Here is a 72,089-nt window from a genome sequence, read left to right as displayed (position 1 = left end):
ATGTTTTATATTCGAATTTAGTACGTTGGAACTTAACTTTGAGGCTAACTTAGTTTGCCAACTGTTGATCGGAGGGCGCTCTAATCGGTATATATTAGTATTGTGTATTTCTACTTTTTGTTAATGCCAACAGGGGGAAATGAATGCAAACTTAACTTAAATTGATCACTTGAATCCGTCTCACTACTCTCTTCTCGATGTAAGTTTATAAAATTTTATTTCTCGTTTTTAATTTTATTTTCGTTTATTAAAATTAATTTCATTTTTCCTTAATTTCATTTAGGAAGTTTAGATTAATTTTTATAAAAATAATTTATTTAATTTATTGCTTTATATTTATGCTAATTGATTATTGCTGCATTTAGTGAAAGTTTGCTTTTGTTGTCATCACCAAAAAGGGGGAATATTGTTGACCCTAAAGTTTTGATGATGACAAAGCAAACTCCTGACAATTGGTTAAGTTATGTTGCATAATAGGTTCCGAGATCCTTAGAGGGATAATGCTAAGTTAAGGAGATCCTGAGTTGGATAAACTAAGCAACGTGGAATATAAGCAAGTAATTGATCCATGTCAGACACTACATTGAAGAAATAATCATTAAGCAAGGCGAGATCCTTAGGCGAGTTCCTAAGGCGAGATCCTCATATATTATGTGGATCCTCGGCGTTCCAGAGAAGGAACAAATTGGGAAGTCTTCGAGTGAAGCTTCTAAAGGTGCAACATGAAGACTACAACATATGAGTTTATGTTTTAGGATTTATGTAAGTATTTAATAAAGTTTATAAGTAATTTGGTATGAAAGGGACATAGTATTTTGGTACGTTTTAAATGAAATATGTTAACTGTAATTATAAAAGAGTTTTAACTTGGAAAATCTTTTTAATAAATAAAATATATTTAATTAATAAATGAAACATAGGATTCTGATTTATTCTCCTTGTTTCTCAAGTAAAAGTTTTTCCACGTTCCTTGAAACTCTCCCCACTACAAGAAAGCGCTTGATTACCGACTAAATTTACCGACCGCCAGAAAAGTAGTTGGTAAAACAAAATTTACCGACCACTTTGGAAGCGGTCGTTAATTTACCGACCGGTTTAGAAGCAGTCGTTATTTTTTACATTTACTGACCGCCTCTACAGCAGTCGCTAAATTAACGACTTCTCCCCCATGTGTCCCGACTAAATAGCAGTCGGTAAAAATCCGACTATTTCCAAAATAAATTTAACATTTTAGCAACCGCCCAAGCAGTCGGTGAAAAGTAATTTACCGACCGTAGACTAGGTAGTCGTTAAAAAATTATTTACCGACTGCTTGAACGGTCGCTAAAAACCTATTTACCGACCGCACATAAGGCAGTCGGTAAAAATCATTTACCGACCACAATAACAGTCGGTAAAAAAAGTTGTTTTTCCGAGAATATGTAACTTACTGCTCTCGTGTTAAAACCCTAAGAAATCCCATCCTCTCCGCCTCTTTATCCCTATTTCTCTCACAAGCTCCTCTTTCTCTCACCAGGAAACCTCCCCCTTCATCTCCCCCACTCTTTTTCCTACTAAAAATTCAACACAATAACATCAAACTTTGGTGTTTTATATCGATTTGCCTACCTTTAGTATCAACCCCAACCATCGATCTCCGCCTCCTCTCTTAATCAAACCTCTCTGCCCTTTACCTTCGACCTCCGCCTCCGCGTTGCGGCGGCCCTGTAATCCCCAAAAATTATCGTTCTATCTACCAAATCACATGTGGAAGAATGGAGGATCCCGACTTGCATTTCCATCTCCGACAAAATATCACTGAAAAAGGTTGGTTTTTAGGTTTTAGTCAAAGAATGGAGGATCCCGATTGATGTTTTATGGTGAAAAAGATTTGGATTTCTGATAAAGAATCCAAGATTGATGTTTTTTGGTGAAAAATCCAAGAATAGTGGTTTTTGTACATGATTTTCATGTTTTAGTTGTAGATCTAGATTTTTTAAGATTATTCTTGATATTAGTCTTAATTTTTGGGTGGTTATTTTTTTGCATCCTTGTAATTAATTTTATTCAGATATATAAATCTATTTTTTGGATTGGATTTATTTAAGCACTCTCTTTATAAATTGTTATTTTATCTCTATATGTGTATGTTGGTAATTAATTCATACCATTTTCTTTGTTCTGTGTAATTGTTCTTAATTAAGAGTTGGGTTATTGTTTTGGGAATTAATTTATCCCCAATTGTGAATCTTGGATTTGGATATTGAAGACCATTGAAGCACGCCAACTCAAATGATTTTGCTTTAAAGAAATCAAAACCATTCGCTGGTTTTCTTTCCAGTTGGATGGTTTTGATTTTTTTTTTATTTTTTTAATTAACTTTACCGTCTGCCAAAGCGGTCGGAAATTTACTAATTTACCGACCAACTAAGCAGTCGGTAATTTACCGACTGCTTAGTTGGTCGGTAAATTAGTAAATTTCCGACCGCTAACTACTAACGCAGTCGTTAAATTAGCGACTGCAATGGCAGTCGCTAAATTAAATTACCGACTGTAACGGCAGTCGATAAAATACCAACTCCTAAGCAGTCGCTATTTCAGACGGTAAAGTTTAGCGACCGCTTTACAGTCGGAGTTTTCTTAATTACCGTCCAGGTGAACACTGACCGCCCTTTTACGACTGTTGGCGGTCGCTAAAACATTTACCAACCGTATTTCGTGTTTTACCAACTACTTTTGGCGGTCGAAAATTAATCAATTTCTTGTAGTGTGTTACTGAGCAGTAACTGCTAGTGGGTGGTTGAGGGAAACATGGGTACCAAACCCTAAGTAAAACTCTCCTATAAAAGGAGAAGAGTTTTAGCTTTTCAAAACACACAACTGATCTTTGCAAAATATATTTTAAGAGCTTAAACGTTTTAAAAGAGAATCAGTTTTCAAAAGAGTGTTCCTTGAGTTCCTTATTATTATAAGCTTTATTACGTACTAGAGTTTTATATCAAATTGTATTTTGGGTTTAAGGGTTGAGTGATCCTTAATTGACTTAGAGTTAAGTCAAAGAGAAACAGAGCGACTTAGAGTTAAGTCAAAGAGAAAAGGAGCGACTTAGAGTTAAGTCAGAGAGAGAAAGAGGAGCACAGTAATCAAAGGGGATTGCTGTGGGGAACTCGTGTTCGAGAGGAACTCGAGTTAGAGAGTGTATTTGTAATAGAGTTATTACATTAATACAAAAGAGTAGTGAGGTTCTTCTTGATTAGGGTCAAGAAGGTTCCTCCATTTTATATCTTTCTTCGCTCATTATTCTCAGTCTCTTTATTGTTTAAATTCCGCAAGAAACTTACCCAAGTTCCCAAGAAACAATTCACCCCCCCTCTTGTCAAGTGTTCCTACTGAACTATCAATATGTGTTATTATTTGTGGGCATATACTTCTATTTATAATACAAATTAGATCTTCTACTCTCCGTAAATTTTTAATTCATATAGACTCGATAACTGTGTTATCCTCAATATCCGATCAAATTAAATCGTCGATCTTCTGCAGCTTAAAATAGATCGATCATACATACAAAATGCCCCCTCAAATTATCTTCTTGTTTTCCTTACGGTTGCGGTTTAGAGGTGTTGTTTTAGAAGGATTGGAAGCTTGCGACCCACGGTATATATGTTTAATGTTTCACGTACTAACCGATCTAATTAAATTATAGTAGTAACAACATAATATACTTCTATGTGGAGTATACAAATAGTATAACATTAAAAAGAATTCATGTTCGCTCATAAAGATGTAATTGTATACGAGTTATGTATCAAACGTAATTCAAAGTTTTTTTGTTCTATATCAATTTCGCAGGTGAGTGCAACGTTGTGGCTTGTGAGCTCATCAAATGATATACTCATAACTGACCCGGAAATAAAAATGAATAGTCACATGTCATAAAAAAATCATTGTCCATCAACATTTATTCCAAAAGCAAATCAAAGTGTATAAGCTCAAGTAAAACCACCTATGAACAGGCTGAAAAACGCACCGCAACACGAACCTAACAGAGCAACCAGGAGCAGTGCATCAGAACAGATCAGGACTAGGGATGGTAATGGGTAGGGTCTAGTAATACCCGGGCCCTAATTTTTTGACGTATACCCATACCCTATTCTTACTCTGTAGGGTCTAATATTATCAGACTCTTACCCTGTCCCTATGGGTCTGGTAGGGTATGGGCAGGGTCTAGGGTTTAGAGCGGGTCTACAATGTTTATTTTTTCGATAACTTTTATCAGCTTTTTTATATATAATTATATGTTATGCGCAAAAAATAATACAAGACTAACGATGAATTTGACAATTTAAAACCAATAAATAGTTAGTCTCCAAAAATCATCCGTGTCATTCCTTAAAAACATCACAATTTAATGTACTAAGCTGACAAAGTAATAAATCTCAAGTTCCCAACTATACAACGTCAATGTTTGAGGTTTCTTTCACTTAGAGAGTTGTACGTAGTGTCAACTTACTTTTAGAGGACTAGAGGTGATTTTGTGAATTGATTTAGGGTTTTTTTATTATTATTATTATTATTCTTCATTTTTATTTTTTTCCATAAAATTTGAGCGGATTTAGTTTAGGATTTGGGTAGGGTATGGATTTTAAGGGTCCATGAATAGGGTATGGGTTTGAGAAAATGGAGCTCTTACCCTATACCTGCTATCTCATACACCCATACCCTACCCTAAAGTTAAACAACCCTCGATTTGCAACCTAACATATCATAATGAAGTTAAATTAAGAATAACAAGTGCTTAAAGATCTCAAATGTTCGTCCACATAAAGTACAAAATATCATCATAAAACATTTTTTTTGAAACACAAAGAGGGGAAATTAGATTAATAGATCATTATTTGCTACTCCGTACATTGATAATACTACTCGGACTGTCGTCCTTCCATAATCGCAGCCCTAACCTCCCACGGTTGAAAATGGGCTAAATTGTGAGCGACTCTATTACCATTTCGTTTAACAAATGACCATGCCACATAAGAAAAACTCGAGCATAAAGCACCAATATCATCAAGTATCAGATGCCAGTCACTATTGCCTTTGCTCCCTCCACGCAGAGCTGTGATCAAGGGCAAGCAATCATTTTCAACAATAACCCGGTCCATACCCAACTCAAAACAAAGCTTCAGACCCCAGAAAATCACTAATTGACCAAAAATTAAACTAAATTAAGAAGTCAAAGATTAACGAGATTAGAGAATGGGTCAAACAACAACAAATCATAGAATGGACATAAAAGAATTGAAAACGGGGAAGATTCACAAGCACTACATGAATAAGCGTTGAATTCACAATTAGCTCCAAGTCTCCAACCACCTCCCAGTGTTCGGACAATATCTCTAAGCACCAAGGATGAACTCCCGTTCTACCCTATCATACCCGGGGTAATCAAAGTCCTAAGTCAACCAAATAGTCAAGTTTGGGTCTTTAATCCCTTTCCAACCCAACTAGACTACTCCAAGCAATCATGGAACACTTAATTGATCAAGTTAAATGCAACATGTATTGAAAATGCTTAACCATGTAATATATAATTTAATCTTGAAAGTCCCTAGTTAATGTCCAATCACGAACACCCAAACCAATCAATGTTGAGTTGTGCCTGTATTCGTGAGCTGCTTTGTGTTGCTGCGGACCTGTTGTGTAGCTCGTGATATGCCAAGGTTGTTGGCTTCTACAATGCCATGAGATGATGTGGTGTAGGATATAGGAGGGTGTGGTGTAGGATAGGGATTTGCCTTCTTGACATGTAGTACGATCAATCGGCCTTTGAAACTCGTAGCATGACACTCCCGACATCACCTACACACAATAAAAGCACGAGGGAAGAAACAAAATAAATAATAATAATAATAATAATAATAATAATATTGTATCTCGGCTCCCCTCCAACTTCTTGTAGTTCATTTGATCTTTGTAGCTTGTTAAGCTTGTAACGTTTTTATAATAATAATAATAATAATAATAATAATAATAATAATAAGAGAATTAGAAAATTAGTAACGTAAAAAAAATTAACAAAATAAAGAAAAAGAAATAAATTAAGAAAATAAGACCTAAAAACTAACAAAAATTGCTAATTACACTAAACTAAACTAAACTATAAATACTCAAAACAAGAAATTAAGGAAAAAAATACTCAAACACTAAAACCACAATAAAACGACTCAAATAATGCATAATTATAAATGACATACCCTACCCTTATCCTATAGGGTCTAAAAAATTAAGACGCATACCCTAATTTAGGATAGGGTCCAGATAGGGTCTTACTTTGACCCGCTTCCATCCCTAATCAGGGCAGCACCCAACATCAGAACTTGATCAGATTGTCCATCAAAATTTCACGTTAAAAGCAAGCCAACTCTAAAAACAACCCTCGATTTGCAACCAACATATCATATTGAAATTAAATTAAGAACAACAAGTATCTAAAGAATAAAGATCTCAAATGTTCATCCACATAAAGTACAAAGTATCATCATATAACTTTCTTTCTTTTTTTTAATTTAAAGGAACCTAAATAGAGTAAATTAAGATTAATAAATCGTTCATAATACTACTCGGAATGTCGCCCTCCCATAATCGTATGCCAACCTCCCAAGGTTAAAAATGGTCAGAAAAACTGGAGCATAATTAAAACAATATATCATCAAGCATCAGAATATCAGATGCCAATCACTCTCCACGAAGAGCTCTGACAAGGGCAAGAAGCCATCACTTTCAACAATAATAACTGCATCATCAAACAGCTTCAAACCCCACAAAATCTTCAAACAAAGCTTCAAACCCCACAAAATCTTTAAACAAAGCTTTAAACCCCATATTCCCAGAAAAACTTTTTAAACAAAATCAAGGTAAAACCGAAATTGACAAAAAAATGCTCCCTCATATTATCATCTTCTTGTTGGTAGTTGCTGTTGCGGTTTGGAGGTGATGTTTCAGAAGCTTTCGACCCACGGTATGTCAGTTTCACTCACCCATCTATAACGTTATTTGAATATTTGATATCTTTTAATAATTTGAAAAGGAGGGATAATTTGCACTAAACATCATTATATGTTGTTGCTAAGTTGGTTTAAGCGAAGTAACAAAGCCCAATATTCCCGTGTTCGACTCCCGCCCATGTAATGTAATATCAAGTAATGTTTTGTTCATTTTTTAAATCTTTCTTCTTAATGGTTCATTAGTAGTATGATGTATCTCTTAATTGAATTATAAACTTTTTTTTATGTTTTTGATAAGCAGAATGTTTTTTTTTTTTTCTAATCGATCAGGTGGTTTTCTTTGTCTCTTTAAATCCCTAAAATAATTTATTCTTGATATTTAGTGTATTTTTTGCTATGGGGAAACAAATTTGGATAATTTTGTTTCTATTCTCATAAATATTTGGGTTTTACACTCTTTTTCAAAACTGAAAAATGTATTTAAATTGTAAATAGAAGGAAATATAACATTTGTAAGGGGCCCTGCATGTTTTTATGTTCCGCCCCGGGCCTATAAAAAGTCCTCCGTCCCTTAATACTCACACGGGTCAAACCGATGCGGAGTATAAGACATTTGAAATGACTTATTAATTTAATATTAGTAATTACCAAAACCTTAATATATGTCACTCAGTTTAATTTTAATTACGTGTAGGAGTGGAAGATAGAACTGTAGGAGCTACGTAACTTATAATAGCAATATGCAGCAAAGTTAGAGAAAATTACTATAAATGTATAAGCCTAGCTTTAGCTTAGCTCATAAATTAAGTCTGCATCTTCTTTTATTGAACCATTGACCCCATGCATCACGTGACTCCAATAACAGAGATTTGCTTCAACATAATTTTGTAACATAATTAATCCATGGGAAAATTATACTCAATTCGCATTTATTTAAGATATACACTTTCATTATTATACTCAATCCGTATTTATTTAAGATATACACTTTCATTATTCAGCATTTCTAATTATATTAATCTATAATTTTACTCACGATACATTTCAATCCTAATTTCCCCTATTTTAGAAGAAGTCTCGTAATTTGTGTAATAATGTAGAAACTGAAGTAGCAGGACATCTACGAAAATGGGGCACAATATATTTGGGCCATGCTTGACATTTTTTGGGATATTTTGATATTTATTTTAATTTTTAGTCTTTTGTATTTACCACCTAGTAACTCATAAAATGTAATGAAATACTTCGTATTTACGGATTTACCACCTTAATTTAAAAAAAACGTTTTATATTTATCACCTCTTGACGAATTTTATCCAAACCTCCGTCAATGTGGGCCCTATTTACCTCACTTTAATTTATAAAAAATATTGGTTAAAAAGTGGTGAATAGGTTTCATAAAATTAAAGTGGTAAATATGAAACGGATATTTCATGAAATACCCCCGAGGTTTAAGTTAATTCACCAGGTACCCTCGTTGTTTCAGTAATCTACCAGGTACCCCTCAGGTTTCATTTTCTCGCATGACTTAACCCTGTCGTTAAGTGGCCGTTAGAAACTTTTTTTCACCAGGTACCCTCGTAATTTATTTCACCAGGTACCCCTGAGGTTTTTTAGATTTTCACCAGGTGCCCTTGTGCTTTATGGTAATTTCACCAGATACCCCTGCTCACCAACGGCTAGTTTTTTTAAAAAAAACTAGCCGTTGGTAAGCCTTCTCTATTTAAAGGGGGAGCCGCTGCAACTCTTCACTACAAATTTCTGTTCTTCCCCTTAACCAACTCATATTTTCCCTAATTCCCAACTCACCTTCAAATGAGCTCATATTCTCAATCCCAATCTTCTTCTACAACGTATGAATCCTCATACGTTGTAGTTCCAAACAAAACATGCAACATATGTGGGAAAAAATTTGCAATAAGAAGTTCTGAAACAATGAAAAATCCTCAAAGACTATATTACAAGTGTGACTTATGTGACAACTTCAAGTGGTGCAAGGGAAGCATTGAGCAACCACTGCCAATCAGAAACAACAGAGGTAGCACAAAGGAAGGAGAAATTGAAGAAAACAGAAGCTTGGATGAAGAAATTCACCAAATGAAGAAGAAACTCAAGAAGCAAAAGAAATTAATGCATGGAACTATCAAAATTGGCATTGTAATGTTTTTTATTCTAGTATTTGTAATGAGAAAGTGAATGATGACATTTCATCAATAATATGATATTTCATTTCCGAATTAAGTAGCTTTACAAAAGTGTGCCCCCGACACGCAAAAACTTTAAGTGTAGCTCTACAAAAACTTGCTCCCATTGGCAAAAGATATACATGATAAGTTTAGCAAAAAGTTATGCATAAATCACAAAATCAAGTACGCTTCCTTTTTCCCTTACTTGATGCATTACGTTGTTGCTGTGAACTGGAAGCACCTTGATCTCCCCCTTGCTGTAAACCAGCTGCACCAGAACCAGCTGCACCAGCAGAACCAAAAGCACCAGCAGCAGCAGCAGCAGCAGCCTTCTTTTGCTTTGCAGTGGCCCCACCTCTGCATGTCCTTGCATTGTGTCCCACCTCCTTGCACTTACCACACCTCACAGTGCTATTTCTCTTTCCCCTTTTTGGATCATGTTTACCTCTTTTTCTCAGGTTAGGGGGTCTACCTGATGCTCTCTTCATGGGTGGTGGGAGGATAATAGGAAGGTCAAAAGAAGGCCATTGGGTTGGGTCAGGCATGGGGTGTATGTGCTCTGAGTAAGTTAACTTGTATGCTTGCCCTTTGAAGTAGTGAGACACAAAATCAGTAGCCTCAAGTCTTTGGTGGTAAATAACCCTAAGGCCATGTCTGCAAGGTATGCCAGATATTTGCCATACTCCACAACCACAAGTCCTTGCATCAAACTTAATAGGGTATTTGACAGCCCCCTCTTTCACTTCATATTCCCCTCCCCCAGCAACTGTTACAGAACAAAACCTGGTGAAACTAGCCGTTGGTGAGCAGGGGTATCTGGTGAAATTACCATAAAGCACAAGGGCACCTGGTGAAAATCTAAAAAACCTCAGGGATACCTGGTGAAATAAATTACGAGGGTACCTGGTGAAAAAAAGTTTCTAACGGCCACTTAACGGCAGGGTTAAATCATGCGAGAAAATGAAACCTGAGGGGTACCTGGTAGATTACTGAAACAACGAGGGTACCTGGTGAATTAACTTAAACCTCGGGGGTATTTCATGAAATATCCGAATATGAAATTATACTTGATAAGGTAGTAAAAAAAACCTGACACTTAAAAGATGATAAATATATAAAAAAAATCATTTTTTGGACGAAATTCGTTAATGGAAAATTTGCTAATAAAGTTCTCTATTTGCCAATTACAACCTCAAATTTCTATTTTTGCCAATTACAACCTTAAACTTATGCATCTATTTTAAATTACAACTCAAAATTATTTTCCGGCAAAAATCACCGGAAGATGATGTCATAATGTTATTAAAAAAAATAGTTATAAATTTTCTATAAAAATAAATAAACCGATAAATAAGAATTAAAACAAAATAAAATAAAATAATCGGAAAAATATATTTTTTTTACAAATATTATGTACTTCATAATTTTTTAATAACGTTATGACATTATTTTTCGGCGATTTTTACCGGAAAATAATTTCGGGTTGTAATTTAAAATAGATGTACAAATTTAAGGTTGTAATTGACAAAATTAGAAATTGTAATTGGCAAATCGAGAACTTTATTAGGTTATATTTGACAAATTTGCCTTCGTTAATTGGTAGCAGAGCCAATAATTAAGTATTAAAGGTAATGCAAATAATAATAATAATAATAATAATAATAATAATAATAATAATAATAAAAAGTATTAAAGGTAATGATAGCCTATTAGACACTAGCTATATAGACCGGGGCGCCGTCTGCAAGAGGAAGTGTAAGTACTAAAAGCTCTTGAGCAAGAAGGTTGGCTACTTGGCTAGAGAATTTATGTAAAAACACTAGCCTCAAATTCACAAATAGACAAGTTCTATTAGTCATGGTTCAATTACGTAAACAATTATATCGAATATTTATTATTTGACAACTTTCTGCTTACCTCCCTTTGCAAAAATCATCGTATTGTTTCCCCCAAAAGAAATACAATTGTTGTATTAATTATCCACAATTCACAAACATTAAAATGAAAACTTAAAGATATGTTAGGTATCACTGTGAGTTTAGTACTCCCTCCGTTTCTTTTTGTTGTATCCGTTTCCTTTTTAGTCGTTTCATAATGTTGTATCCACTTAGAATCTTTTCATTTTTGGACATACTTTTTTTCCTAAAATACCCTTATATTTCAATCTAATAACCAAAAAACCTAAAGAATCTACCCATATTTCCACCTAATTTTCCCCACCCATAATATTTTATTCATTTAACCCACCCACCTCCCTTATTAAATTAATAAAATCCTAACGTCACTCTCACCTCTCTCTCCTTATAACCCGACCCTCTCACCCTCTCACCCTCTCTCTCCTCATTCTCTTCGGATCCCTCTCTCCTCCTGTCTCCCTCTCTCTCCTCAAGAAATCTCTCTGTTTCTCTAAAAACCCTAACCTTCTCCGTCCCTGTTCTTCGTTTTTTTTGGTGAGAATCTCAGATCTTTGGGTTTTTCGCTCAAAATTGTTCTCAAACTTTAACCGGAACGACATTCCGGTGAGATCCCCTCTAGTTTTGTCCCCTTTGTCGTCCCAAATCCCGGTTGGTAATCGATTCTCTGGTGAAATTTTTTTGGGGATAAAATCGGAGTTTTATTAGGGTTTTATTAATTTCTTAATGGGATCCTCTTCCTCCAAATATCTTCCGAGTTATTCGGTTGGTACTTCTCGGCAACGAATTCCTGACTCAAACTGTGATTGGGGCTCGAAATGCATTTGTCCCAACAACGAGCACTCGTATTCTGGCGAGTATCTGAATAATTTGAGGTTGGCCCAGAAGGAGAACACGAGTACCCGAAATTATCTCAAAGCTTGGTTTGAGAAAACGGAAGTGGAGCCTGGTGAAGAGGTGGAGTCCAAATACGACGATCGAGTCCCCACACCAGCAGATCTGAGATTCTTTGGAGGAGACGAATCTGATGAGGTATATTTCCTTATTTTTGGGTTTTTTTCTTGATTTTTCGAGTTAATTAGGGTTTACTCTGTTTTTGGGATTTTTTGTGTTTCTTGGAGAAAATCTGTGATTTTTGGTTGAAACGTAGGTTTTCTAATAAAATTAGGGTTACTCTGCATGTTCTGATTTTTTGTGATTTTTTGTGAATTTTAATGATTTTTTTTCATTTGTTGATGATTTTTGTGAATTTTTTTAGATTTAACATTGGTTCATTTTTTTTCATCATGCATGTCCCAAAAATGTTTGATTTTTGTGTTAAATGATTAAGTTTTCGAATTGCATGTCAGAGATTCGTTGATATTTTTTGTTAAATGATGAAGTTTTCTAATTGCATGTCAGAGATCCCTTGATTTATTTTGTTAAATGATAAATTTTCGAATTGCATGTCAGAGATCCCTTGATTTTTTTGGTTAAATGATGAAGTTCATGAATTGCATGTCAGAGATCCCTTGATTTTTCTCGAATTTTATGACTTTTTTTAAATTGCATGTTGAATACCATGAATGTTGGTCTGTTTTGGTTGATTTGGATGTTCAATTCCATGATTAATTTGATGATGTTGTTCTTTGATCTTGTTAAGTTGATCTAGTTCAGTTGCATGTTGCATGTTCTTTAAATTGCATGTTGAATCCCGTGGTTGTTCTTTGGTGATGTTGTTCAGTTCAGACATGTGTGATGGTCTTCGTATGATGATCTTGTGACTTGATCTATTTATGATGATCTTGTTCAGTTTAATTAATAAATCCCATGAATGTTTGTGATGATGTGAAATATATTAAACATATTTTATATCCCCTCTTGATTGCAAGGAACCCAATCACTCTGATTCATTCGACCTATACTATGTGGGTGAGTGTGAGAACACAACTGCTGGTCCAGAGGTTTCTGATGGGCAATGTTCGGTTTTGTCCCCAAACGTGAAGGAAGATGAAATAAAAAAAAGCCACCTAAGGGTGTTGATGATGCTTAGAGATAAGTGTGTCTTCTATAAACCCTCTTTTAATTATATTTGGATTGCTGGTTAGCTGTGGAGACATAAGGTAGAGTAGCCAACAATTGTGATCTGTTGTTGGCAAGGGGTGTTGTTGTTTTGTTGATGATGTGATAGGGTTTGGAGTGTATTCATGTCCTCTATTATTGCCTTGTTGCTTGAAACATGTTGCCTTGTTGATTGATGAATGTTGCCTTGTTGATTGATGAATGTTGCCTTGTGTGCTTGCTGATTTAATAATGTTGCCTGTTGAAACTGTGATATGTTTGCTGGTTGATTAGTGTTGCCTTGAGAGGGGTGAAAGCATATGGGATGGGTTTATGAATAAAATTTTAACATGTGATTGGAAAAAAACAGTTTCATTAAAGTCCCCTCTTATTGTTTGCCTTTCCTGAATGCTTGGTCTGTGATGTTAGGGTTTGAATGAGGTCTATGATGAGTCTTTCAGTGCTGAGAAACTATCCATGTTTCATAAACCACAGTGCGCCATTAGCATCCAGCCGTAGGCTGTATGAGGCTTTTGTGTGCTAATGGTTTGTGAACATGGTGTGGTTCAACGAAGCTTGGGGACATCTGAGACCAAATTTAACATGATTTGTTTTGGCTTTCCGATCTTTTGCCAGTTTTAATGTCTTAGGAATCAATGAAATTGAATCCGTCACATATAAACTGGCATTAGACCGGGGAGGCAATTCATGTCTTGTTTACTTAGAGGTTAGTCGTCCCCAAAAGTGCTTTTGTATGTTACATCGATGATGAGTCTTTCATATGCTGAGAAACAATTCAAGTTACCTACACTCACTCGTGCTGCCATTAGTATCAGTGATGATGCTTCTCAGGCGCTAAGTGTGTGTAGGTTGAATTTGTTTCAATGATGCTTGGGGACATCTGAGATGAATTTTGATGTCATGCATGTTTCACTTTTGTTAGTTAGGTGGTCCTTTAAAGGGGATTGACTTATTTTTAAATATCCAATGCGATAGTTCACAATTTGTCAATTCCCTTTGGAAGGACCACCATGACACTTAAACAACATGTTTGATTGTGGTGTTAATGATAATCAATGATGTTAAAGGTTGATATCCTGAGATTTATGTTTCAATACTTGTCCTTTAACTCCTTTTGTCTAATGGAGTGATTGTCATTTCACATGATCAGTAGTGAATATCAATCATTCCATTCGGCAAAAGGATGTTAAAGTTGAGAAAATATTGATACAATAGATCAATGATGCTATTCAACAACTCTGAGATTGGAACCCTAATGTTTGCTAATGTCCCATGTGTGAGTTTGATCATTGTGATCTGTGATGTAATTGTTGATTATCTTAGATTTTGGTTTCTAACATATTCCCTCGTCCCCTTTTACAAAAGGGGATAAATTTCATTTCAAAAACAAACAAGTGATCATGTAATCCCTTTTGTGAAAGGGTGATGAGGTTGTTAAAATTTAGAAACATACTACATATATGCTGTAAATCAACCTAACTGAGATTGTTGTGCCTTGTCCATTGCTGCCTTGTTATTTGTTTTGAGTCATCTATGATGAGTCTTCATTTGCTGACACTCAAACCCTATATTCCATTAACACTCATGCGCCATTAGCATGAATAATGCTTCTCAGGAGCTAAGTGTTGGTGGATGGGGTTTGTGTGAGGGATGCTTGGGGACATTCTGAGATGGTTGTGTGTACTTGCTTCTATGTACTTGATGCCTTCTTCTTCATGCTTTGTTCAATGATGAATTGGTTTAAGCATATCGAATTTTACTTTTGTTGACGCATCGGTATCTAGGTGGTAAGATTTTCCATCTGAAAATGATGTGATATGCATTCTTTCCACTTAGATGCCGATGTGTTTAGATAAGTGATTTTGCATATGACTTTCTAAGTATGTTGTAAGTAAATACCTTGCCTTTGCTGCCTTGCTCATGGCCTTGTTTTTTTGAGTTGTTCAATGATGAAATGATTTAGTAACTCGAATATTACATCTTTGACGCATCGATTTCAAAGTGGGAATAAATTCCATCTGAAAATGATGTGATATGCATTCTTTCCATTTTGAAGCCGATGTGTTTGGAGTTGTGATTTTGCATGTCCTGAGTTTCCTACACTTTTAGTATCCTCTGTCAAATGGAGTGACTTTCCTTTCCCATTTCTGTTTGTGTTAGTCATTCACTCCATTTGGGAGGAGGATATTAAAGTTTAGGATTCAATGATGATGAACACATACAAACTGAGAACAACATGTCCCCATGCTTTGCCTTGGCTTGAAAATGAATTCATGTGTTGCCTTGAAAACATAAAGTTGTCCCCTTAATGGTTTAAGGAATGGCTGACTCATTCAATTGATGTTTTGTGTTTCAATTACAACTAGAAATAATAAACATGATTGTGATTATGATGAACAAAAACTAAACTATGATTGTGATAACCTAGTTATTGTTGCCTTGTGCATTGCTGCCTAGTTATTGTTGCCTTGTTGATGCTGTCTTGTTCATGTTGCCTTGTGCATTGTTGCCTTATGATTTTGACTTATCCTGAAATCATATGTTAATATGCAATGTACATGTTCCCTTATGATTTTGAATAATCCTGAAATCATATGTTAATATGCAATGTACATGAATAACTACAAATATGTGAGTATGATGAACAAAAAATAAAGATTAACAACAATAAATTGATTCATTCATTCTTCCAGTTGATATGTTGCTTCCAAAATGTTTTAAATACATGTGATGCTTTCATTCAAGCTTACAAAAGTGACATTCTGTTTGTTCTTGTAACTTTTAAAACATGTTCCCAAAACACAAAAAGTAATCTCTCGTTCTTGCTCTATACTTCACTGATTTGCTCTCCATTCATCAACAAGTTGTTTGCATTCATTCACAGCCCACCTTGGGGCCTTAACTTGTTCTGGCAGATTCCCCTCATCTTCTAAAATCTTTTTCTTGTTGTGTGGGAGTTGGTAGTCATTGTCCCCCTTGTGTTTCAAAATTTCATTTCCAACATATTGAAGTGACATCCACACATTAGATAGAGTCTTTGCATGCAGTTCATTATATGCCAGTCACAGCACCACTTAAATCTTCAACTGTTTTAGGCATCTTTTTGTGCATTAGTGATTGAATTGACCTAAAGAACCCCAAGTCTAATATGTTACAATCTGGACTGTTTGCTGGCTGCTGAGTCAATATCAATGTGAAGCCATCTTGCTTGTAATGTTGCTGCCATTCTTGATCATTTTGCAAAATGTGTGCCTTTGCATTGTCTTGAATGATGTATATCACCCTTTCCCCCTCATGTGGTGGCCATTTCTCTTTAATTGCTGGGATTAGGTAGTTGATTAGCATGGCCCTAGTTGCAATCTAATTCACTGACTTGATTGGTTTAGTCTCAATTGTCCCCTTGACTCTGTTTTTGGATGTTCTCTTTGCTGCCACTGCATCTGTGAATGGAAATATACCAAGTTTCCCATCCCACTCACACTGCCCATCTTGTCCCCACCTTGGCCTTGCTACTGCTGCCATAAACATGAACTTTGGAATCTTAGTTCTTGATTTTCCCTTCCTGTGTGGAAATGGTTTATTGTTTGCTAAATAAACTCTTTGACTCTTTTGTGTAAGATAGAACCATTTCTCATCGATGTGAATGAAATCATACATGCTGTAATATGTGGGATCATTTGGTATTGAGTAGTCCATTAAGAGACCAAGTACCCACTTCATCCTTGCCATCTTGCATTCTTCTGAAATGCCTGGATTCAATGGACTTGAATGTGGTTTTATCTGTTTTCTTTTCACCATTCTCCAAACTGTCGTGGGACTCAAATTGAGCATCCTTGCTAGATCAATAATGGTTGTTCTATCCCCCATGGCTATGGAGGCTATAGACTCATATGTTACTTGAATTCTCTTCCTCCCACAGTTGTGATATTTGCTATCATAGAAATACGAATCCATGGCTGCCTTATGTGCCAATGCTCTCTGCCATATTAGTCTAATTGTCTTCCTTGTGTAACCAAACTTTATAACAGCCTGCCTATTTGTCCCATGAATGAGTTCATCTGAATGCTTTTCTTTTCTTAAGAGAAGGAACACCAAGATTTCCAACCTTAATTCGTTGTTAATCCTTGGGGTTCTAGGCTTATGATGATTTTGCTCTGTTTCTGTTTGATGAATTGGAGATGGTGGGAACTCTTGTTGTGTTGGCATGTTCAAATCAAACAAAAATGGAACTGAGTGGTTATCTGATATACCTGATGTATGCTGTGGTCCCACTTCACATTCTTGTGCATATTCTTGTCCCACTTCATTCAGATCTGGCAATTGTTGATTTTGCTCAAAGTCCCCTATTTGATGAGCATTTACTTCACTTTCAGCATTTTGGGTTGCCTCATCATCATCATAATCTGAATCAGAGTTCGTGTCGTCTCCTTCATCATCGGAAAAACCGAGGAACTCGTCCTCCTCTTGATCTGAAGCCATTAATGTCCCCTTGCTGATTAATTGTAGTGCATTTATTGCCTTTGGTTTTTTGTTGTTGTAACTGATATTAAAACAGTTGGAATTTATGAGGGTTTTTGGGTAGAAAATGACCCCTATTTATAAAGGGTGGTAAATGTAGAAAGTTTGGAGGGAAAACTTTTTGCTAAATTTCTGTTTTTGGAGGGAAGTGTAAAAAGGGAAGTGGACTTTCCCAATTTGGGAAGTCTTCCCTCCGTTTTTTTCTGTTGATGTAATCTCATTGGATGAAATAAATCCACCTCATGTACTTTGGTCCCCACTTCAATCAGATTTTTTCTGATTTTTGATTAATTAAATGAAAATATCCCATTTCCCATAATTCTTTAATATTTTCTCTCTCCTTACTTTAATCTTTAAAAAAGAATCTCTTATACATTCTTACACACAATCATTTCTCTTACACCCAATCATTACACTTATACCCATACAAACCAAGATTCTGTTTTTCTTAAAAACCCCCCAAGATTCCAAATGAATACAACATTTAGAAATGGAGGGAGTAGGTAGTTATAGTTTTAAGTATTTTCAAAATTGTTTTCATGTAACTGTGTACAGAGTATGCATTAAACGTAATTCGAAGTATTAGAATAAGTGAGATGCATATATTCAAAGTATTAGTGCGATTTTCTATATCAACTTCACAGATGAGTGCAGTGTTATCAAAGCCGGTCCTAACTTTTCATTGTCCCATGGGCGAAAAAATAAATTAGGCCCCATACTTTATAGGTTTAGGGACAAAAAATTTCTCGAAGATGTGTACTTTTTATTATTGAAAAAATGTTATTTAAATCACCCATTTTTCACTTCTTAAGACTAATATTACTCTATATCTAATAAAACTCGCAAAGAAAATTTAACTCGACCAAAACAATATTAAAACTTTTAACCTCGTGCTATAATAAGCATGAAATATATTTTAATATTTCACAAAGTTATCAAGTTAATATAAGACAAGGTCTATAACTACATATATGACAACTCCAATCTTTATTCAATTCTTTTTTTCTAATTTTAAATTAAACAAGAAGTGTGATTAGATAAGAAAAATCCTATATAATAATAACGAGAGAAAAAAACTACGGTATAAACGTGGAAAAAAAGAAAAGAAAAAGTAAAAAAATAAAAAAAGATACTGCTAGGAATCGAACTCACGTTTCAAATGCAAATCAAACTACCAGGCTAATTCACTTGATGAAGTCATTTCTGCACGAAATATTATTTGTTCTTATTCAGGTTGACATAAGAGATCATGGGCTTTTTTCCCTGGGGCCAGGGCGACGGCCCATTATGCCCTGCCCCAGGTTGTGACTTGTGAGCCCATCAACTGATCTACTCATAACTGACCCTAAAATTAAAAAGGAATAGCAACATGTCATACAAAAAAACAATTTTTAATCAACATTTTTTTCCAAAAGCAAACCAAATTGTATAAGCTCAACTAAAACCACCTAGGGCTTGCAACAACCTGTAAGCCCAAAAACTTATAGCCTACCACACTATAACCAAACAAACAAAAAAACTAGCAAGACTACCAAAGTTGACCAGAGTCGGACTTTGGTCTAAAACTACATTGTACGAACCGATAAACACACAAACTACAAATAATTCCTCATCAGTTATGCGGCCACCTTCAACGTTGTGCAGAAGAGGCTGAAAAACACACAGCAGCACCAACAGAACAGAGCAACCAGGAGCAGCGCAGCAGCCTAACTCTGCAGATCAGAAATAACAAACCCAGCTGATCAGGACAGCACACAACATCAGAACTGGAACAGATTGTCCATCAACATTTCACATTAAAAGCAAGACAACTCTAAAAACAACCCTCCATTTTAAACCAACATCATATTGAAATATAAATTAAGAATAACAAGTGCCTAAAGATCTCAAATGTTCGTCCACATAAAGTACAAAGTATGATCATAAAACATTTTAGACAATAGCTAAACACAAACAAAATCAAGTTAAAACTGAATTGAGTCTTTCTGGTAATAGTTTTAGTTGCAGTTAAAGTAAGAAAGTAAGCAAGTAAACCCTCAAAAGATGTGCACAAGAGCTAAGACCACGCTTGTTCGATCAATAAAGTAGTGAAAAAGTGGCTCCCCTAGATGCATGATTCAAGTTGATTTGAAAAAGGCTAACCATTAATCCTCCTGTCTTCAGCACCAGGGGTATTGGAGAGAATGATCATCAACAATAGTCGGGAAATAATGAACCATTTTTTCAAAATGGGAAGCTTCTGAAACAACTCAATACCACCACACTGACCTTTCGCCTCTGAAAGTGTCCTTCCTTCTCAATGCCCCAAAGCTAGAGAGAGCTGTATGAGTTCACTATTCTGTGTGCCGAATCATCCTTTAATCTTCCCACCTTACGATTTTATCAACCTCGAAACCCACTGCAGTAGCTCGAATATCTTCCAAAATCCATAAGATGGAAATGTCATCCTTGGTTCTTCTTTGTAGATTTCGAACCATGATCTCTGAGTCAGAAATTATCAGTACTCTTTGGATTTCCATTATTACAGACTGATAGCCCATCAGAGCGCATGTAAACAAGGGATTCAGCATGAAGCGCAGATTGTGCTAAGTGTGATAGGCCCTCTTCATCCAAGTCCGTAGACATGGCACAGCCAATCCCAGCTTTCTCATTCTCCTTTTTCCATGATCCATTCACTTGGATTATATGCGAATGGTTTGACCGTAGCATATACAGAGCTATTTATGCCCACTTGCTAGTTGCTACTGAGTACCCTTTATTTTCGTTAGCAATCAATATATAATCCTTGTATATGTTAAGGTGGCCTATGAAGGTCAATTTCAAAGATTGGTAATATTTTATTTTTATGTTTCGGAGATCAGTAATTAACAATAACTTAAAATGACCAACCTTGGTGGTTAATCTCCGAGATTAGTAATTAGTAAAAACTAAAAAGTTAAAAACCTAGGTGGCATTTCTTATAATTTCTTGACATAAGGGGGTTTACATTTTACATGGAAAGATGATGGGTTTCATACCATATGAGATATCTCCAAAAAATAATTGTATAACTTCGGGTCTATTTGGTTCAACTCATTTTTATTTTAGTTTATTTTTTTCTAAATTGTATGAATAAATACTTATTTTATTTGAAATTGTCTAAACAAAACTTATCTTGTCTAAACTTATACTCCTTCCATTCAGAATAAATGCAACACTTGCCTTTTTCAAAACAAGTGTATCACTTAAATTTTTGGCAACTTTAAACAATATTCACTCTCCCTCTCTCTCTCTCTCCCTCTCTTTACATCTACCTCACTTGCTATTCCTTTATTATTTCTCTCTCCTCTATCCAGTCTTACCCCACTACCTTTTGTTTTAACTTCTCTATTCTCTATTTATGAATAAATACTATGGAGTACGCCACTAACCTTTCATAAACACATTTAATTCTCAACTTCACTCACTTGCAATTAAAATAATGAACTTAATTCAATTGCCTAAAACTTAGTGCATTTCAAGTGTTGCACATATTCTAAAACGGAGGGACTATTAGACTATTATGAACTACCTTAACCTACTTTTCCCGAATAAGTTGAACTAATCAGGGCTTTATGATAATATTTTATGTTAAATACTGTATAAATTAGTATTAACTATAGCCAAACTAGAGTATGTATCTTAAAAGTAAAAAGTTGCATCTACAAATAAACTTATCACTCTTGTTTCTTTATTTAACAGAACCCTCCAGACGAAGAAGGATCAGCTTCACAAGAAATCAGTGATTTGGTAAGAAAAAAGTCTGCTCATCCTTGCCAAATTATCCATTATTAGATACGTATTTAATAAAACATAGCTAGGATGCTCGGACTCGGGTACGGGTGTCGGACCCGGGTAAGGGATCCGAGTGTCGGACATGAGAAACTCAAAAATCAAGGACTCGGGGACACGTTTTGAAAGGGTCCGAAACTTATATTTAGACCCGGGGACACGGCAGTGCAAAAACAAAATAAAGATTTTTTATTTTTTATTTGCAGATTTTTTTTTAAAAAGTACTGATTATAGTAGTTTTCTCAATATATATAATTAAGTATTAAGTGAGAAGTCAAACTCCTTAAATAAAAATACCATACTTTATTGCTCATATTATCAAATAAAGTAAAAACAGAAAAAGAGGCAAAGGACTCAAGACTCAAGACTACCCACTAATAAAGTTAAAACGGATTTTTCATGAAATGCCCTTGACGTTTATCTTAATGCGCCAAATACCCTTAAACTTTCCAGAATGCACCAAATACCCCCGAGGTTTAGTATAAATACACAAAATACCCAAAATGACTATTTTCCGTTAACTCCGTTAACATTAACCGTTAACTTTAACTTTAATTTAATTTAATTTTTATTTTTTCTCTTTCCCTTTTAATTTCTTATTTTTTATTTTTTGTTTTTTTCTCTCTCCCCTTCCTTCTTCCCTGTCTTCCATGGCAGCCCTTCTCTTCATCACCACCACCACACACACCACCCTGCTAACCCCTTCTCTTCCTCACCACCACCCCACACCGCCACCGACACCAGCCTGTTCCACGGCAGATAAGCACATCGATTTTCCTCTCTCCTCAAAATCCAGATCCCAAAAAAATTGATCCCCAAATCAGCAATCTAGTCGCAATTATCGTAACGGAGGGGGAAGTGGGGGGTGGGCAACGACGCCGGTGAGGAAGGGGGAGTGGGGTTTGGTGGCGGCGGTAGTGGGGAGCAATGAGGAAGGTGGGGGAAGTGCAGGGAAGGGAAACACGGGTTTGGTGGTGACGGCGGCAGTGGGGAGCAATGAGGAAGATGGGGGAAGTGCGGGGGAGGGAAACGTCATCGGTGAGGAAGGGGGAGTGGGGTTTGGTGGTGGCGGCATGGCGGCGGTGGGGTTTGGTGGTGGTGGCGTTCTCTCTCCTCTAATTCGTTGGTGCTGCGAGGATGAAGGTCATGTGGTTGCTTAACTCCTCAAATTAGATCAGTGTGGAGGGTGAGGGAAGGAGAGAGATTAGGCATGGAGGTGGAACTTGGAAGCAGGAGTTATGGTTGGTATTGATAATGGAGAGAGGGTTGACATGGTGGTGGTGGGAATTGAGGAGACAGACCAAAGGAAACAACAGGGTGGCAATGGAGAATCCCAAAAAATTTGGGGGTAATTGGTTTTTTTAGATAATAATTAATTAATTTAATTAAGGGTTAATTAATTTAATTAAGGATTAGTTAATGTAATTAAGGGTTAATTAATTTAATTAAGGATTAATTAATGTAATTAAGAGTTGATTAATATAATTAAGGGGTTAATGTTAGGATAAGTAGAGAAAACGGTTTATTAAGGGCATAAAGGTAAACATACGCTAACGGGTACTTAACGTCCGTTAGCCTTGTGGGCATTTTGTGTATTTATACTAAACCTCAGGGGTATTTGGTGCATTCTGGAAAGTTTAGGGGTATTTGGTGCATTAAGATAAACCTCAGGGGCATTTCATGAAAAATCCGAAGTTAAAAAGCAGAAAAAGAGGTAGATGGGAATCAGTCACTTTCTTCCACCTACCCAACCCCACATTAAAAAGTAAAAAAAAATTAAAACCGAAAATCAGAACCTGCTATTCTGCTAATGTCGAAGATATTTTTTTCAAAAAAGTCGAACCTGCTATTCTGCTAATGTCGACAACCACCCTTCGCCGGAGAAGAAAACCAACAACTCGGTGGTCCGATCAACTCGGAATTTCTGGCCGAACAAAAGCCCTAAGGTTTCGGCTCTTGATTTGTTGTTTTCTCTTCTCAATTTTTAGATCTAGGGTTAAAGAGTGTCGAGTCCACTTTCTCTCCGGCGGGTCCGATCCGGATTCCGTGTCCGCACCCGGGTCGTGTCGTGTCGACACCGGTACGGAGGGGTGGTGAGCCGAGTCCGAGCATCATAGAAACATAGTTCATAATTAGGAGGAGACCATGATCACCCCCACCTCCCGTCTCAAGTTTCTTGCTATGGACATGGAATCAAAAAAAAATTAAAATGTTTTTTATCCCAGAAATTAATTAAGACAAATATTGATTCTTATAACTTGGCAGACGGGTAGTCGTGACTTCTTTCTGGAGTTGGTTTGTTAGGAGGGACAAATTGATTAGACCCCCAGGAATATTAAAGCAAAAAACATGTTCAGTAAAAATCAACACTAAAACAATATATGTCAGAAGTTAAAATTTAACAAAAGTTCCAAACGTTTAGCTCTTAAGAAGCTTAGAATTTCTATGAAATAATGGTTAAAGCGGACCATCAATAGAGGAAAGCTTGATCGGGGGGCTATTTTAGTAAACCTTTTTTCTTGTGGCCCTTAATAACAAATTCTGAATAAACCATATCCCACCCTTTTGACTATCCAGTGAGGTTGGAAAGACAAAGTCCCCAAATAAGAAGATTAGAAATTACTTAATCACAACCATGGACAAATATACTTGAATCACTTAATAAAATAACCTAACAATGTGTAAATATAATACCTTTGTAGTGGGAGTAGTGGACTATAAACATTAGAATTCTTCATATGGCAAGATGATTAGTTTTACAGCAACTTGGACCCCCTATAAAATACATTTACCTCCTAAAAGATCCCAAGAAAATATTACCTACCTCCGTAACTCTTGTTTGTGAATTTATCAGAACACCATTACATTACTTCACCAGAAAAAAGGCCAGCTATTCAGAATCACAAGAGATTGGTGATGGTAACAATAAAACCATTTATCTCCTAAAAGGTCCAATGCAAATTATTACCACCAAAGCTCTTGTTTGTGATTGTTGATATGGTAACAATAAAACCATTTATCTTCTAAGAGGTATTATGCAAATTATTGCTTCCATAACTCTTGTTTGTGAATTTGGCAGAACAACACTACTACTTCAGAAGAAGGAAGGCTAGATATCACAGAATCACAAGAGATTGTTGATGTGGTAAGAAAAGAGTTCCCTCATACTTTTACGCATTACATGTATTCTCCAACATCTAACTATCAAAGATTTCATGATTACTAGAAGAAGAAGAATAAGCCTCTAAGACACCTCATCTCCAAGATTATTAGGGCTAGTAAAGAAATAATTTAACAATCAACACTAAGAAAACATCATCATAAGCATCAGGTGGAGCGAAATACGGATCAGGTAATTACTGAGTTGGTTCAAGTACGGGAGGTCACTATCCAGTCGGTCCAAGTACATTAATAATGTTTATGTTGTATATAAATATATCCATATCTTAGTAGGTACCGATATTTTTATATCTAACTGAGCATTAATGAATTATAATTCAACGAGTCATGACGTCATACTACTTCAAAAGTGGTATTATCAATTAATCGCAAGTTTGATATACTTCCTCCGCTCCAATATTATTACACCATTTACCTTTTTAGGAAGTTTCACAAATATTGCACCATTTCCATTAGGAAATAAAAAAGTTATTTTCACACTACAAATACCCAATATACCTTTACATCTTACACTGGTTGATTTATTTAATGCTTGTATCACATGGGCAACTTTGAATTTTTGCCTTTCTCTCTCTTCCTTTTACCCACAACATAAGTTCTTGTGCAAAACCTATATGGTGCAATTATATTGGAACGGGTGAAGTATATTATTATATAAGCATCATGTATTTAAAAAAATTATCTTAATCTAGCACCAAATAAACAAAGTATTTATCTGAACTTAGATAACAAGTCAAGTTGAATTTAGATTGATTAGTAAGTTGGGTTGAGTTCGAGTTTCAGCGGGTTAAATCGGCTTTGGGTCATTCTCGGGTCGGTTAGTCCGGTCACTACTTTGCGGAATGTTGTGGTCAGTCATGTTCGAGTCTTTAATTCTCGGGTCAACTTGGTTGTTCGGTTGATTTTAGATCAAGTCGGGTCTTGGTTAACTTAACCTAATTTGACCGTATTACGCTTTACTTATTCCTTTAGCAATCTTTTGTATTCGATTTCATTATTTGGGTTAGATCTAATTAACTTATTTTGGCCTAGTTTTACAAAGTTTGACCAAATAACCTTTTACTTGTTCCTTGACCAATCATTTAGATTCTATTTAATCATTTGATTAGGTTGGTCAAATCAGCTAAGTTTGACCTAATTGATTAGGTTTGTCAAATCAGCTAAGTTTGACCTAATTCGACCAAGTTCGATCAAATTGGCTTGGTTCGACCAAGTTTTAACAAGTTGTACTAAATTTCCTTTTACATGTTCCTTAGGCAATCATTTGGATTCGATTTCATTATTTGCTTTAGTTCGATATAACCGACTTAGTCTGGCCTACTTTGACCAAGTTTACCTAATTTTGTCCAAGTTTAAACAAACTTACTTGCTCCTTAAGTAATCTTTTGGATTCAATTTCATTAATTGGGTTGGTTTGATCTAATCGGCTTATTTTAACCTAATTTGACCTATTTACCCTTTACATGTTTCTTAAACAATCTATTGGATTCAATTTCATTGTTTGGTTTAGTTTGATCTAATCGACTTATTTTGACCAAGTTTGATCGAATTACCTTTTGCCTATAAACGATCTTTTGGATTCGATTTCATTCCCCCAAGAAAAAGATTAAAAGAAAAAAATGATACATAGTAATAAATACAAAAATACATCACTAAACACTTCTTGCATCCATGGTTATATCTGGATTAACAAGTCATATGGACTCTTTGGTCAAGGGTTCGAATCCATTTTACTACAATATATAACTATGTCATTGATTTGCTTTAGTTTGATCTAACCGACTTAGTTTAACGTATTTCGAACAAGATTTGACCAAATTGCCCTTTACTTATTTCTTAAGCAATCTTTTGGATTCAATTTCATAATTGGTTTAGGTGGCGCTAAAAGGATTATTTTGACCACGTTTGACCAAATTTACTCTTTTCTTATTCCTTCAACAATCTTTTGGACTCGATTTCATTATTTTCTTTAGTATGACAAAATCGTCTTAGTTTGACCGAATTTTACAAAGCTTGACCAAATAGCCCTTTACTTGTTCCTTAAGCAATCTTTTGAATTCGATTTCATCATCTTTAATTGATTTTATTGGTTTAGTGTTGCCAAATTTGATCAAAAGTGACCAAGTTTGACCAAATTACCCTATATATGTTCCTTAATCAATCTTTTGGATTCAGCTTCATTATTTGGTTTAGTTTGTAATGATCGGCTTAATTTGACCTAATTTAACTAAGTTTGATGATATTACCTTTTGCCTGTTCCTTAAGCAATCTATTAGATTTGATTTCATTATTTGGTTTAGTTTGATCTAATTGGCTTTATCTAACCTAATTTGACCATGTTTAACCTAATTTAACCAAGTTTGATCGAGTTACCCTTTAATTGTTCCTTAAGCAATGTTTTGGATACGCTTTCATCCTTTAGATTAATTTGATTTAATCATCTTAGTTTGACCTAATTTGATCATGTTCCCATTAGGTTATACTCACTCCGTCTCAGATTAGTTTTTACACTTTCCATTTTCATATTGCCAAAATTAGTTTTTACACTTTTACTTTGGGAAAACCACACAATTATTTTAATATATATCTCTTTCCACTACCAAAACGTTAGGTCTCAGACACTCTCTCACATTATATTAAAATAATTACTCCATTATCTACTTTTCAATAAATAATACCCACTATCTACTTTTCCATCTATTTTTATAATAGAAATATATTTGAAAAACAAATAACAATCTCCTAAATGCCCTAATAAGTGTCAAAACTAATCTATGACAGATGGAGTATTGAACATTTGAACATTAAACACCAATAAGAAAAACGGAAAAAAAATGGTTTGATAATACAACCTTTGGGTCATTTACTTAATCCAACCTTTACACCGCATCGACTTTTATTGCATCCAAATGACCAATTACTCACTAACAAAGTCACCTTCCCACTTTCATCAAGAAAAAGAAAAAAGAAACTAAAATAAATTATTGAACCCCTTCATGCTTAAATTCTAAAAGAAGAAATAATTAAAGAGGAACTTTTTAAAAAAACGGAATAATAATAATGGACTAATGGCAGCGTGTCACGTGGAAAAATGACCTGGACAGATGACATGCTGGTTGCAATAAAAGCGGATAGAGTATAAAGTTGGATTACTTGATAACTTAATAAGGACCAACTCTATTCAACATCAAAAAACCGTACAAACTTGCAAAAACAAGTTAAACAACATAAACGTGTACGACTCACTTCCAAAGTAGGTGGTTACAAAATCCAAATATCCATAGAAAAAACAAAATCTGTTTCTGGCCTTTATCTCATAATGATATAAAACACAAATTAGTTTTATAATAGAAAACTCCCTTTGCCATGTGCCCTTGGACTACTTGGCAGTTGGCACTAAAGCTAACTCCATACAGAAGTTATACCAAGGCCGTGGCAATAAATGGTGAAAATAATGCAACTCCATTCTTTTTAAATATGTGATTTTCTTTATAGATTTTCATTAGAGTTTAATCTCACCTCTGGAGGTAGGGTTGAGTAATAATGAACACTTGTAAAGAAAAGACCCAACTAAGAGTTGGACAAGCATTAGCATGAACTTTGTCGCTCACAAGACTTGAAGAAATTGCATATAAATCATTACCGTACCACTATCCATTACCTCACACAAAACAACACGTAAAAGAATGAGAGCAATCATATAGAAAATAATTTGTTACCGAGGTATGGTTTTAGAGTGTTTAAGAATTGTTCCTTCACTTATTCTCATGCTCCTAAACCAAGAAAAAACGAATCACAAGATGAGAAATCCGTCGCAAGACAAGTCATTTTGAATCCCACAAATCTGCAAACACAAAAAAAAAAAAAATCATACGTAACATTCCATCAAAGACAAGTAAATGTTCCAAAATTCATTTTACATTCATTTTACAAACATTGTATATGTTCCAAAATGGATATGTGTACAATGAAAAGAAATTCAATAAACATACATTAAATAAATGCAAGTTCACTATTTTTTGCAAGTTTAGGCATATATTTCAAGTAAACTTCTTTCGGAACTTTTTCCCCTACTAACCTATTTGTATTCACAATTAACAAAATTCTTTCCCCTTTGTCTTTCGTTCATTTTTAATAATTTTTAGTTTAATCATGATTCAAAATATCTAATTGATAAATAAAGCATAAACTATAAAGGTTTAAATTAGTGTTGTGATATGTCAATGCGACTTTGACCTTTCAAATGAGATATTCTTATATAAACTTGTTAGAACTTACTTTAACTTATTAAAACTAATCGAAACCAAATCAAGATCATATTTTAGCTCTGAAACCACCTTATTCGAAATTATCTGAACTTTTCGGATATATTGAATTGAATAATAATTTTACGCGCAATGACAAAATCATCCACGTAGAGTTTTTCATTTCTTCGGATCCACCCTCGACCGATAAGGAATCACAAAAAGCACAAGCCTTAAAAAGATATCAATTGATTTATAAGTTCTACCAAAGAATACCCCTTATGTATCATAAGGAAGGCCAACAATGGGCCTCAACTTAGGTGGAAATGCAAAATATGAGGGGAAGAAATAGAAACATGAGGTTACTATGTTCAATCGACTTGTTCATAGAGCTTGTACTCCTACAAATTCTACACGGGTGCATACGTATTTAATTTATCAATATTACAAGGGACCCAATTAAAGAGGGATTGCGAACCACCAATCCATCATAGCCAGCCATTGCACCAAGGAATTAAAATTCATCAAGGGAGGTCCTCTTACTTTGAACGACTAACCATTCTGATTCGCACAACTTGGCACAAGTAACCAAGAACAAAGGAATTTCCATTTTTGGAATATCCATTGTAAAAAAAACAAGCCTACACAGTTGTACAATATAAAGTTCTAAAAACAAAATCAACAAATAGGATAAAAGTTTCCATCGTTTACTCCTTCCTCTCCATTTCATCCATGAAAAGTTTCGAATAAAATATTTAAGATTTAAAATAAAATCTTTGGTCGGAAAGTGGTTGTGGCATTTTCCTCGTGATCCTAGAATCTTTATGGCATCGAGTCATAAAAAGCATAACCAAATGGGTGGGATGCTCAAAGTGCTCTTACACATGGTTGTCCATGGAAGTTCATCTCCTAGGTTTTCCGTCTTTTCCTTCCTTTAGTGAAGTTCAAGGTAGGGATGGTCGTATTCATTTTGGGAAGATGTTTGGAGGGAGAGCAACCATTATGTGTTCATTTCCCTCGTTTATTTCAATTGTCCTCGCTACACAATGCCTATATATCGAGTTTCTATGGTGAAAATGCATGGAATTTACATTTTCGAAGGCCTCCACATGTTAGGGAACTAGATGAGCTTCCTTCCCGGTGAGGTATTGTGGAACAAAGTCACATTAGCATCTTTATGGGCTAAGGCAAGTGGGGCTTTCACTAGTTACTCGGTGGGGGAGGTACAAAGAAGTTGGAGAAATCTGTAAAAATTTTGCTTTCTAAAACAGAGGACTTCTTCTTCTCATTGTTTGCTCTCCTTTTCTCCAACTGTTAATATAATATAAAATTTAAAATCATATCAGTAAAAGAATGAAGAAAATTAACAAAAGTTTATAACTATGCGTCCTTCACTTATGAAAAGATAAATGTAAGATTGAAATACAAAGGAAACAATAAAATATCCAGACTAATTGAACCTAAGTACTTCTTTCAACAAACTAGAGAATAGTAAGGTGTGTTTAAGACTTTAAGATTGCTTAGAAAAGTTTCTAATTACTGTCTACTCTCTCTATTACAAAATGTAAGTGACTATGGCCATTTCTAGGACATGTGAAACATGCTAAATTGCTAAACACAGATAATAAGAAATATGTATAAATCTACTAATGTATAACTTTATTCCCTCGCTAAGGATAGCCTTTCATTACACTATTATGGGTTTCAACATATGACAATACACTTGAGAGATCATATGAAGATCATAACCTTCATAACTTTTTTTTCTTTGAATTTTTTTTTTGGGATTAACTTCTGTAACATCAGTTTCTGTATTTGACAGAACATTATCACACCAGAAGGATCGGCTGCAGAAGAAACCAATGATTCGGTAAGATTTTTTTTTTTAATCCTTGTGAGAATCAAAGTTATTCTCAATTGCATAAACTTTGTCACACATTTTTTAGGAGAGGAGACTATACCCCCACACCTCTCCTGTGACCCTGTCTCAGGATCTGCCTATGGGAATCAAAATAAAATGAATTTTTTTGTGTGATAGAACATTTAAATGTTGTTTGTTCATTTGGCAGACCATTATAAGACACGAGGAAGAAAGGCCAGCTTCACAAGAAATCATTAATGAGGTAAGGGAAAAAATTATCCTTGAAAGAATTAAAGTTATTTATTGGTATCATATATTTATACGAGATATTAAGCACCTAAATGTTCCAAAAAGGTCCAGGTGTCTAAATGCTCCAAAAAGGTGCAAGCTTTAAATTTCCTTGTATTGGTGTCACCATTTTATGTTTATTTAATCACAACATGCTAGTTTGTTCACATGGAAACCCGATGAGTTTGACTGAAAATTACACACCGATAGACACACCATTATCTCATTAGTGGTCTTAAGCAGATGATAACCGCCATGACTCTGGTTTTTCATTTGACAGTACATTATTACACAAAATGAAGAAGGGCCAGCATACCCTCAAGAATCACACGGGGCTTTAAATGTGGTAAGAAAAAATTATCCCTTGTCGTTTTAAGCATTTGAGACACCCATCTCCAAGATCATTAGAGCTTGTAAAAGATTAAATTAACAATCAACAGAAAAAGAAAAAATATCATCATAAGCTTTAAAGAAAATTAAAATGATGGTAAGGTTTAAACTTGGAAAAACGAGATTAAAATAGTACATGGCCTATTTTGTTGTTATTTCCTTCAAATTACTTCATTTTTTTCCGAATAGGAAAGCATAAATTCTCAAGATGTTTTGAAACTACTACAATCACAATATCCTTTTCTTTTTTAACTAAAATTGTTAACTATGCAGGAGAATCCACCACAAGCAAGTACACAAAGAAGGTAAAGATATATTACATGTAAATATTAACAAAAATTTGACAATCACCGAGAATCGATATCACTTTTCTAGCATTAATACTACGTATTATGGTATACAGGTCAGCACAAAGGTCTCATGACAAATTATTATGCATGGCGATCTGTCTTCTCGGAGGATTTTCAATAAGTTATCTCAATGCTACAATTGGTAAACAGATGTTATCACCCTTTGGGATCTATTCTATAAGTTCTTATCTTTCATGAGCAGCATATAAAAGTCAGTCTTGCTTACAATAGCTATGTCTTTTCTGATGGTTATTTTGCACAATAGTCTATCAAATCTTATCCCAACTAGAAGGATAACAATTTTATTTGAAAAAGTTGCATAATTTCCTATGTTGTTCTCCTATTACTTGTATTTTAAGAATTTTTGAAGAGAGAGAGATGTAGGATTGTGTATGGTTGACAAAATACATAAAATACAAAATATTTACAGTTACTAGCTCAATCCTACTAGTTTCATGAAAGGATAGCCGATAGCCCAAGAAAGAGCCTGGTTAAGTAACATTTAAAGGAAATCAGGCAAACAGCTCTACCCCACAAGAACTCACATCATGTGTATCTACATCAACTAAAATCTTATCCTAGAAATAAGAGCTAATGATAGAATTTGTGTAGATGGAAAATACCAAAATCTTGTGATAATGTGCCAAATAGATGGTAAGGAACCCATAGTCCCATACGATACCTATTATCTCAAAATATAAAGCCATTCAATTGCGGCCAAATGGTCCAGGGAATAGGCATAATAGCATTTCGCCACAACTCCCTTTTCTTTCCTCCTTCCAAATCCCAAGACATGAATTTGAATTCATTCTTCTATGTGAGAGAAAACCCTCTTTATGCACTGCAAAAAGCCTTCTTCATAGATAATTAGCCAACTCAAAATGAAGGAAGATTGGTGTACCACACTAATAGAAAATGGCCGGTCCGTTTGTAGAGCACATCATTCATGTTGATCCTTCCCAAAGGTAATGTACGTACGAACGTTCTCATCTAAAGAGGTACCTTTGTCTTCCAAATGAAATTTGTAAACATAAAGGTGTGAATATTTAGGATGTTTTTATAAGCGTGAAAAATAGTTTTACACAAAACTCCCTTGAAGAACCACCCCATCAAAACCCTGGAGTCCTCCACATCCTTTAGCTCTCCCGATCAAGGAGAGGTCTGTAGCGAAAGGAAAATTCCATGCATCGCCACTAAAAAATCCAGACACTAAATCCTCATGTAGTGAATATAAACAAGGAAGGCGTGGGTATCAAGACTAGCAATTGCAAAAGGGAACCTACCCATATATCCTAGAGAACAAGATCCGCCTCACATCCACCTACTTTAACCTTACCTGGAGGTTGAACAAAGTGGAAACCTAGGAGATGATTTATGAGGGAAATGCAAATATGACACATATAACTTTCCTTGAACTTAGGGTACTATGTATAATTTTCAAAAAGCAAAGATACAGAAGAAGTATTTAAAAAGGAGCATTGCAGAAAAAGTCGAACATCCCAAAGAAAACTGAACTGTCAAACTGAACACAGATGACAACATTAAAATCTAAATTATGGTCTATGCAAATGTCCGATTTCAGCTAATGAGCAGTCAACTACTCCTCAAAAAAGAACAAGAATGCCGATTTTTTAAAAACATAGAAACTGGTAAGTTGCTAGTGAAAGCGTTTTGAGATTGGAACCATGTCAAAAAATAAGATTGCAACTCAGCAAATCAACGAACAGAGGCAATTTATTGCATCACGATCCAAATAAGGTTTAGCTTAGCATATCAAAACAAATGCATAACCTATAACACATTTTTCCACATAAGTAGCACTACTTACTGTACATTATGGCAAAGAACAATAAAAGAAGGAATTTGGTCAGAAGTATAACCAAAAAAAAAATTAATTTAAAGATACTAATTTGAGAAAACTGTGACTATGTGCGAATAAGAAGTAATCTAAGCACATCTCTGAGATTTTCTACTCATATTAAGTAGAAAGTATTTATTTAAATAGTGCAGTCAGTTAGTTACAATATTGCAATCTTCATAATGACATGATGAATTTGTTTTTCTCGCGCAGGAAACGTGATAGACATGGATGGGTTGTTAAAAAGGCTATCAAAAGATCTTTTTTATCGTAAAAGACACATAAATATTGATGAGTATTGTACTTTTCTTAACATGGGCATACAAACATGCATAGCTGGATTGCACATTTTACAAATAGTGGCCATCTTCGTGACGCCCTATTTATGTACTCGGTGGGGAAGGAAGCTGACAGTCATATAGACCTGTCAAAAATCGACCCGACCCGAAAACCGACCCGAACCCGACCCGAAAATACTGGGTCCTGAACAAGATTTTGTGACCCGTAACCCGATTTTGTCCGAACCCGAGCAACCCGAAAAGTAATGGGTCAAAACCCGACCGAACCCGTTTTGGACCCGACCGATTGAAAATCATTGTATTTATAGTAATAAATGACATTATGAATAAATTTAAGTATAATAAACACGTTTTTTGTTACTATTGTTGTTAGACCTGTCAAACGGGTCGGTTGGGTCGGATTGTAAAAAATTATTTTCGGGTTCGGGTTAGATCGGGTCGGTCACTTTCGGGTTCGGGTTTACAAATGCTTGTTCAAGACCCAGAACTTTCGGGTTCGGGTCGACCCAACGGGTTGAGAGATTTTAAAATGCGCATTATATTTTCATTAATTTAGGTGATAAATATACAAAATATGGGCACAAATTAACAAATTTTCCTACATAAGTTTATATTTAGTCAAATTCAACCATAAAATGGCGTATAGTTCAAATTAAAATCATATTACACACAATAACAGTAAAAACAGCGTGTTTATTATGCTTAAATTTTCTCATAATCGCATTTATTACTATAAATACAACGATTTTCAATCGGTCGGGTCCAAAACGGGTTCGGTCGGGTTTTGACCCATTACTTTTCGGGTTGCTCGGGTTCGGATAAAATCGGGTTACGGGTCACAAAATCTTGTTCAGGACCCAGTATTTTCGGGTCGGGTTCGGGTCGGTTTTCGGGTCGGGTCGATTTTTGACAGGTCTAATTGTTGTGTGTAATATGATTTTAATTTGAATTATACACCATTTTATGGTTGAATTCGACTAAATATATACTTGTGCAGGAAAATTTGTTAAATTGTGCCAATATTTTGTATATTTATCACCTAAATTAGAGAAAATATAATGCGCGTTTTAAAATCTCTCAACCCGTTGGGTCGACCCGAACCCGAAAGTTCTGGGTCTTGAACAAGCATTTGTAAACCCGAACCCGAAAGTGACCGACCCGATTCAACCCGAACCCGAAAATAATTTTTTACAACCCGACCCGACCGACCCGTTTGACAGGTCTACAGTCATAGTATCATCTCTCACGATGTTCATTGGCATAATTTTGATTACTTGGTTCCCTGCCACCTCGATTGCATGCTGTGGATTCGTGATGCAAAGCATTGGAATTGGACTTGCATCCAAGGTATGTCTCACAAAATATGTATCAAATTCAAATTGATCGATTTATCTAAATTATGGCATATTGTTGTGTGTAATCGAAGAGTAGACAACTGATTTCCACATATCACCACTCCAATTAATGTTTGGAATCACTTTGTAGTTTTAGGGTTCTTTTTGCATTAAACCAGTAAATCAGGATTCCGCACCAAAACGGGAAAAAAGGGTCAAATTTTCAGCTCCATTGTTATAATCATTTTGACTAATCATTTATTATACTTTAAAAGCCCTGTACATGGCCATTATCATCCATCGAAAGAAAAAAACAAAAAAAACAGTGTAACTTAAGCAAATAAGGCTGTTTTGTCTAAGAATTTTAATTTCCAATAACAAATTATTTTGGCTTTATTTGTACCTTCATTGAGTAAAACAAAAATTTCCACCCATATTAATGTAATATGTATCTTAATTTACCCAAGCATTTTTGGATTATAAGAATGTCAGATGTCATATAGGAAGTTTTGTGTGTTGTAACCTTCACACCAGCTTATATACAATTTCTTACATGTTTTTGCTGTTTTTTCCCAGGTAATTCCAACTATTGCAGAAGAGATCACTCCATATACATGCCCCATGTTGTTCAATGTTGCATTGATGTTTGGTCCTTTAGGAGCTAATGTAATGAACCTTATTGTATCAAATCAAGCATCATGGGGTTGGAGGGTATCTTATGGCATCGTAGGAGGTGTAGTTATGATTATCCTTTTATTATCACTTTTTGTCACCGAAAGTCCAGCATTTATGTTGGAGAAAAACAAAATAGGCGAAGCAGAAACAATTCTCCAAAAAGTGAATGGAAAGGATGATATAAAGGAGAGCCTATCAATATTGAAATTTTGGGTAGAGAAGGCCAAGAAATCTTCTCCTAAACTACTAATAAAACCACTAAGTCATCCACCACTTATTATTACCCTATTTATTTCCATCTTACCTATCTTTGGGGCAGTTGACACCATCCAGTTTTACGGCCCTTTATTGTTCAAATCAGCCAATATCCTTCAAAAAAATCTTTATTTTGCTCCAATAGGCATATCCTTAATCCAAATATTTTTCCGTCTCCTAAGCTTGGGTGTGGTAGAACTCTTTGGTAGAAAAAAGCTACTACTTTTCGCCATCTCATTGAGAATGATTTTAGAGGTAAATTCTAACTCATACTTTGTTTTGCTTTTCTCTTATTGTTTGTTTAGATAAATGGAGTTAAGTCTTAACTATATATTTACTAAATATAAAAGAATTACTGACCTTATACTGCCCACTTTTTGAGAGGTATGAAGTAGCTTAAAGCAGACCAGAAGATAGATCGATTCAAACTTCTTCAATACTTTTGAATGATATTCTACAGGGCTTTGGCCGAGGATGGTGATTACTTATCGCCCGCTCCCATTCCATATTGCAGGTCAGAATCAGGGGAGAGTGGCGTCCCGGCCTTTTTGTGCAATAAACCTCTCCGGCCGAAGCGTTCTTCACCGGCGCTCGCCGAATGTATCACTCATCCTGCTCCTAAGGTAAGGAGTCTTCTGTGTGATGCTTTCAGCAGTTATCCGCTCCGCACTTGGCTACCCTCTTTTTAAGGATTTCCTGAGATTTCAATAGAGGCCTGGTGCTCATTTGCGCGCGCGTGAACCAACCCAACAAAGCGGATCAAAAAATATCAGACATTTACAAAAACGAAATAAGGCGTTTCTAGCTCTAGTTTCGGATGAGCTTCTCCCAATTATGTCTGGATCTAGGAAGGCTCCCATTTCTTGGGAACAACTTTGTTTACCTAAAAGCTGTGGAGGGTGGAATCTGAAGGCACTATTTTTCTTTAGTTTTAGGTAGTTCTTCAGTATACCATTATGAGGTAGCTTTCAACATGGGCAATGACTTGCATCATCTCACTATATAAACCCTTCTATTAAGAATTTCCCAAGATAACTCATTGCACCAAAAATCTTTGTTTTAATTTTCTAGAATGAAATGTTTTCTTACTTGCTAAGAACTAATATCATCAATACATAACTTTTAACTTTTTGCAGGTAGTCATGTGCATTGAATTTTACAAGCATTCTCATATGTTAAGATACTTAGACTTTCCACAGCCTATGCTAGTTGTTGGGGGCTTATACGTGGCGATGGATGCCTTCCTAACTCCACCAAATGGTTGGTTGGAGGTGTCATTTCCACCAGAGACAAAGCAAATAGGAAGTACAATATCAATAACATTGGGACCGCTACAAAATGCAATCACAGCAGCCATCTCAGTATTATTGGTGTGCAAGTTAAACAGATCAGTTTTCTTTTTTTTCTTCCTTGGGATGTCGTTATCATTTTATTCATAGTCTTTCTCGTACCAGAGACGACTAATGTAAAAGGTTCTGAAATAGTTAGCTTAGTCTGGAGTAGACATTGGCTATGGAAGAAGTATGTTAGGACTAGTGACACGTACACTTGAACATATAATTTTGTATTACATTATTTTATTGTAATATAGGTCATCATGATCTACTATTTGTGGATTCCAATTATCACTTGGTAGGAGACTATTTTGATTGAATTCCAATTCTCTCTTCGTGTTCTTCCTTTCAACAATTTAGGGTGACCTCTCTCTTATTTTGGTGTAGTTTGAGCCTTTAATAAGGAAGGTCAGTGCAAAAATTGAGAGTTAAACAGGTAGGTTTCTTTTCTATGCGGAAAGGGTTAACTTTTTAGCATTCAAACTTATTAGTGCAGGCATATGTTATTCATCAAAGGGTTTTAAAGCTTTTTCAAGTTGCGTGTAGAACCTTTCTCCGGTCACACATGTGCTTCAGAAAAGGCACTTGTGGCTTGGAATCTTCTCAAAGCTTCAGGTGATTGTTGTTTGAATATGACTGATGTGCTATCTTGGAACGAGGTTGCCATTTGCAAGCTTTTATGGTGTTTGGTTCATAAGAAAGTCAAGATGCGGATCAAACGGGTCCGCCGTCCGCCTATATTATGTGAACAGAAACTGCACTGGGCATCTTTGGTGATTAAGAAGAGTGTGGGAGCTACTGATTACTTAGGTATGACAGGCAACTAATTGATAGTTCTCACTTCTCAATCAGGAAGGCTTTTCATGCTCTTAGGGGTAATCCAGTTAAAGTTACTTGGAGGAAACTCATTTCCAATTCTCCTGCTCCCCCAAGTGTATATTGGTTGGCTCACGGTGTTGCCATTACGTAGACTTGTTACTTGATCACCAAGTTTGGTGTTGCTTGTGAATGTTGTAATCCATGTTGTAATTGTGTTCTGTAGATATGATAACAGAGGTCATTTGTTTTTTCAGTGTATGTTTGGAACTATCTTGAGCCATCTTGGAATCAACACGTGTAGATTACACATCAGGTTTATAGAATGTGTTTGTTGACTAAAAATAATTTTTTCGGGGAGAAAGGAAGCAAAGGACATTCCAAAGTAAAGTACAGACTCTTTTGAGCATTGTTAGGTAGGTGCAATTTGTTCTTAGATGTTTCTCCTTGTAGAAAGTAAATCAGATCAGTGGCATACTTCAGTGACTTTGAGCTTGGAACTTATAAGAATCCTTACTAGGGGAGACGAGAGACCTTCCTAGAAGGGTTGTCTAGTTTGGATTCTATTTTATCCTGCTCATGTGTCTTAGTTGTTTTGCTATTTATCTTGTACAGACTATTTTGGATAATAAACATGATCAAATATAGCTACTCAATTTGGGAGTTTCAAGGATTAACTTTAATTTCCCTCCCTCGCATATAATTGCCAAACCAAAATTAAAAAGTTCCTTTCTCACATAAGCCAACAACTTTCAATTGTAGTTGAACATATTTGATAAGCTCTAATATGAACATGTCCCCCCCCCCCCCCCTTGAGCATGTGTATTTTGCAAAGTATTCTAGCTGAACATTAAAAAACATATATTTTCCCCAAAAAAAAAACACGGATTGGCATGTTCTAAGGAAGGAAAAGTCAGAAGAGGTAACATGAAATACGCTATTTGAATGAAAGTTAGTACTACATAAAGCATTTATTAGAAAACAATTGAAAACCTTAACTAACCTCAAGTAGAACAGCAATGCGGGATCACAGCTTTTCCTGGCCCTTCCATTTCCCATCACTCCTCAGTATCCAATAAAATATGTGCCCAACTGTGGCCCAACATGAGAGTCCTTAACTGACAGCAACCAGAACACGTCAACGAACTCACTACAAAAAAGACGGATAAATAAATTGGTGAAGAATGATCAAGTACTGTTAGATACAGCTAAACTTACCATGGACAAGACAGGTTTTAACATAATGCACAGCATTTCCACAATCTTCCGCAGTACGTCATTACCAGAAGCCCTAGTTTACCAAAGCAGGGCAACATCATAAATCCTATTAGGATTTGTTTCGTATATGTGATTTGATGAGCCTGAGATAACGTTCAATGTAAGTCATGCTGCAAACAGATCAAACACCAACTTAAGAGAATAAGTCAACAAATTCCCTTTCATTTCATACACTCCCCTGAAGGACGAACATTAAAAGAAGGGAACTTCAAGCATTACAGGACTTAAATAGTTTAAAAAGCTGTTATGAAACTTTTACTATACAAAACACAATCTAAGTGAGGAAAACTACATGATCCAAGGGCGTTACAACTTATGCACAGAGAGCTAAATAGGTCCGTAGTTTTCGATACAGTATCAGAAATTTGCGCAGAAAATTATGGCTTTCAAGAAGAATCCTGGACATTGACATCCAACCATTCACGAAAGAAAATGGCCTTTTAAAAACATTACTCCTGCGTCAACTTGTACAGATTATCATACTCTCCCCAAAATAAGTTCAAAAAAATGATCTTAAGTTCCTTAACGAGGCTCACAATCCACAAATTAGTGTTGGATACCCACAATCCGTAGTAATTGGAGTAAATGAATGTACAATCTAGAGGGAGCAATGAGGAATATAGAACTTTTGTCATTATGAGAGTGTATATTGTAGTAATCCTGGAGGATAGAATATCATATGAGATAGAGTTATGTAATATGATATAAGATAGAAGTTTATAAGACTTAGGAAACCTACGAAGTGCAGGATATTTAGTTTGTAATATAAATAAAGGCATATGCCTACGAATAACATGAGACAATCAGATATACATTCTCCATATAATTGAGCAAAAAGGGTTGCGATTTGGTTTGACAGTCCCAAATGAACAAAAAAGGTGGTAAAGGTTTTGGTTGATACCTATAACGTGTAAATAAAACAAAACATCCAATATTTCAACGAGTATAGAAGAGACTGCAAAAAGTGGTTCAGATTGATGCAAACAGAAAATTAACTAACTGAAAAGCGTGGATTCAATAAGAAAAGCAATTAGGCTTTAACATGATCATGGAGGCAGTTTCTAGATGATTTAAATTTTAAACTGCAAGATGAATCAGAGGGTAAACTGGAAAAGAATATAAAAATATATATCACAAGTGTTAAGAAAAGTATACAGTGTTCAGGCATAGACACGTGGAGCGACGAGATGTCACAAGTTTTTTGTCTAGTCCTATATGCTGAAAATCCATTTTATCACAGTGTGGCAATTGATATGAGATCATTAGATTGCAACTACAAGTCTACAACAACCTGGAACAATTCTGCGAACATCAAGCACTTCAGTTTATGACTTCTAGATGACGAAAAGCCAAAAAAACATAAACCTCACAAGTGATTAACGGACTTATTTGGCAATCTGGTTCACTAAGCTCTTTGTATTAGCTGTTGTATAAAGGCAGTTGATAAAACAACTTAGGTACATGGCTAGATTCTGATCATTACAATTGTTCAATTTATGAAAGCCAGGACCATTTATAGCCTGGGTGACCATATTAACAAGTGAAAAGCAGAAACAATACTTGGGCCACTTTTTCTAGTGGTAAGTACAATAGTACACCATTAGCTCTAGCTATAAATGGTTAAGTGGTTTTCTTCGTTCTATACGACAGAAGAATAGGGTTTGGGATTGATTAAAGATTCCCATAAAAAAAACGCCATATGTTGGTTGCTCGTGCTTGGTAGGCTAATAACTAAGGAGTTCTCAGTCAATATACATGTAGTGCTGAGAATAGCTGTACTATCTGTACACTACGCCCGGAGATCTTTTCTTGTCATTTTAGTTGTGTTGTAAAACAGGATATTTCTTGGTTACACAGACTTACAGCTTACAAGAAGAGAATTATGATAGAATTTACAGTTGGACTTGTAGAAGGAAAGTCTCAAAGTTCAAGATGCAAGTGTATGTACTCTTGCTGCTTGCATTTACAAAATATGGTTGGCAAAGAATGATGTATATTGGAATGAGAAGATGCCTACTATTGCTGCTACTATTAAGGCCATCAAAGCTGATATTTTCTAGAGTTAGGCATACTGTTCCTGGGAAGACTTCCACTAGTGATAAATCTGGTTTGAATGTCTTTTTTTTTTTTGTGTGTGTGTGTATGTTGTTTGCATATATATACCAGGTGGGTTGGGGTCAGGAAGCCGTTCCTAGAAGGTATGCCTACCTTTCCTGTCCATGGGTAAGGGTATGCCCTTATAGCCCCTCGTTTTGAGTTTGGTTATTAATAAACTTCTTACCTTTTAGGAAATAAAAATAAAAAAATAAAAAACGAAAAGCCAAAGCTAACCATGAAGTTGCTAAAATCATTTTCCAAATAACCCCACCACATGTGTAGCATAAAAGAAACATAAAGTGCTTTCAGCCACAGAATTTTTCAGATAAGATAATATTTACTGGAAGTACAAAATATGGGAGAAATCATCAAGATTGAGGATAATCGAACTCCCTATTTCCATATCTCCTAATCAATGAAGAAAGAGAATATCAACGCCTAATCAAGGAAGCCATGACTCTAAGACCTTGTCCTTCATTACTTATACCTGATTGGGGATAATCGAACTCCCTATTCCCATATTTCCTCGTTAAAAACTAACAAAGGTCTCAAATGTTCACTTGCTGGTCACACAAGATGCATATCCAATTTTTCAAGACGATTGTAATTTCAAATAACAGCCTCCTTACAACCAAGACTAACACAGGAGCAGGAGTCGCTGGACCCTATATGGATATGATGCATGACCACCATCCTCAACCCATAAGTGGGTTCCATACTTCCGTGGCTAAACATCAACACCAAAATCCAAATTACCTGAAAATTTAACCCTGTAAGCGCAACCAGTTTTGTTTCAGAAACGTGAGAAAGTAAGGTTTCCAATGGCAAGTCATCACCCTCTTCATACAAAGATTAACCACCCGATCACTGACAGGATTGATCCCTAAGTAATTACCATAATTTTTACAAAACTTTTACTTGCTCAACAAAGCAACAATCATCATTCCCTTCGAACAATCCTCATTTTAAGACTTCGACAAAGGAACAATCATCAATCCCTTCGAACTGCCCTCCAACACAACCAACTATAGAACTGAACGCTTCCCCATTCTTGAGTTGTTTATGATGGATTTTTGAAACGTAACTAAAGTTATTCCCATTACTTGATGAACTGGTTAGATAATGAAATTGTGTTTCAAATTCATATTTTGGTCACTATCTTAGTTCACTGCCTGTGGAAAGTAACGGTAACAGGTAATTCAATATCAAAGATTATAAGAACTTTCAACTGAATCTTTACTAACCTTATACAACAAAAGTAAGTAAAACTAACACATAGCAACCAAATTTCTTCAGCCAGATTTTAGACTTCTTTGTTTCGTTTTCTGGTGGCTATACCCCTCAAATGAACCAGTTCTAGGTTCGAATTCTCTTCTTTAGTTTGTTGCATGCCTGCTGGTATTAGAATTATATAACCAGAGTTATCCTTGCACCTACTCTTTCCCTTATTCCATTTTTCAAGATTAGCAACTTAAACCTGCCTTTTGGTTACCTATTTTAAAGTCATTCTTCCAAGCATCACCTATAAATACAATTGTTAGCGCCCCTCGCTTCTTGATTGAAATACCTAGATTGCTTGCCCCTAAGTAGATGATTCAGGTTCTTTCCTACATGGAATATATCCTGAATAAACCTCAATTTGGTGTCCTCAAATTATCACAATTAGGTAGAGCTTTCTTCAAAAGCAAAAAGTTCGGCTTCTAGAAGATTATCTGAAATACATCTTCTTCTTGTTTGTTTGCATCCTTCTATAGGTAACAATAACCTGATCAAACCATATGAGGAAGTGTTTGCTTATTCAGCAGCAAACCATCATCTTTTTTTATACAGGATGAATAAAAAACAGATTGAAAAAACATTACGATATCGATGTCGAAAAAACAGAACAACATCAACTAGGTACAAAACACATGCCATCATAATCTTACAACAAACCTTCTGGATGTTCGAATTGTGCAATTTATTTAGTTTTTGAGATAATTAGTTGTGCAATTGAAACAATTGAACATTTTCATGATGTGAATTGAGAGAAGAAATAAAAAACAGATTGAAGCTGAAAATCAACTAACCTCAGATGCCAGAGACATCGCTCTCGAGAGCCAGAGAATTTAGGGTTCTGAACATGATCTAGAATTGTCAGAAAATCTAACGCCAATTTGAAAAATGTAAGTTTCAATTTCGTTTTTTTTAAAAAAAAAAAATTTGGGAGGGAGGTAATTTTATACTCCCTCCCTAAATAAGTGTCCACTTTGGACATTTACACGGAATTTAATAAAACTGAATTGTGTGTAATAGTTAAAGATTGGAAATGTTTTTTTTTTTTAAAGGAAAAATTAGATAACTGTTTATGGTGTTATGAAATATAATAATGGATCCCCATTATACCCCGTCCTTATTTCTGGAATACTCTAGGGTTCAGTAAACCCTAACTATTGTATCCTATATATACCCGGTACTATATGGAATAACAGTCAACCCTATTCTCTCTTATTCTCTCCGAGAAACCAAGAAAATCAAACACCTATCGTTGAGGTAAGCATCAATATTCTTCTTATCAAATTGACGAGTGTTGTTTTTGATGGATTTAATTAATTATACATAAAGGAACAAACTTTTAATATAATCAAATTGACGTGTATTCAATTTGCCGCATGTTATTGTTTATCTCATGGAAAATCTTATCAATTATGTCTCTTTGTTTGATTATGTCACTTTGTTTGTCTGTGTTCCAAAGTTTAAAGATTATGTACGTCACTTTGTTTGCCTTTGTTCCAAAACATTATACATCAATTAATTAACATGTTGCGACGAGTTTGTTTGAATTAGTCAGTTTATCACCAAGGATTTGTATATTACATTCTGTTTGATTAGCAATTTAGTATTTAGTAATTCGCATATTATTGCCGCACATGATTCACATATTATTACTAAATATTGCCGCACAGTATTTAGTAACATGATCCTTCAAAATTCCTTATACTGTTATTAGTTTAATGTTATACTCCATATTACTATTTGCATTCGGTTTGTGTTTAAATAAAGTACCAATCTTTTATAAGTTTAATGTTATTGTACCGTATCAGTTACTTTAATCATAGTTTGTGTTTTCTCATATTTATTTAACCATTCGGTTTGATGATATGGACAAAATTAATTTATTTATTTTGAGAAAACATATAGTGGTATTTAATCATAGTATTGCGTCGTATCAGTTTATTATGTGTGTAGCAGCATTATGTGTGGTATGTGTAAATTGTGTATCTCTGGAATCCTAATTCATTATATTATGTTATATAGTGAATTATGTCGAATCTTACAAAACTTGAATTTGCGGCCCTTGATATTACTGGAAAGAACTATTATATTGGGTGTTAGATGCTGAAATTCACCTAGATGCAAAAGACCTTGGTGATACAATCAAAGAATGAAATAAAGCAACAAGTCAAAACAAAGCTAAGGCTATGATATTTCTTCGCCATCACCTCCACGAGGGCCTTAAGATTGAGTACTTGACTATAAAAGATCCACACGTCATTTGGAGTAATCTAAAGGAAAGATATGACCACCAGAAAACTGTGATATTACCTAAAGCTCGTTATGACTGGTTACATTTAAGACTACAAGACTTTAAGTCTGTAAGTGAATATAACTCAGTTATGTTCAGAATTACTTCACAATTGAAGTTATGTGGAGAGAAAATCACTGATGCAGAAATGTTAGAGAAAACATACTCTACCTTTCACGCAAACAACATTGTCCTGCAGACACAATATCGTGAAAAGGGATTTAAGAAATATTCTGAACTTATATCATGTCTCCTTGTGGCTGAGCAAAATAACGAGCTATTACTGAAAAATCATGAATCACGTCCAACTGGCTCTACTCCATTCCCTGAAGCGAATGTGACATCCCATAATGGGAAAGAAAAATATCATGCCAACAATAGTGGTCGAGGACGTGGTCAAGGACGTGGACGTGGACGTGGACGTGGACGTGGACGTGGACGTGGATATGGATATGGTCGAGGTCGAGGCCGAGGCGGTTCTTTCAAGAACTCGTATCCCCACCAGAAGTGGGACAATAAAGATGGTAACAAACAAGAGAAAGATAAAAGCGAGAATGTGACCAATGTATGTTATCGATGTGGAGGAAAAGGTCATTGGTCTCGTACATGTCGTACACCAAAACACCTGGTTGAGCTCTATCAACAATCATTAAAGCAAAAGGGAAAGAAAGTAGAAACAAATCTTGTGTACGAAGATGGCGAAGGTGACTTTGATTGTGGTGATACAACTCACCTGGAAGTTGCTGATTTTCTCACCACCCCTGAAGGGAACAATTAATCCTTAGAGTCGTTTATGGTCATTTAAGAATAAAACTTTGTTTTCTTGGATTCATGTTATTTTATTTTGGATTTTGTTTGTTTTGAACTATGGTTTTATATGACATTGTTAAATTTCGGTTATAAAGTTAATCTTATTGATATTTCATTTATTTGAAGAACATGAATACCCCTCAAGTTCAGTTAGCAATGAATGGTGAAGATTTATGCTTAGCAGACAGTGCAACTACTCATACCATATTGAAAAGCAAGAGATATTTCTCTTATTTGACAATGAAAGAAACTAGTGTGAGTACTATATCAGGTAGTACAAATATAATTGAAGGCTCCGGAAGAGCAAATATATTATTGCCTATGGGAACGAAATTTGAAATTATTGATGCATTATATTCTCCCAAGTCTCAAAGAAATTTACTGAGCTTTAAAGATATTCGACATAATGGATATCACGTTGAGACAACAAGTGAAGGAAATATTGAATACCTTCACATCACGAGTATTACCCAAGGCACTAAGCATATTTTGGAGAAATTACCTGCATTCTCCACTGGTTTGTACTACACTAAAATCAATACAATTGAAACATATGCTACGGTAAACCAGAAGTTTATAGATAATTTCACTGTTTGGCATGACCGGTTGGGCCACCCCGGTTCAATAATGATGCGAAAAATAATTGAAAGTTCGTGTGGGCATTCACTGAAGAACCAGAAGATTCTTGCTAATGATTTCTCATGTGCTGCTTGCTCACAAGGCAAGTTTATAGTACGGCCTTCACCAGCCAAAATAAATTCTGAATCTATCAATTTTCTGGAACGTATACAAGGAGGTATTTGTGGGCCAATTCACCCACCGTGTGGAACAATTAGATATTTTATGGTTTTAATTGACGCATCTAGTAGATGGTCACATGTATCCTTGTTATCAACTCGCAACCTGGAGTTTGCGAGACTACTTGCTCAATTGATTAGATTACGAGCACATTTTCCAGATTTCCCTATGAAGGCAATTCGTCTTGATAATGCTGGTGAATTAACTTCTCAAGCTTTTGATGATTATTGCATGTCCATTGGGCTAAGTGTTGAACATCCTGTAGCACATGTTCATACACAAAATGGTCTGGCTGAATCATTAATCAAGCGTCTCCAGTTGATTGCTAGACCATTACTTATGAAGTCCAAACTCCCAATCTCTGCTTGGGGACATGCTATATTACATGCAGCAGCATTAATCCACATCAGGCCAACGAGTAATCAAAAGTTCTCCCCATCACAATTGGTTTTTGGCCAGGAACCAAATATTTCCCATCTGAAAATCTTTGGATGTGCTGTATATGTTCCAATTGCTCCACCACAGCGTTCTAAGAGGGGCCCTCAAAGGAGGTTAGGAGTATATGTTGGATTTGAATCCCCATCAATAATTAAATATCTAGAGCCATCTACAGGGGATCTGTTTAAGGCTCGATTTGCAGACTGTCATTTTAATGAGTCAGTCTTCCCAACATTAGGGGGAGAAAATACACAGCTGGAGAAGGAAATCAGTTGGAATGAATTATCATTGTCTCATCTTGATCCTCGTACTAAACAATGTGAATTAGAAGTACAAAAGATAATTCATTTACAAAGCTTAGCAAATCAATTGCCAGACGCATTTACTAACCCAAATAGAGTGACCAAGTCACATATACCAGCTGTAAATGCTCCAATTAAAATTGATGTCCCAGCAGGACAATATCAAACTGCTAGTGAGTCTACAGCACGCATGAAGCGTGGTAGACCTATTGGTTCCAAAGATAAGAATCCTCGGAAAAGAAAAGGAGCGGCGATTGATAATGGCCAGACTGAGGAAGCAAGGAATTTTGAAGGATCTCCAGAAGAGACTTTAGACATGACGAATGAAGAAATTCAGGTACCTGATAATGAAGAGATCTCAACTAATTATGTCATGTCTGGAATAAAATGGAACCGAAATAAAATGGACGTCGATGAAATTTTTGCATGCAATGTAGCAGTTGCTGTTATGGATGAAAATGAGGATCAAGAACCAAATTCTATTGAAGAGTGTACACAAAGTGATAATTGGCCAAAATGGAAGGAAGCAATTGAGGCAGAATTAAAATCTCTTGCAAAGAGAGAAGTATTTGGACCAGTAGTCCGTACACCTAAAGGTGTAAAACCAGTGGGACATAAATGGGTCTTTGTGCGAAAGAAGAATGAAGATGGAGAAATTGTGTGATACAAAGCACGTTTGGTTGCACAAGGATTCTCACAAAGACCTGGAATCGATTATGAAGAAACATACTCTCCGGTGGTGGACGCAACTACTTTCAGGTTCCTTATCAGTCTGGCAATTAGAGAAGGACTTGATTTACGTTTAATGGATGTAGTCACAACCTACTTATATGGGCCACTGGACAATGACATTTATATGAAATTCCCAGAAGGATATAAACTGCCAGGAGCAGCAAATTCTAGTTCTTGAGAACATTACTGCATAAAATTAAATAGATCTCTTTATGGATTGAAACAATCAGGGCGTATGTGGTATAATCGCCTAAGTGAGTACTTGTTAAAGGAAGGCTATAAGAATGATCCCATCAGTCCATGCATTTTTATAAAGAGATTTGGAGCAGGATTCGTAATAATTGCAGTGTATGTTGATGATTTAAACATTGTTGGGACTCCTGAAGAGATATCACATACAGTGGAATATTTGAAGAAAGAATTCAAGATGAAAGATCTTGGAAAGACAAAATTTTGCTTAGGGCTATAAATTGAGAACCTAAAGAATGGAATCCTTGTGCATCAAACAACATACACAGAAAAAGTACTGAAAAGATTCTCTTTGGATCAAGCACATCCGCTGAGTAACCCAATGGTTGTAAGATCACTAGATGTGGATAAAGACCCATTTCGCCCTCGAGAAAACGACGAAGAAATCCTTGGTCCTGAAGTACCATACTTAAGTGTAATAGGGGCATTGATGTACCTTGCTAGTCATACGAGACCTGACATATCATTTACAGTAAATTTGTTAGCAAGGTTTAGCTCATGTCCAACTCGAAGGCATTGGAATGGGATAAAACATGTACTTCGTTACCTCCAAGGAACGAAAGATATGGGATTATTCTTTTCTAACCAGTCCAAAGAAGACTTAATTGGCTTTGCAGATGCAGGTTATTTGTCTGATCCCCATAATGCTCGATCACAAACAGGATATGTTTTTACATGTGGTGGTACTGCCATTTCTTGGCGTTCCATGAAGCAAACTATTGCAGCTACTTCTTCTAACCATGCAGAAATTTTAGCTATCCACGAAGCTAGTCGTAAATGTGTATGGTTAAGGTCTGTAATTCAACATATACGAGAAGATTGTGGCATATCCACAGGGAAAGAATCTCCAACAGTTATGTATGAAGATAATGCAGCATGCATTGCACAACTCAAGGATGGATACATCAAAGGTGATAGAACAAAGCACATTTTACCAAAATTCTTCTTCACCCATGACCTGCAGAAGAATGGTGATGTACAGGTTCTGCAGATTCGTTCAAGTGAAAATTTGGCAGACCTATTTACCAAGGCGCTTCCAACTGCTACTTTCAAGAAATTAGTTTACCAGATTGGATTGCGTCGTCTCAAAGATCTCAAGTTATGTAATCATGAGGGGGAGTAGATGCGCGTTGTACTCTTTTTCCCTTAACAATGGTTTTTCCCACTAGGTTTTCCTAGTAAGGTTTTTAATGAGGCAGCATAGTTCGCGCATTAGGAAATATTTGTTTTAAGAGAGAAATTTTATTTTTGTATAATGGACATCCAAGGGGGAGTGTTATGAAATATAATAATGGATGTCCATTATACCCCGTCCTTATTTCTAGAATACTCTAGGGTTCAGTAAAACCCTAACTATTGTATCCTATATATACCCGGTACTATATGGAATAACAGTCAACCCTATTCTCTCTCTTATTCTCTCTTGTTTATTCACAACATATGGGGCTTACTATTTACCGCCCCATATTACTCAAAGTCGCCCAATTCATTTACCTATATACCCTCCTATATTTACCCTCCCTTTTCAACAATTACCATCCTCATTTACCTTTTACTTTCCCACCCCAATTTTGACCACCACCAGCGGAGACCACCTTCGCCGGAAACCACCGACGGATGTTAGGTTATGATACATATGATATTACATAAATCATGCGGAAACAACCATTAACCCAGGAATACATATTATTTACACATAATCATATAGCATAATTTAGATGCATACTCTTTGTTGCGTGCCCTCCCTAGCTGCGCCCGAACCGAACAAGAACAAGTCTTTAGGACTCCAAGTGTCGTCCCTCCGTAGATAGTCCACAGCACGTCCGGATCCGCCTTAAGATTGACCAACTAGAATCGCCCTTAAGGTACTAGAATTTTCGGCACTTTTGAGCAAGATGTGTGACTGAATTTTTCTCTCAAAAACTCACTTTGAATACTTTGAAACTCGTTATAAATTGTGAACCCAGGCCACATATTTATAGGGGTATGGAAAGAGAATTGGAATCCTATTAGGATACGAATTAATTAAACTTAGAATCCTACAAGAATTCTAATTAATTAATTTATCAAATAGAATTAGGAATTTAATCATTAACCGAACTCTGCACGTTTTAGGAATCGTGCATGAACACAAACTCACACACACACACACGGCAGCCACGATGGGCCGCCCATGCGCGTGCGTGCGAGCAGCAGCCCACGCAGCGAGGCCCACGCAGCCGCGGCCTTGGCGCGCGCTGGGCCTGCCTTGCGGTAGGCCTGGGCGCTGCCTTGGCTGGGCTTGTGGCGCGCGTTTGGCTTGCTGGGCGATGGCCTGGCTTCGAGCTGGGCCCTCGTCCGACAGGCCTCGTCCGATGCTTATTCGTACGATACGCTCCCGATTAAATTTCCGATTCCGGAATTCATTTCCGATACGAACAATATTTAACATTTCCGATTCCGGAATTAATTTCCGTTTCGAACAAATATTTAATATTTCCGTTTCCGGAATTATTTTCCGATTCCGATAATATTTCCGATTCTGACAATATTTCCGTTTCCGGCAATATTTTCGATTCTGGCAATATTTCCATTTCCGATAATATTTTCCGATACGTACCATGTTTCCGTTTCCGGCAACATCTACGGCTTGGATAATATTTATATTTCCGATACGATCCATATTTCCGTTTCCGGCAATATCATCGTTTCCGGAGTATTCATTTCTTGCTTGTGACGATCTCAGCTCCCACTGAAACCAAGATCCGTCGATTCCGAATATCCATAGATAGAGTATCTAATGCCATTAGATACTTGATCCGTTTACGTACTATTTGTGTGACCCTACGGGTTCAGTCAAGAGTAAGCTGTGGATTAATATCATTAATTCCACTTGAACTGAAGCGGCCTCTAGCTAGGCATTCAGCTCACTTGATCTCACTGAATTATTAACTTGTTAATTAATACTGAATCGCATTTATTAGACTTAACATAGAATGCATACTTGGACCAAGGGCATTATTTCCTTCAGTCTCCCACTTGTCCTTAGGGACAAGTGTGCATTTCCTAATTCCTTTGTCGCTCGATGCTTGCTCTTGAACATAAGGTAAGAGTTGTCATCCTTATTATGTCCAGAGGTGTTCCTCGGTTTCAGAGTTCAACTGATCAAATAAACAGATAATCATAGCCTATGATTCATCCGAGCACGGCCATGCATTTCACAGTTTCTAGCTCTCCGAGTGGCCTTGTACAACTTTTAAGCATCTCATCCCGATTTATGGGAGGACAATCCCAATCTTGCGATCTTGAGATTAGACTTCGTTTGATAGGTGATTACCTGTTGCCTTTATAGCCTCCTTTTACGGTGCGACGGTTGGTCAACGTCAAAGCAACCAGTTCTCAAACAAGTAATCTCAAATCACTCAGGTATTGAGGATTTAGTGTCTAATAATTTGATGAAATTTACTTATGACAGATTTTCATCTCTTACAGTAAAGTTTCATAGGTCTTGTCCGATACTAGTCTTCCCAAAGTAAGTATCTATGCAAATGATTATGACATTGCCATGTCCACATAGTTCAAGAAACAGAACTACTAGTCATCTTGCATTCTAATCGTCTAACGTTTTCTATGCGTCCAATTTTATAGAAAACTCCGACTAGGGACCATTTTCAACCTTTGACATTCAAGTTCACTTGATAGACATTTCTTAGTCACAGGACTGGTCCTGACAGTCTATCTTGAATATATCGTCAAATTGAAGGGACTCATCATTTAATAAATCACAAATTAAATGGAAAAATGAATTCTTTTCATTTATTGTGAATGATTAACCAATAATGTTTTACAAAGATTTAAACTCTAAAACTTTAAAACATTAAATAGAGACATCAAAGCCATTCTCCAATATGCTTGATTCCCATAGCTGCAGTGTGCGAGTTGTGCTTCGCTTGCGGCAGAGGTTTAGTTAATGGATCTGATATGTTGTCATCAGTTCCAATCTTGCTTATCTCGACTTCTTTTCTTTCAACGAACTCTCGTAGAAGGTGAAATCTACGAAGTACATGCTTGACTCTTTGGTGGTGTCTAGGCTCTTTTGCCTGTGCAATAGCTCCGTTATTGTCACAATACAGGGCTATTGGTCCTTTAATGGAGGGGACTACACCAAGTTCACCTATGAACTTCCTTAGCCATATAGCTTCCTTTGCTGCTTTATGTGCAGCAATGTACTCCGCTTCAGTTGTAGAATCCGCAATGGTGCTTTGCTTAGCACTTTTCCAGCTTACTGCTCCTCCGTTGAGGCAGAAGACAAACCCAGACTGTGATCTGAAATCATCTTTGTCGGTTTGGAAACTTGCGTCCGTATAGCCTTTAACAATTAATTCATCATCTCCACCATAGACCAGGAAGTCATCTTTGTGCCTTTTTAGGTACTTCAGAATGTTCTTGGCAGCAGTCCAATGCGCCTCTCCTGGGTCTGACTGGTATCTGCTCGTAGCACTGAGTGCGTACGCAACATCCGGGCGTGTACATATCATAGCATACATTATTGAACCAATCAATGATGCATATGGAATCCCACTCATTCGTCTACGCTCATCAAGTGTTTTTGGGCACTGAGTCTTGCTTAGAGTCATTCCATGAGACATGGGTAGGTAGCCTCGCTTGGAGTCCGCCATCTTGAACCTATCAAGCACCTTATTGATATAAGTGCTTTGACTAAGTCCAATCATCTTTTTAGATCTATCTCTGTAAATCTTGATGCCCAATATGTACTGTGCTTCTCCTAGATCCTTCATCGAAAAACATTTCCCAAGCCAAATCTTGACAGAGTTCAACATAGGAATGTCATTTCCGATAAGTAATATGTCGTCGACATATAATACTAGGAAAGCAATTTTGCTCCCACTGACCTTCTTGTATACACAAGATTCGTCTGCGTTCTTGATGAAACCAAAGTCACTGACTGCTTCATCAAAACGTATATTCCAGCTCCTGGATGCCTGCTTCAATCCGTAGATTGACTTCTTTAGCTTGCATACCTTTTTAGCATTCTTTGGATCCTCAAAACCTTCAGGCTGTGTCATAAACACAGTTTCTGTTAAAACGCCGTTTAAGAAAGCAGTTTTGACATCCATCTGCCATATTTCGTAATCGTAATATGCAGCGATTGCTAACATTATCCGAATAGACTTTAGCATTGCAACTGGTGAAAAGGTTTCATCGTAATCCACACCGTGGACTTGCCTGTAACCTTTTGCAACCAATCTAGCTTTGAAAACTTCAAGTTTCCCATCCTTGTCCTTTTTCAGTTTGAAAACCCATTTGCTTCCAATGGCTTGATAGCCATCTGGCAAATCGACCAAATCCCATACTTGGTTTTTAGACATGGAGTCCAATTCAGATTGCATGGCTTCTTGCCATTGCTTGGAGCTAGGGCTCGTCATAGCTTGTTTGTAAGTCGCAGGTTCATCACTTTCAAGTAATAGAACGTCATAGCTCTCGTTCGTCAAAATACCTAAGTACCTTTCCGGTTGAGATCTATATCTTTGCGATCTACGCGGGGTAACATTTCTAGATTGACCATGATTCTCACCAGATTCTTCTAAAGATCTCTGAGTTTCATCCTAAATGTCATCTTGAGCATTCTCTAGAGTTTGTTGTTCGACTCGAATTTCTTCGAGGTCTACTTTTCTCCCACTTGTCATTTTGGAAATGTGATCTTTCTCCAAAAAGACACCATCTCGAGCAACAAACACCCTGTTCTCAGATGTATTGTAGAAGTAATACCCCTTTGTTTCCTTTGGATAGCCCACAAGGATACATTTGTCAGATTTTGGATGAAGTTTGTCTGAAATTAATCGTTTGACGTATACTTCACATCCCCAAATCTTAAGAAAAGACACATTTGGAGGCTTTCCAAACCATAATTCGTATGGAGTCTTTTCGACAGCTTTAGACGGAGCTCTATTTATAGTGAGTGCAGCTGTATTTAGTGCATGTCCCCAAAATTCTAATGGAAGTTCGGCCTGACCCATCATTGACCTGACCATGTCTAGCAAGGTTCTGTTCCTCCGTTCCGACACACCGTTCCATTGTGGTGTTCCAGGAGGAGTCAATTCTGATAGAATTCCACATTCTTTCAGATGGTCATCAAATTCATAGCTCAGATATTCACCACCTCTATCAGACCGCAGTGCCTTAATCTTCTTGCCTAATTGATTCTCTACTTCACTCTGAAATTCCTTGAATTTGTCAAAGGATTCAGACTTATGCTTCATTAGGTAGACATAACCATACCTACTGAAGTCATCAGTGAAAGTGATAAAGTAGCTGAAACCACCTCTAGCATTTGTACTCATTGGTCCACATACATCTGTATGGATTAAACCCAATAGCTCATTTGCTCTTTCTCCAACTTTAGAGAAAGGTTGCTTTGTCATTTTGCCAAGTAAACATGATTCGCATTTACCATAATCCTCTAAGTCAAATGGTTCTAGAATTCCTTCCTTTTGAAGTCTTTCTAAGCGTTTCAAGTTTATATGGCCTAATCGACAATGCCACAGATAGGTGAGATCTGAATCATCCTTTTTGGCCTTTTTGGTATTTATGTTATATACTTGTTTGTCGTGATCTAATAAATAAAGTCCATTGACTAATCTAGCAGATCCATAAAACATCTCTTTAAAATAAAACGAACAACTATTGTCTTTTATTAAAAAGGAAAATCCCTTAGCATCTAAGCAAGAATCTGAAATGATGTTTTTAGTAAGACTTGGAACATGGAAACATTCTTCCAGTTCCAAAACTAGCCCGGAGGGCAACGACAAATAGTAAGTTCCTACAGCTAATGCAGCAATCCGTGCTCCATTTCCCACTCGTAGGTCGACTTCACCCTTCCTTAACTTTCTACTTCTTCTTAGTCCCTGTGGATTGGAACATAAGTGTGAGCCACAACCTGTATCTAATACCCAAGAAGTTGAATTAGCAAGTATACAGTCTATAACGAAAATACCTGAAGATGGAACGACTGTTCCGTTCTTCTGATCTTCCTTTAGCTTCAAGCAATCTCTCTTCCAATGCCCCTTCTTCTTGCAGTAGAAGCATTCGGATTCAGAAGTGGGTTGACTGACCTTCCTCTTTACAGATTTGGCGCCAGTTTGCTTAGTTGGGCTGGCCTTGTTGCCACCTTTCTTAGCATTCCTCTTCTTTCCAGATTTCTTGAACTTGCCCCCACGCACCATAAGCACATCCTGCTTATCACTTTTGAGCGTCTTTTCAGCGGTCTTCAGCATACCGTGAAGCTCAGTGAGCGTTTTGTCCAGACTATTCATACTGTAGTTCAGTTTGAACTGATCATACCCGCTATGAAGAGAATGGAGGATGGTGTCTATAGCCATTTCCTGAGAAAATTGCTGATCCAGCCGACTCATATTCTCAATGAGTCCAATCATTTTGAGAACATGTGGACTTACGGGCTCGCCTTTCTTAAGCTTGGTCTCAAGAATTTGCCTATGAGTCTCGAATCTTTCGACTTGAGCCAGATCTTGGAACATGTTCTTCAACTCACTGATGATTGTGAAAGCATCTGAGTTGATGAACGTTTTCTGCAGATCCGCACTCATGGTGGCGAGCATTAGACATTTCACATCCTTGTTGGCATCAATCCAACGATTGAGGGCTGCCTGAGTGACCCCGTCGCCTGCAGCTTCGGGCATCGCCTCATCTAGGACATACTCCTTTTCTTCCTGCATAAGAACTATTTGCAAGTTCCTTTGCCAGTCAAGGAAGTTTTTCCCGTTCAACTTCTCCTTTTCGAGAATTGATCGAATGTTGAATGAATTGTTGTTTGCCATATTAAAAACTACAATTGAAAAGAATAAACAAATAAATAACCATTCACAGTTTCTCTTAATAAACTTAAATTCTAGCATACATGCATAATTCAATGTTTATTAAGCATTTTATTCAAGTTATGTGTTCCGGCAGGTGTGAATAAAATGATTCCAAGATCCTAAAATCATTGAAGAACTAAGCACAGTTTGTCGACTTAATCCTAGAACATCTTAGGTAAGCAAAAGCCTTTTGCTAATAGTCTAGAAACTATTCTTGGTTGATAGGTACGTCTAAGAACTTATTAGGTAAACCTATCGATTTTGCCACGACATAAAAGGACTCCTTACTTATATCGTTGAGTTTCACCAAAACTAACATGTACTCACAATTGTTTGTGTACCTTGCCCCTTTAGGACCAATAAGTAACACCTCGCTGAGCGAAAACTATTACTAGATTGATGTAAAGGATATCCAAGCAAGTGTATATTTTGGCATGGCACCTTTTAACTCAATTTTTAAGTTTGGAACTTAAGGCTCTTACTATGTTGGTTAGATTTTAAGTGAACTAAAATCCTTAATCATGCAACATAATCAAGCTTTTGATCTCATGCATTTTAAGACATATTTAAAAGCAATAAATAACTTAAAACATGCATAAGATAAATGTGATCTAGTATGGCCCGACTTCATCTTGAAGCTTTGACTTCAAAGTCGGTCTTGAAAATCTCCGTGGGAGGCACCATTTTCTTCAAATAGGATAAGCTATAACTAATTACAACTATTTGATGGTTCGCAGACCATATTTGAATTGAAAAATAACTTTGGTACTTTAGACCAATTACATTCAAATTAATGGTACGCAGACCATAATTTCTATCCTATTTGGGCCATACTAGTCACTTCATAACCTGCAAAACAGTACATATACAATATATACCATTCACCCATTCATTATCATGAATGGCCCACATAGCTGGTTAGTAAAACACATTATGCATCACGTAAACATTTGCAGCAATTAATCAAGGGCACCAATAATCTACTAATTATTCAGTCCTTATTAATTCTAATCAAGTTGTTTTAACCTTAAGGATTTGTAGACCTAATCAAGAGTTTATGACTAAAAAGCGCTCCCACTTAAACCAATAAATTCATATGCTTTACTAATTTTAAACATAAAAATGTATTTCTAGTCTAACCGGAAACATACAAATTTAATTAAAATTTAAAGCTCATATAAATTTATAATTGAATCCAAAAATTTAATTTAATTTCAGTCGTTATTTAAATTAATTCATGATTTTAATTTTAGTAAAATAATTAGAATAAATAAAATTTATTATAATTACAATATTCAAAATTAAAATCCAAGAAAATAATTTAAATTATTAATTTTAAAATTAATTAAAATTACGTGAACTGAAATTTTCAAATTAAACATTCAAAACGATCTAATCGTAACGCAAACACCCTACGCATTGCACGCCCATGGGCCGTACGCACACAGCCATTGCTGGCCATGTGCGCGCAGCCCATGCGCTCGTCGCATAGCTGCTGCATCTCCCATCGCAAGCCTCCGCACGTTGTGGTGCTCGCTGCGCGCGCCAGCGCTCATCGCACGCGAGCCATCGCTCGCAGTGCGCGCTCGCCAGCGCTCGCTGCGCGCGCTCCATAGCTCGCTGTGCGCGCGAGCAATTGCTCGCCTTGCGCGCTCGCCAGCGCTCGCTGCGCGCGCTCCATAGCTCGCTGTGCGCGCGAGCCATCGCTCGCTGTGCGCGCGAGCCATCGCTCGCTGTGCGCGCGACATCGCTCGCTGGGCGCGCGACATTGCTCGCTGTGCGCGCGAGCAACGCTGGGCGCAGCGCTCGTGGCACGCGAGCTTGCGCTCGCTGCGCGCGAGGCTGCGCGCTCTTGCGCGAGGCAGTGCGCGTTGTGGCGCAGCTCGCTTGCTGCCCTCACGCGACTGCCTTGGCTTGCCTTTCGCCCATGCCCATTTGTTCATAGCTCGTGGCCCACGACACAAGGCAGGGCTGCTACCTTGTGCTCGTGCACCATGCCCTTGCTCATTGCATTCTTGCCGCACGGGCGACGAGCTCCCTTGCTCGTCGTCGCATGCCCGCATTATACAACACCACTTAAGGGTAACACGAAGCGTCCATTGCTTTGTGCGTGCAAGTTATATGAACGAATCGCATAAAAATTTAAAATTTATATTTAAAATTAATGACAAATTAATAAATAATATTAATTTCATAATTTTAGGGCGAAAAAATCGAAAATTTATTATTCAATTGATTTCCGATTGTTATGGATTCAAGTCTAGGTCATAAAAATTTAAAATTTGTCATAAATTTACAATTTTTATGGTGGTTTTTAATCATAGGTTTCTAATTAAATTATAATTAATTATGAAAATCAAATTAATTCTAAATTATTCTAATTTTCAACAAATTAATCATAATTACAAATTAGATTGCATAATTAACAAGGCTAGGCATTCAAACTTGTTAAACATATACAGTAGGTCAATCAAAAATTCAAGATTTATCAACAAGAATCGCAAATATTTAATTTAACATCTTAATTTTACGAAATTTTGCATTCGAAAAACTAAAACCTTCGAAAAGTCATAGTTAGGCTTCGAATTTGAGAATTCTGGGTTTGGCAGAAAAATACTGTTTTTGTCAAAATTTTAGAATGCCTTTTACATGCGAAATTGACACAAAAATCACTCGATTTGGATGAGTAACGAAGAAACTGCCGAAAAACTGCGTACGTATAATTAAATAAACGCAATTTGCAATTAATTAACAATTACGAAAATTAATCACCCCTTTTAATTCTTGCAAATTTGTAATATTTAACCATGTTCATGCAATTTAGATTATGAAAATAATAAGGGGCTCGTGATACCACTGTTAGGTTATGATACATATGATATTACATAAATCATGCGGAAACAACCATTAATCCAGGAATACATATTATTTACACATAATCATATAGCATAATTTAGATGCATACTCTTTGTTGCGTGCCCTCCCTAGCTGCGCCCGAACCGAACAAGAACAAGTCTTTAGGACTCCAAGTGTCGTCCCTCCGTAGATAGTCCACAGCACGTCCGGATCCGCCTTAAGATTGACCAACTAGAATCGCCCTTAAGGTACTAGAATTTTCGGCACTTTTGAGCAAGATGTGTGACTGAATTTTTCTCTCAAAAACTCACTTTGAATACTTTGAAACTCGTTATAAATTGTGAACCCAGGCCACATATTTATAGGGGTATGGAAAGAGAATTGGAATCCTATTAGGATACGAATTAATTAAACTTAGAATCCTACAAGAATTCTAATTAATTAATTTATCAAATAGAATTAGGAATTTAATCATTAACCGAACTCTGCACGTTTTAGGAATCGTGCATGAACACAAACTCACACACACACACACGGCAGCCACGATGGGCCGCCCATGCGCGTGCGTGCGAGCAGCAGCCCACGCAGCGAGGCCCACGCAGCCGCGGCCTTGGCGCGCGCTGGGCCTGCCTTGCGGTAGGCCTGGGCGCTGCCTTGGCTGGGCTTGTGGCGCGCGTTTGGCTTGCTGGGCGATGGCCTGGCTTCGAGCTGGGCCCTCGTCCGGCAGGCCTCGTCCGATGCTTATTCGTACGATACGCTCCCGATTAAATTTCCGATTCCGGAATTCATTTCCGATACGAACAATATTTAACATTTCCGATTCCGGAATTAATTTCCGTTTCGAAAAAATATTTAATATTTCCGTTTCCGGAATTATTTTCCGATTCCGATAATATTTCCGATTCTGACAATATTTCCGTTTCCGACAATATTTCTGATTCTGGCAATATTTCCATTTCCGATAATATTTTCCGATACGTACCATGTTTCCGTTTCCGGCAACATCTACGGCTTGGATAATATTTATATTTCCGATACGATCCATATTTCCGTTTCCGGCAATATCATCGTTTCCGGAGTATTCATTTCTTGCTTGTGACGATCTCAGCTCCCACTGAAACCAAGATCCGTCGATTCCGAATATCCATAGATAGAGTATCTAATGCCATTAGATACTTGATCCGTTTACGTACTATTTGTGTGACCCTACGGGTTCAGTCAAGAGTAAGCTGTGGATTAATATCATTAATTCCACTTGAACTGAAGCGGCCTCTAGCTAGGCATTCAGCTCACTTGATCTCACTGAATTATTAACTTGTTAATTAATACTGAACCGCATTTATTAGACTTAACATAGAATGCATACTTGGACCAAGGGCATTATTTCCTTCAACGGCAACCACCAACCACCGCCGGCAACCTACTCCGGCCACTGCCTGCCAACACCGCCACCATCAATGGCCGATTCTTCGCAAGAGGTAAAAAAAAATTGTTCGGAAATTTTTTTAGAACTTATGAATTTCTAGCTTGCACCATGGTACAGGCTTATGAATTTCTAGCTTGCACCATGGTATAGGCTTATAAGTTTTTAGCTTCGACCATGGTATAGGCTTATGAATTTTAAGCTTGTACCATGGTGTAAGCTAGAGATTCATAAGCATGTACCATGGTGCAAGCTAGAAATTCATAAGTCTATATTATTTAAGTTTTTGATTTGTTGTTGCATTTGATTTAATGTTATCGGAAAAAATAAATAGAGACTTATGAATTTTGAACTCCGACCATGATATAGACTTATGAATTTTAAGCTCGTACCATGGAATGAGCTTAAAATGCATAAGTCTCCGCCACGGTGGGAGCTTAAACTACATAAGTCTCTACCATGGCGTGAGCTTAAACTGTATAAGTGTGGCATTAAAATTAAATTAGTTTTTTCATTGATTGATTAATGTACTTATTGATAATTAAAATTACTTGGTTTAATCACAAACAAATCCAAATACTGTGAGTTTTGACATCTATGGGAATGTTCTACTTCGACTTCAGGTTAATCAAAGAGTCAAAGACAAATGGCTCCAGCATTTCCAAATTAACCATGATGTCGAAAATAAAAATTAAAACGAAAATCGCATCTACATAAAATGTACTCCATAAGTGTGTTTTTCAGTTTCCTTTATAAATCAAATTAAAATTTGTAATATCACCGCACCAATGTGTTACACAACATTCAATATTATAGTAAGTTAGTAACCAAATTTAAAATGCGGTGGAAGGTGGCTGGCGGTTGGCAGGAAAGCGGAAGGAAGAGTTGAAACATTAAGAAGTAGGTGGTCTGTGAAGGTGGGTTGTGGTGGTGGTCGATTTCTGACGGTTGGCATGAAAGGGGAAGGAAGAAGAAAATGCGTGGGTTGTGGTGTTGGTCAGGAAATAAGAAGAAGAAGGTGGTCGGTGGGTGAAGGTGGGTTGAGGTGGTGGTCGGGATTGAAGAAGAAGATGGTGGTCGGTGGGTGAAGGTGGGCTGAGGTGGTGGTCGGGATTGAAGAAGAAGATGGTGGTCGGCGTTAAAAGTGGGCAAGGGTGGTGGAGTCTCTCTCTAAAATGGGAGAGGTAAAACTTTAAGGAGAGAAATGGAAAATGGAATTAAATAAGGGTATTAGTGTAAAATAATGGGGCAATTTTGAGTATATTGGGGCGGCTTTTAGCGCTTCACTTGTTTATTGATAAAGCACAAATAAAAGTGGATGTGGTGATTGAAAAGTGGGAAAAGTGTAGAATGTGTAAGAAAAAGTAATAATGATTTATGGAAAAGTGGGAAAAGTATGTGGAAAAGTGAAAGAATTGTATGTCCAAAAATGGAAAGTGGACACTTATAAGGGAACACTATTTTTAGAAAGTGGACACTTATTTAGGAACAAAGGGAGTACTTCGTATTTGGACTTATGGTCTAAAATACACGTGAATACGTGATCAGTGTCCTTCAAAACACGTGTATTAATGTTTTTTTACAATCAAGCAATGTCTTGGCCTGTTAGGAAGGATTTCACCATTCAATCAAAATGTTGGGAGTTCAATAAAGTGCCTAGCCTGCTAACCTGTGCGAGTTGACTCGAACGGGATTCTGACCCAGTAGGATACTTCATCTTCAAAAAAAATGTGTTTGTACAGAGTAACTGTTTTTTTATTTTTTTTGATAAGGCTAGGGTGTATAAATACGGGTTGTATCCGTTAGGATGTCATTTAGGATAACCTTTAATTTTGCACTTTTGACGACCATAAATCTATTCATAAGTATAGGTATCTGCTCATTCGGATATCAGGTTTTTTCAATCAAGTAATGGTTAGTTAATTCGAACATTCGCTTAAACATTTTTATTGGAAAAAAGAAAATGACTACTCCGTATGAAGCCTACTACTTTTTTTTTAATCTCAATTTGATACAAGTAAATACCACTTACTTCATTATAAAAAAATGTGACTGACTACTACTAACGATACTCCCAAGACTCTAGTATGAAATACATTGTATTAAAAGGAAAGGTTTACAAAACTAAACACTAATAAGGTCTTTTGAGACCATTACATAGATAATAAAACAAACAAAATAGATAAGTTATTCTGTTGACTGCCCCTGAGTGTTGAAAATGCCTTGTTTACGTCACCAACGAAGTTTTATCGTGTCAAATCCACTTGTGTCAAGTGGATTTATGATCCACAACTTACTCTTGACTGAACCCGTAGGGTCACACAAATAGTACGTAAACGGATCAAGTATTTAATGGCATTAAATACTCTATTTAATCAATATTCGGAATCGACGGATCTTGGTTTCAATGGGAGCTAAGATCGTCAAAGGAAAACAAAATGAATACTCCGGAAACGATGATATTGCCGGAAACGGATATATGGATCGTATCGAAAATATAAATATTATCCAAGACGTAGATGTTGCCGGAAACGGAAACATGGTATGTATCGGAAAATATTATCGGAAATGGAAATATTGTTGGAATCGGAAATATTGCCGGAAACGGAAATATTGTCAGAATCGGAATTATTGTCGGAATCGGAAAATAATTCCGGAAACGGAAATATTAAATATTTGTTCGAGACGGAAATTAATTCCGGAATCGGAAATTTTAAATATTGTTCGTATCGGAAATGAATTCCGGAATCGGGAAATTAATCGGAAGCGCGTCGTACGAATTAGCATCAGACGAGCTTGCTAGACGAAAGCCCAGCACGAAGCCAGGCCCGCGTCCAGCAAGGCAATAGCGCGCCACAACACGCCCAGCCCAAGGCTGCGCCAGGCCCACCGCAAGGCAGGCCCAGCGCGCTCCAAAGGGGCAGGCATCTCGTGGGCTTCGTGGCGAGTGGGCTGCATCGCTCGGGCTGCGCGCGCGCGCATGGCGCCCCTCGTGGCCTGCTGTGCGTGCGTGTGTGTTTGTGTTCACATACAAAACCTAAAGCGTATAGGATTCGTTTAATGATTAAATTCCTAATCCTAAAAGATAAATTAATTAAATAAGAGTTCTACTAGGATTCTAATTTAATTAATTTGTATCCTAGTAGGATTCGATTACTTATTCCATGGCCTATAAATATGAGATCAAGGCTCATAATTTATAACGAGTTTGAAGTATTCAAAGGTAAGAATTTGAGCAAAATATTCAGTCATACACTTGCCCATAATAGCCGAATATTTTAGTACCTTAAGGGCGATTCTAGTTGGTCAATCTTAAGGCGGATCCGGACGTGCTGTGGACTTTCTACGGAGGGACGACACTTGGAGTCCTAAAGACTTGTTCTTGTTCGGTTCGGGCGCAGCAAGGGAGGGCACGCTACAAAGAATATGCATCCTAATTATGCTAATTGTTATGTGGAAATTAATTTGGAATCCTGGCGTTTATGGTTTTTCCGCATGATTTATATTCGTTTATATGTATCATAACCTAACAGGACTTAGAATTCCGCCACAACCGGCTCATGGACCTTGGACTTGCAGCCAGCCTAGGACAACAAAATCCCCGATCTTCCACAGCCCAACAGAATATGCCAGAGCAAGGCATGTCGCCTCAAATAAATCGCCCCTCCCTACCTTCTGCTCCCCACGTAGCCCAGGCCCATGACCATTGTCCCCCTTCTAGTTCTGTGCAGCGCAACCCAATTACCTCAATCCCCTTCAATATGGCCATGCACCCTTCATCAACCCAACATTTCTATACTCCCCCCCCCCCCCCCATTTTGTGGTATCCGACCTGCACAACCTACCAGGCCTGCCCCTCCTTCACCACACATAACTAGGAGCTAACGTGGCATTTTTAAACCAAATCCAAAATATGGCTTAACTGTCCAGCCCATGGGCCCCACTCTCACTCGCTCACGTATTCCAAAAAATCACAAGCTAGCCTTGAATGACCATGATTGGAATGCAGCAATGCAAGATGATTATGGTGCTTTAATTAATACTAGGACATGAGATTTAGTTCCTAAATCTATGGGGGTGGATATTGTGAATTACATGTGGATTTTTTCTCATTAAGAAAATGATAAAGATGACCTTCTACAGTACAAAGATAGACTTGTTTGTGATGGCAGGTCGCAGAAAAAGGGAGTCGATTGTGATGAGACATTCATCCCGGTGGTCAAACCGGCTACTATTAATTTGCAAATTTTTTGGTCTAGCCATGGATAGGGGTTGGTCTATTCACCATCTTGATGTTAAATATGATTTTCTTCATGCATGGTGATCTAAAAGAGACAATTTATATGCATCAACCCTTAGTATTTGTTGATCGTAGGGCTCCAAATCATGTTTTCCTACTTCGTAAGGCATTATATGGTCTCAAACAAACACCTCGTGCTTGGTACCAAAGGTTTGCTAACTTCCTATTGCAGATGAGTTTCGTACTTTCCATGAGAGATACTTCTTTGTTTACTTTCAAGCATGGTGAAGACATGGCCTATCTCTTGCTATATATTGATGATATTTTTTTGGTCATCTTCAGATATTTTACGAGATCGCATGATTTCTCAGTTGTGGACCGAGTTTCCTATGTCCGATTTAGGACCACTTAATTATTTTTTTGGGATTGTTGTCACTCATACTTATTCTTTTATGCTTTTTTCTCAACAAAAATATGCATATGAAATTTTGGAGCGTGTAGGTATGGGAAATTGTAAGCCTGCATTTACTCTTGTGGACACTCAGTCAAAACTGGGTGCAGATTCGGGTCCAAAGGTCCAGGATCCTACAAAGTACCGAAGGTTAACAAGGGCTCTTCAATACCTCACTTTCACTCGCCCTGATATAGCTTATGTGGTACAACAAGTGTGTCTTTTTATGCATGATTGTAATACCTCGTATTTTAAAATTATATTTATAAAGAATTTTTATTATTTGTGTATTTAGATCGCATTTAAATAGTTATTTAAATGTATTTTATTAATTAAAAATATTTATTATTTTTAATTAGCTACGAAACGAATTCAATTTCAAGATAGGCATTTAATTGGATTTTGAAATTAAAACATTTTGAATTATTCTAAAGCTCGATCTAAGCTTATAAGGAGCCCAACCGAATAATTCAATAACCTTATTTTATTCTACCCCAATCGTTGTGTAAACCCAACTTCAATATTCATAATCCTAGCCCACCTATATATGAAAACTATAAATACACCCCACTCCTCATTAAATCCCCACTTTTCATTAAACCTCACAAAACCCTCACATTCTCTCTCCTCTCTTTCCTTCTCCCTCACGGCTCCCTCGCTCCCTTTTCTTTCCTTGGTCGTGCGCCCAGCCGAGCAACACAACACTCGTGTGTGTTGTCTCGTTGCCCCGCCCTGCACACTTTCTTGCCTTGCTCCTCGCGTCGCCCCTGTCTCGTGCGTGCCTTTTTGCTGCTGTTGCGTCCCTCTACCCGCGCCCACGCACACGAAGCAACAACAACAACAACATTGTTGTTGTGCCGTGCTGAGTGCACACCCCTCCATTCCTTCCCTTTTTGCGCCCGGTTACACCAACCAAAGTAATCGTGTCGTGCTATAGGTCGGCTTGGTATAATTCCTCTTCTTCCTACTCTTTTCTGTTTTGGAAATGATTAGTATGGATTTTGATTAATTATTATGCTGGGATTGGTTATGAACACCAAAGTTGGGGATTTTGATGATTAGATTGTTGAGGATTATTTTTGATTGAAGTATATGATTTTTCAGATTTGGTTTATTAAATAAAGCTTGAATTTCTCTGAGTTTAAATGATTTTAATGTTGATTTAGGATTAGGGTTTTGGCTCAATCCTTATGATTAGTTGATTAACATAATTAGATTACGATTTTAATTATGGTAATCAATAATAATTCTCAGATTCATTAAAAGTCATAAAGTGTCCATTTTTAATGGTTTTAAATTAATTTCATGCTAGGGTTTTAAACGATTAATTAGAATTATTATTTTAATGTTTAACGATTAATTTCTAATTAATTCAAGCGTTTTAAAACTAAATAAAGTTGCTGGAAATTTAATGATCATGGATAATAATTAAGTTTCATTATTTTAATAATTGGAGGAGATTTCTAATTTAGTGAATTGGATCACAAAGTGGCCCCCGTACCTTGGATCACAAAGTGGCCCCCGTACCTTGGATCACAAAGGGTTTTACACCATGTATGCATGCATGGTTTTATTCGCATGCAAGGAATTATTTATGCTATTGTAAGTAAAGTCTAGCATGTTATGAGCCAAGTTATTCCGTGTCTTATTGCACTACTTCAGTAACCACATATGAAGGGTCTACTCATGTAAGCCACCGCATGTGTAGGGTAGACTTTTGAGTCATATTTACTAAGTCACATATGAAGGGTCTGCTCACGTAAGCCACCGCATATGTAGAAAAAGTCAAGGCTAATTGAATTAGGAATTATCCGTGCCTAGTGCTCAACCCGCATGTTAACAGGCCTGTTGTGGACTCAACATCATATTGAGAAGGAAAAATGGAGTAATTTCACTTGAGTCTTGAATTTTTTAATCACAAGTCCTAATAATTCTAAAAGAAGCATTGTGTGATTGTCCGTTTATTAAATGCCTTAATTGATTGTGTCTTGAGTCGGCTTTGTGAATAAAATATTAATAAACATAAAGTGCAATCTGAACAAGTTTCAAAACTCTTGGAAATTATATACCTTGAGTATGATCTATGGGGGGAGTACCTTACCAAGGGGTTTGTACTCCTATGTATGATACAAGACATTTTTTTCATTTCTTTTATGCGCTGGAGTTCCGTTGGTATGGCCCGACATGGGTTATTGTACGTTATTATTTTGGTGTTTGGTGGGCTTCCAACACCCGTCCAATGGACATTTCTTTTCTAGGCCCGTTCAAAGTTTATTCTAATTAATCTATGAGTCAAGAGTCGTGTCAAGAGTCGAGTCTTGTCCTCATGATTAATTGTTTACTTAGTTGGCTTTTGCATGTGTTTTAATTTATTGTTGGAATGAAGCATGTTAGATGTAGGATTTCATTCTAGATTGTTTGTACTCAACTTTCGCTGATTACGTGCTTTGTGTTTGGGTCATGGCCTTCGCCTTAATGACCCTATGATGATCCATCATTTGCATTTGCATTGTTGGGGAGTAGAATCTTAATAACAGGTTTGTAGAGATGACTTGCAAGGGAAGATATCTAGCTAGGAGATTGGTTGAGCGAGTTTATTTTCTCTTGCATTGTTTTAAACTCTACTTATTTATTTAGTCTAGACTATAACATTTTCAATCAGTTAGTGGATTATGTTTTAAAGTATTTTGGTTTGGGCCGTTATGGTTCCAACTTGTATGGAGGCCATTAACTATAATTTATTATTTTGAAAGTTAGTTGATTCCGCTGCGTAATTTTGGTACTAGCCTTAACCGTTATCACGATGGCAATAATACTTTAGTAATTCCTTTATTTTAAGTTGGAAAATGGTTTTATAAAAGCAAAGAATTATTAGGGTGTTACAATGATCCCCGAGAGCCCCACTTAGAAGCATTAAAGCGCATTTTGCGATATGTATAGGGCACCATTGATCACGGGTTACATTTAAATCCTACTTCTTCCTTGCAATTAATAACTTATACAGATGCATATTGTTGATTTCTAGGTGACAATTTAATTTCTTGATCCTCTAAGTGTAAAACCCTAATAATTCCTTGCTTTTTTTATAAAAAATTTCCAACTTAAAACAAAGGAATTACCAAGATATTACCGCCACCGTGATAACGGCTAAGGCTATTTGCCAAAATTACGCTACGGAAATAACTAACTTTCAAAACGTATTAAATAGTTAATGATCATTAAAACAACCTGGAACCATCAAGGCCCAAACCAAAGTAATAAATTGTTTTAAAAATAGTATTAGTAGTAACGATAGTCATGACTATAAAATTAAATAGAGTTTATAAATGCGAAAGAAGAAGTAGTCACTCATCATTATTCCCATGATAACTTCTCCCGCAAGTTATCTCTACCAACCTGCTTATTGAAAACTATTCCCCAACAATGCAAGTGCAATGATGGATCATCATAGGGTCATTAAGGCGAAGGCCATGAACAAAAGACATGAAGCATGAAGTCAGCAAAAGCTGAGTACAAACAAGCTAGAATAATTCCTAGTCTAACATGCTTCACTCAACAATAAAGACAATCCACATGCAAAGGCCATTCGAGTAAATCAATTAATTATGAAGACCAACTCAAGACTTGACTCGACTCTTAACTCGTTGGTTAATAAGAATTTAGCTTCGAACGGGTAAAATAACAAAGACCCACTATGGGAACCACCACTGAGGGAAATTGAGAGTGTTGGGAGCCCACCAAACACCAAATAAAGAGTCGGGCTTTCTACCGACAGTTGGGCCATACCGACGAAATTCTTGCGTGTTTAATAAGAGAATAACCAAAAGAATGAAACAACGTCTTGTATCATTCAAGGAGCACGAGTTTCTCAGACACGACTCCCCCCCATTGTTCATACTCGAGGTATATACGTTCCAAGAGTTTTGAAGCTCATTCGGGTTGCACTTTACGTTAATTAGTATGTTATTTTCAAGACTCAACCCAAAGACACAACTCACAAATAATTCAACAATTACACCAACACATAATTCAACAATGACACTTCATTTTAATCCTTTAAGACATGTGATAAAACATAAGACTCAAGTGAATTTACTCCCATTGTTCCTTCTCAAAAACACTGTTTGAGATAACCCGACATTGCCTGTTAACAAGCGGGGTGTTCCCTTAGCACGAATAGTCCTTAGTTCAATTCACATAAATTTCTTAAATGTATTCTACACTTGCGGTAGAATAAACGATGCACTGAGGCAATATAATAAACGATGCACTGAGGCAATAATCAATAGGCTCATTGTATGCTAGTGTGAGGGGGTCGAAAAAGCACGAGGCTAATGCGTGACCTCGTCCCTCGTGGGCGTGACGTTTCTTTTTGTCAAATCAAGTGTAATTGGATTCCCTGTGTGTTTACACCCAATTCACTAGTAATATAGGAGTCGCCATTCAGTTATTAACGACAATGAGAAAAACTGACAAAACCCAGTTATCGTGACATAAAGGGAGTGCAATTATGTTTGACCACGACGACCATAGGTTCCCTTGTGATCCCTGGTGTGGGGATCGCTCAACGTACACCCGCAAGGCAGAGATTGAGGGTTCGGGGGACTGTAACTACCGAGAGGAGTACTCGCTCTTCGATAACTCCAGAGGCAGGATATCCTTACTAGCTCAGCATAAATAATTGAAGGGACATGCGTTAACTATTAAACTAATCTGAATTGATTTTAACAATATGCAACACATAATACTAGATCGATCGTGATTATCTTGTTTAGATTGATTTAAGGGACCTAGCATGATATTTCAATTGTCCAAGATATTATCTTTATTAGGCGTGATAGAACAATCAGATTTAATAGTTTAACAGTTTTATAAAAGGGCGAGGAAAGCGATTAAATAATGCGAAGGGACATATTACGACGCACCCTTGAGAGGTGCGCCATGGTTCTCAGAAAACTAACCAATTTGGCTTTGCTATTTCTCGTTTTATTTAATGAATCTCAAGTTTCCGGGCTTAATTCTTCAGCTACAAGGGACAGGATACGTTCTGTTCGATTTTCGGATCGATTGCGACAGAACGCGGGATCAATTTCGCAGCGTGAGGCTTAGGCTTAGGGGTTGGTGTCAATACTCAGAATATGAATTGTGTGTTCGTTTCACGTCGAATTTGAGGCTGTATTTATAGAAAAGAGTCCGTGGAAAGATAGAATTTTAGAGCACTAATCCAAGAAGAATTAGGAGAGAACACGTACCCAGGTAATTTCAGCGCCCAGGGCTGGGCGCCGAAGATTTCGGCGCCCAGAGCCAGGCGTTGAAAATAGGGTCTGGGCCGTATTTCCTTGTCAGATTTGGACTCGTGGAATACGGAGTCTTTGAGACTTATCCGAGTCTTTTAGTGCGTATTAATTTTAGGACGGAATGCGTCTGGGCCCGTTACGAACTCTAGGCTCGTTAGGATTTTAATTAATACGTAACTCTTATTTTCGAGCTATACTAGGAATAGGATTCCTCTTGCAAATTCTATCTCTTTTAGGATTTATGTTAGAGTGCAACACCTAATTTTGATAGGTTTCTATCTTTTATGTCTTGCCACTTTTAGCAACTACATGTTACGGCAGTTACTATTTTTAGTAGGTTTCTATAAATAGCAGGTTCGGGTGAAATGAAAAGGGTGATCGAGATTCGTTATTTTATAGGAGATGCGTTGCAAGTGGAGATTTATGTTCTCATCATCGAACCTTCCCTTTCGGGAATAGGGACAAAAGTAGGTGTCTACAGTTAGCCCCCACTTTGACTGAGTCTCGGGATGAGACGATGGTCAAAGTACTGGACGGAGTGCGTCACACAAGCCATGGTGTATGTGACCTGTTTTGCGAGGGTCTCACGAGCCCCCGAGTGAAAACATTTGACTTAAGGGTCATCACTTGAAGTGTCGACATATCCCTCACGTGTCATTGGGATTTGTCAACGGATAGTATAGAAACTCCCTCACTTTGTCATTGGAAGTATCTAAAGATGTGTAGAAACTCCCTCACTTTGTCATTGGAAGTAGCTACAGATGTTTTCGAAATCAAAGCTATAAAGTGTAATTGGGCCTGGCCAAGCCCAATCACGAGGTAAAATGTTTTTAAAGATTCTCATTTTCAGGGTTAGCTAAACGAGAAAACCCCCTTGTTTTTATGGGACGTAAACCGAAGAAAAATCCGGCACATCGTTCTTTTTTGGAAAAACGGAAAACCAATCCTTTTTGGAAAAAGGGAAAACCGATCCTTTAATTTTTGGAAAAAGGGAAAACCGAAAAAAGTTATCGCTGCATCGACTAAGGACCTGCGCGGTTAGTGGCGCAGACCCCGCCGGCTAAAGATGGCGAGCCTGTCCGTTAAGGGTGGACACCGTCCGATAGAAGTGGACGAATATATTTTGAAATTTGTTTGTGTTTTTTTTTTGAAAATAAGGACCTACGCGGTTTGTGACGTAGACCCCGCCAGCTGAAGATGGCGAGCCTGTCCGCTAAGGGTGGACACCCCGTCCGATAGAAGTGGACGAATCTATTTTGAAATTTGTTTGTTTTGTTTTGAAAATAAGGACCTACGCGGTTTGTGACGTAGACCCCGCCGGCTG

At 36.8% G+C, this 72,089-nt stretch overlaps 2 protein-coding genes and 1 long non-coding RNA gene across 3 annotated transcripts; 2 read left to right on the top strand and 1 right to left on the bottom strand.

The window, feature by feature from the left end:
• Positions 1 to 19,033: 19,033 nt before the first annotated feature.
• Positions 19,034 to 24,159, bottom strand: LOC110790788 (uncharacterized). Its single transcript, XR_002533916.2, has 2 exons — positions 19,804 to 24,159; positions 19,034 to 19,373 (listed from the first exon to the last, which is right to left on the bottom strand). It is a non-coding gene; the product is annotated as an uncharacterized lncRNA (long non-coding RNA).
• An 83-nt stretch (positions 24,160 to 24,242) lies between these two features.
• Positions 24,243 to 34,064, top strand: LOC110790785 (sugar transport protein 2). Its single transcript, XM_056835716.1, has 8 exons — positions 24,243 to 24,471; positions 24,551 to 24,616; positions 30,718 to 30,765; positions 30,965 to 31,018; positions 31,325 to 31,390; positions 31,708 to 31,739; positions 31,838 to 31,926; positions 33,856 to 34,064. Exons 1-8 carry the CDS (start codon positions 24,469 to 24,471, stop codon positions 34,062 to 34,064), a joined length of 567 nt encoding a protein of 188 aa, XP_056691694.1. The 5' UTR covers positions 24,243 to 24,468.
• A 938-nt stretch (positions 34,065 to 35,002) lies between these two features.
• LOC130467760 (sugar transport protein 8-like) lies at positions 35,003 to 37,859 on the top strand. Its single transcript, XM_056836523.1, has 3 exons — positions 35,003 to 35,288; positions 35,852 to 36,460; positions 37,342 to 37,859. Exons 1-3 carry the CDS (start codon positions 35,190 to 35,192, stop codon positions 37,642 to 37,644), a joined length of 1,011 nt encoding a protein of 336 aa, XP_056692501.1. The 5' UTR covers positions 35,003 to 35,189; the 3' UTR covers positions 37,645 to 37,859.
• Positions 37,860 to 72,089: the final 34,230 nt, after the last annotated feature.

Source organism: Spinacia oleracea, chromosome 2, assembly GCF_020520425.1.
Source record: "Spinacia oleracea cultivar Varoflay chromosome 2, BTI_SOV_V1, whole genome shotgun sequence".
NCBI lineage: Eukaryota > Viridiplantae > Streptophyta > Magnoliopsida > Caryophyllales > Amaranthaceae > Spinacia > Spinacia oleracea.
The sequence above is the reverse complement of the archived record's forward strand: the minus strand, read 5'-3'. Positions and strand labels throughout refer to the sequence as shown.

What these genes read in the sequence shown, in the direction of transcription:
- LOC110790785 (XM_056835716.1), top strand. An exon ending in CACAAGAAATCATTAATGAG is followed by an intron (nt 31,019 to 31,324) that starts GTAAGGGAAAAA and finishes TTCATTTGACAG; the next exon opens with TACATTATTACACAAAATGA. An exon ending in CAAGCAAGTACACAAAGAAG is followed by an intron (nt 31,740 to 31,837) that starts GTAAAGATATAT and finishes TATGGTATACAG; the next exon opens with GTCAGCACAAAGGTCTCATG.
- LOC130467760 (XM_056836523.1), top strand. Translation starts at nt 35,190, where the DNA reads ATGTTCATTGGCATAATTTTGATTACTTGGTTCCCTGCCACCTCGATT. An exon ending in GAATTGGACTTGCATCCAAG is followed by an intron (nt 35,289 to 35,851) that starts GTATGTCTCACA and finishes GTTTTTTCCCAG; the next exon opens with GTAATTCCAACTATTGCAGA. An exon ending in CATTGAGAATGATTTTAGAG is followed by an intron (nt 36,461 to 37,341) that starts GTAAATTCTAAC and finishes AACTTTTTGCAG; the next exon opens with GTAGTCATGTGCATTGAATT.